The following is a 72,089-nucleotide window of genomic DNA, read 5'->3' as shown; positions in this document are numbered from 1 at the left end:
TGCAGCTAAGAAGCGTGGAGTGTGTCAGAAAGTGACGTTCCTCCGCACCAGAGAGACCCTGCTGAGTATGCCGATGTGGGGGATCAAGCACACAGTGAGCCGGTGCCCGTCTGTCTGTATGACATACCCCTCACACACCCCCATACCTCCCAAATGTCCCGATTTTTGCGGGACAGTCCCATTTTTTGGGGTCTGTCCCGCTGTCCCACCCGCGGGTCGCAGTGTCCTGCGGTGGGGGGGGCAGTTGGAAAGCTCCTGTACTCGCTGTTCTGCTTAGCAGAGCAGCGGTGAATAGTGGAGACAGAGGGAGAGGGGGCATCAGGGGGTACGGATTAATGGGGGGGTTCCAGCAGCGGAGCCGGATTAAGGGGGGGGGGGCGGGGGATACGTACCGTTGGCCCCACAGTTTTAGAGCCCCCCCCCGGCTGGAGTAGCTCTGTCCCAGCTCAGAAGCTCCCCCCCCCCCGTCCTGCCAGCAACAGTGGCAGCATTGTGCTACAGTCAGCACACGCTGCTGCATATTGGCAGGTCTGTGGTGTTGCAGGGAGGCAGCAGTCTCCCTGCTTTCTTCTCCCTGTGCGGGTGTGTAGGGGGGAGCGGCCACCTCCTCTGGATTTAGCCCTAGCTGAGGGGCCAAAATCCCATAAAAAAAATAAAAACAAAAATCGAAATTTGCATAAGGGGGCGTGGTCGCGCGGTCCGCGATTAGGCCACGCCCCCAACACCCAGCAGGCACAGCAATGAGATAGGGCTCCCCTGTCTCAAGTGCCCTGGCCCCCCCAGACTCATAATCAGCCCCTGGGAGCATGCCAGCAGCTCACAGAGCGCTGGGCATGCCCCCTCACTGACGAAAACGGGGACCCTCCCGTGAAGCCACGCCCCCTTTTCGCCGAGTGTGTTTCCCTCCTTCTGCCTGGAGAAAGCTCCTGCAGAAAGCTGGGAGGTATGCAGCCCTGCCTGTGACATGCCCAATGCCCATGCTATCTGCTTCTGCTCCTAGTCTCCTGTAGATTTGGCCAGATCTCTGTGACTCATTTGAATAACTCCGCCCACTGTTGTGACTCCGCCCAGCGTTAGCAAATGAATCACAAGGTCACAGAATAGGGCTATTATATAGGAGATATAGCAGTACGGTACAGTAGGCCACTGCTCTACCTTCCTCTGTGTCGTCAAGTATACTATCCATCCATACCTGTGGTGCATTTCAGTTGTGCGCAGTATATATAGTAGTAGGCGATTGCTATTGATACTGGCATATAATTCCACACATTAAAAAATGGATAACAAAAATGTGGAGGGTAAAATAGGGAAAGATCAAGATCCACTTCCACCTCGTGCTGGAGCTGCTGCCACTAGTCATGGCCGAGACGATGAAATGCCATCAACGTCGTCTGCCAAGGCCGATGCCCAATGTCATAGTAGAGAGCATGTAAAATCCAAAACACAAAAGTTCAGTAAAATGACCCAAAAATCAAAATTAAAAGCGTCTGATGAGAAGAGTAAACTTGCCAATATGCCATTTACGACACGGACTGGCAAGGAACAGCTGAGGCCCTGGCCTATGTTCATGGCTAGTGGTTCAGCTTCACATGAGGATGGAAGCACTCATCCTCTCGCTAGAAAAATGAAAAGACTTAAGCATACTTGCCTACCCTCCCGCATTCAGCGGGAGGCTCCCGGTTTTTAACAGAGCCTCCCGCTACCCCGCAAATCGCCCTGGTCCTCCCGGTTTTTCACATTTTTGTTCCGGCAGTGCAGGTGACGGAGCCTGCGCAGGGTGAAGACATGCTGAATTGCTCAACCTGACAGCATGTAGCACGCTGCGGTCATGGTGGGAGGCGGGGCTGTGCTTACTGATTGGCAGGACCGTAGCGTGGAGCTAAGGAGTGAGTACGGGTGCCCAGGGTCAGGCTCTGGTGGTGATTTGTGGGGCAGGTTCACCCGCCAGCGGCTCTGCATTTGCGCTGCCCGTCTGAGCTGAGATCGGGCAGCAGAAGGCAGGACAGTTCACACAGCTGCTGAGCTGAGCCTGCAGCGGCAGGGAGCGCCAGAACATGCCGCTCCGTTTGGGCGGCCGCTGGCCGGGCAGCTTATTAAGCTGATGTGAGCCGGCAGCAGCGGGAAGCACCAGAACGGGTGGGCAGCCAGCCAGCCACCGTGTCCTGCCTAGATCCTCCTGCCTATGATCTCCTCGTCGTCCTGTACCTGGGTCCGACGGCCTCCCTCAGTGACACCTTGCAGCTCACCTTGATGTTGATTGGACACAGTGCGGTGAGTAACCTGGTATCCCTGCGTTTGACCCCCTGTACCCCATACCTGTGTGTGTGTGTGTGTGTGTGTGTGTGTGTGTGTGACCCCCCCACCTGTGTGTGTGACCCCCTGTACCCCATACCTGTGTGTGTGTGTGTGTGTGTGTGTGTGTGTGTGTGACCCCCCCACCTGTGTGTGACCCCCTATTCCCCCTACCTATGTGTGTGACCCCCTGTACCTCCTACCTGTGTGACCAACTGTACCCCCTACCTGTGTGTGTGACTCCCTGTACCCCATACCTCTGTGTGTGATCCCCTGTACCCCCTACGTGTGTGTGTGTGTGTGTGTGTGTGTGTGTGTGTGTGTGTGTGTGTGTGTGTGGCCCTCTATACCCCCTACGTGTGTGACCCCCTGTACCTCCTACCTGTGTGACCAAATGTACCCCCTACCTGTGTGTGTGACTCCCTGTACCCCATACCTCTGTGTGTGATCCCCTGTACCCCCTACGTGTGTGTGTGGCCCTCTATACCCCCTACGTGTGTGACCCCCTGTACCTCCTACCTGTGTGACCAAATGTACCCCCTACCTGTGTGTGTGACTCCCTGTACCCCATACCTGTGTGTGATCCCCTGTACCCCCTACGTGTGTGTGTGTGGCCCTCTATACCCCCTACGTGTGTGACCCCCTGTACCTCCTACCTGTGTGACCAAATGTACCCCCTACCTGTGTGTGTGACTCCCTGTACCCCATACCTCTGTGTGTGACCCCCTGTACCCCCTACGTGTGTGTGTGTGTGGCCTCTATACCCCCTACGTGTGTGACCCCCTGTACCACCTACCTGTGTGTGTGACCCCCTATACCCCCCTACGTGTTTGTGTATGTGACACCCTGTACCCACTACCTTTGTGTGCATTTCACCCTGTACCCCCCTACCCCAGTATGTGTGACACCTTGTACCCCCCAAGCCCCCCCAGTGTTTGATACCCTGTACCCGCTATCTCTGTGTGTATGGCACTTTGTACCCCCCTGTGACAGACTGTACGCCCATCCTCCGTGTATGACACATGGTGTGTGTGTGTGATACCCTATACTCCCGAAACCCTCCCCCCGTGTATAACAGACTGTAAACCCTCTATCTCTGTGTGTATGGAATTTTGTACCCCCCTGTGACACACTGTACCCCCATCCTCCGTGTATGACACATGGTGTGTGTGTGTGTGTGTGTGTGTGTGTGTGATACCCTATACTCCCGAAACCCTCCCCCCGTGTATGACACACTGTACACCCTCTACCTCTGTGTGTCACCCTGAGCCCCTGCTTCCTTTCTCAAGGGTAATATGGGTGATTTATATTTTTGGTCTGTGAGAGTGATTGAATTAGCTTTTTTATTGTATTTTGTCCCCAACCTTCCTTTCCCTACTCATACCTTCTGTCCGTTGTCCCCAGTCAGCAACCACCAACTCCTCTGTCCCCTGGCCACAGCTTATAACTACACACCCTTTGCCCAGTCAGAGTCCGTCACCCCAAAATCTCTGCCCCATAATCAGAAATATTGTCACCTCTGTCCCCAGGCCACAGAAACCTCGGCCTCACAGTCACAGTCCGTCACCCCACAACCTCTGTCCACCAGTCACAGTCCATCACCCCACAGCCTCTGTCCACCAGTCACAGTCCATCACCCCACAACCTCTGTCCACCAATCACAGTCCGTCACCCCACAACCTCTATCCCCCAGTCACAGTCCATCACCCCACAGCCTCTGTCCCCAGTCACAGTCCGTCACCACACAACCTCTATCCCCCAGTCGCAGTCCATCACCCCACAGCCTCTGTCCACCAGTCACATTCCGTCACCCCACAACCTCTGTCCACCCGTCACAGTCTGTCACCCCACAGCCTCTGTCCCCAGTCACAGTCCGTCACCCCACAACCTCTATCCCCCAGTCACAGTCCATCACCCCACAGCCTCTGTCCCCCAGTCACAGTCCATCACCCCACAGCCTCTGTCCCCAGTCACAGTCCGTCACCCCACAACCTCTGTCCACCCGTCACAGTCCGTCACCCCACAACCTCTGATACTTTTAAATGTATTTTTATGTGAATCTGGTATTTTCGGTGGATCTGGATGTTTTCAATGTATTATGTGAATGTGGTATTTTCAATGTATTTTTGTGGGCCTAGCTTTTGTAAATGTATTTTTATGTGGCCTCTGGCTTTTTATAATGTATTTTTAGTGGATATGATGTTTTTAATGTATTATGCGGATCTGGCTTTTTGCAACATAGCTTTATGTGGATCTGGCTTTTTCAATGTATGTATGTATGTATGTATATGTGTTGCATTTTCACTGTATTTTTATTTGGATGTAGCTTTTTTTAATGTAGGCCAGAGCTTTACATACTCCACCATCCTGTCCAGGTTTAAAGGATAGCCATGCTTGAGCACAGGTGACTTAGTAGCCATGCCTGAACACAGGTGACTTAGGGCCTAATTCAGACCTGATTGCAAAATCAAAATCTTTCTCTCTCTAATGGGCAAAACCATGTGCACTGCAGGTGGGGCAGATGTAACATGTGCAGAAAGAGTTAGATTTGGGTGGGTTATATTGTTTCTATGCAATGTAAATACTGGCTGCTTTATTTTTACACTGCAATTTAGATTTCAGTTTGAACACCCCACCCAAATCTAACTGTCTCTGCACATGTTATATCTGCCCCCCCTGCACTGTACATGGTTTCGCCCATTAGAGAAAATTTTTGCTGTTGCGATCAAGTCTGAATTAGGCCCTTAGGGGTGTATTTACTAAGCCTTGGGTGGAGATAAAGTACCAGCCAATCGGCTCCTAACTGTAATTTTTTAAAACTAGCCTGTGACATGTCAGTTAGGAGCCGATTGGCTGGTACTTTATCTCCGTCGGATTTATCTCCATCCAAGGCTAGCTGTGTGCACAGTTCAATACACAGCAGGTGCGGTTCAGCATTAATGGGAGTCCATGCCAAGGTACGCCTAACAGTGGTGAGCAATACCCTACTCACTATATACATAGTATATAACCCTCTGTACCCTACTCACAATGGGGGTCATTCCGACCCGTTCGCACGCAGCGGTTCATCACTGCGGTGCAAACGGGTGGGAACTGGCATGTGCAGCGGCTGCAATGCGCACGCGCGTCGTTGCAGCGTCCAGTATAAAAAAGAAAGTGATCGCTAGCACAATTGCAAGAAGATTGACAGCGGGGAGGCGTTCCGGGGCGTCTACTCACCATTTTCCTGGCGTAGAGATCCGAACGCAGGCATGTCCAGGCGTTTGGAGGGCGGATGTCTGATGTCAAATCTGGGACCTTCATCGCTGGATCCATCGCACAGGGTAAGTAACTGCAGGGCTGGTCTTGTTCTGCACAAAACTTTTTTAGCATAGCAGGGCTGCACAAGTGATCGCAGCACTGCTATGCAAAAAAACACTCCCCCATAGGCGGCGTCTAGTTGATCGCAGGAGCAGCAAAAAGTTGCTACGTGTGATCAACTCGGAATGACCCCCTATATACATATTATATAACCCTTTGTGGTATGCTGCTCTTCATACTGCAGGTTTCACCTGCCACTGCAGGACACACTCCGTCCTTAGTGGAAATAGATACGCCCATGGGTGGTGTTAGACACGCCCCTTTGGCTGACCATGACACACCCCCTCAACGGCACTCCTACAATCTCCCTGAAACTCCTTTTCAAAAGTAGGCAAGTATGGACTTAAGCTGGCGAAAGCACAGCAAAGAACTGTGCGCTCTTCTAAATCACAAATCCCCAAGGAGAGTCCAATTGTGTCGGCTGCGATGCCTGACCTTCCCAACACTGGACGGGAAGAGGTGGCGCCTTCCACCATTTGCACGCCCCCTGCAAGTGCTGGAAGGAGCACCCGCAGTCCAGTTCCTGATAGTCAAATTGAAGATGTCACTGTTGAAGTACACCAGGATGAGGATATGGGTGGAGGAAATTGACAAGGAGGATTCTGATGGTGAGGTGGTTTGTTTAAGTCAGGCAGCCGGGGAGACACCTGTTGTCCGTGGGACGAATATGGCCATTGACATGCCTTGTCAAATTACAAAAAAAAATCACCTCTTCGGTGTGGAATTATTTTAACACAAATGCGGACAACAGGTGTCAAGCCGTGTGTTGCCTTTGTCAAGCTGTAATAAGTAGGGGTAAGGACGTTAACCACCTCGGAACATCCTCCCTTACACGTCACCTGCAGCGCATTCATCATAAGTCAGTGACAAGTTCAAAAACTTTGGATGACAGAGGAAGCAGTCCACTGACCACTAAATCCCTTCCTCTTGTAACCAAGCTCCTGCAAACCACACCACCAACTCCCTCAGTGTCAATTTCCTCCTTACACAGGAAAGCCAATAGTCCTGCAGGCCATGTCACTGGCAAGTCTGACGAGTCCTCTCCTGGCTGGGATTCCTCCGATGCATCCTTGAGTGTAACGCCTACTGCTGCTGGCGCTGCTGTTGTTGCTGCTGGGAGTCGATCGTCATCCCAGAGGGGAAGTCGGAAGACCACTTGTACTACTTCCAGTAAGCAATTGACTGTCCAACAGTCCTTTGCGAGGAAGATGAAATATCACAGCAGTCATCCTGCTGCAAAGCGGATAACTCAGGCCTTGGCAGCCTGGGCGGTGAGAAACATGTTTCCGGTATCCACCGTTAATTCACAGGCAACTACAGACTTGATTGAGATACTGTGTCCCCAGTACCAAATACCATCTAGGTGCCATTTCTCTAGGCAGGCGATACCGAAAATGTACACAGACCTCAGAAAAAGAGTCACCAGTGTCCTAAAAAATGCAGTTGTACCCAATGTCCACTTAACCACGGACATGTGGACAAGTGGAGCAGGGCAGACTCAGGACTATATGACTGTGACAGCCCACTGGGTAGATGTATTGCCTCCCGCAGCAAGAACAGCAGCGGCGGCACCAGTAGCAGCATCTCGCAAACGCCAACTCGTTCCTAGGCAGGCTACGCTTTGTATCACCGCTTTCCAGAAGAGGCACACAGCTGACAACCTCTTACGGAAACTGAGGAACATCATCGCAGAATGGCTTACCCCAAATGGACACTCCTGGGGATTTGTGACATCGGACAATGCCAGCAATATTGTGCGTGCATTACATCTGGGCACATTCCAGCACGTCCCATGTTTTGCACATACATTGAATTTGGAGGTGCAGAATTTTTTAAAAAACGACAGGGGCGTGCAAGAGATGCTGTCGGTGACCCGAAGAATTGCGGGCCACTTTCGGCATTCAGCCACCGCGTGCCGAAGACTGGAGCACCAGCAAACACTCCTGAACCTGCCCTGTCATCATCTGAAGCAAGAGGTGGTAACGAGGTGAAATTCAACCCTCTATATGCTTCAGAGGATGGAGGAGCAGCAAAAGGCCATTCAAGCCTATACATCTGCCTACGATATAGGCAAAGGAGGGGGAATGCACCTGACTCAAGCGCAGTGGAGAATGATTTCAACGTTGTGCAAGGTTCTGCAACCCTTTGAACTTGCCACACGTGAAGTCAGTTCAGACACTGCCAGCCTGAGTCAGGTCATTCCCCTCATCAGGCTTTTGCAGAAGAAGCTGGAGACATTGAAGGAGGAGCTAAAACAGATTCCGCTAGGCATGTGGGACTTGCGGATGGAGCCCTTAATTCGCTTAACCAGGATTCACGGGTGGTCAATCTGTTGAAATCAGAGCACTACATTTTGGCCACCGTGCTCGATCCTAGATTTAAAACCTACGTTGTATCTCTCTTTCCGGCAGACACAAGTCTGCAGAGGTTCAAAGACCTGCTGGTGAGAAAATTGTCAAGTCAAGTGGAACGTGACCCGTCAACAGCTCCTCCTTCACATTCTCCCGCAACTGGGGGTGCGAGGAAAAGGCTACGAATTCCGAGCCCACCCGCTGGCGGTGATGCAGGGCAGTCTGGAGCGAGTGCTGACATCTGGTCCGGACTGAAGGACCTGCCAACGATTACTGACATGTCGTCTACTGTCACTGCATATGATTCTCTCACCATTGAAAGAATGGTGGAGGATTATATGAGTGACCGCATCCAAGTAGGCACGTCAGACAGTCCGTACGTATACTGGCAGGAAAAAGAGGCAATTTGGAGGCCCTTGCAGAAACTGGCTTTATTTTACCTAAGTTGCCCACCCTCCAGTGTGTACTCCGAAAGAGTGTTTAGTGCAGCCGCTCACCTTGTCAGCAATCGGCGTACGAGGTTACTTCCAGAAAATGTGGAGAAGATGATGTTCAACAAAATGAATTATAATCAATTCCTCCGTGGAGACATTCACCAGCAATTGCCTCCAGAAAGTACACAGGGACCTGAGATGGTGGATTCCAGTGGGGACGAATTAATAATCTGTGAGGAGGGGGATGTACACAGTGAAAGGGGTGAGGAATCGGACGATGAGGAGGAGGTGGACATCTTGCCTCTGTAAAGCCAGTTTGTGCAAGGAGAGATTGATTGCTTCTTTTTTGGTGGGGGCCCAAACCAACCAGTCATTTGAGTTGTGTGGCAGACCCTGTCGCTGAAATGATGGGTTTGTTAAAGTGTGCATGTCCTGTTTATACAACATAAGGGTGGGTGGGAGGGCCCAAGGACAATTCCATCTTGCACCTCTTTTTTCTTTCATTTTTCTTTGCATCATGTGCTGTTTGGGGACTATTTTTTTGAAGTGCCATCCTGCCTGACACTGCAGTGCCACTCCTAGATGGGCCAGGTGTTTGTGTCGGCCACTTGTGTCGCTTAGCTTAGCCATCCAGCGACCTTGGTGCACCTCTTTTTTTCTTTGCATCATATGCTGTTTGGGGACTATTTTTTTGAAGTGCCATCCTGCCTGACACTGCAGTGCCACTCCTAGATGGGCCAGGTGTTTGTGTCGGCCACTTGGGTCGCTTAGCTTAGTCATCCAGCGACCTCGGTGCAAATTTTAGGATTAAAAATAATATTGTGAGGTGTGAGGTGTTCAGAATAGACTGAAAATGAGTGGAAATTATGGTTATTGAGGTTAATAATACTATGGGATCAAAATGACCCCCAAATTCTATGATTTAAGCTGTTTTTGAGGGGTTTTTGTAAAAAAACCCGAATCCGACAAAAAATTTTCAGGGAGGTTTTGCCAAAACGCGTCCGAATCCAAAACACGGCCGCGGAACCGAATCCAAAACCAAAACACAAAACCCGAAAAATGTCCGGTGAACATCACTACTAAATATTCATATAGATTGCACTTGTTCTTAACTAACACTGTCTAAACAACATGTAGAATACTTAAGTGTCCTGTAACTGCACAGCGCTGATGAGGCAGGCGCCTTTACAGAGGAGACAGTGCCCAGCAGTCCCAGGATCAGAGCAGCTCTGTAAAATGGCACCCAAACGCTGACAGGGAGTGAAGAGAGAGAGAGATGCAGCTCAAGGGTGGGAACATCTGCTGTAGATGGTGCCTGGAGCTGGGGGAGGGGCTAAAGGTCAGCGCCTTATCCCCTCCTCTGGACTTCACCACCGGGTACTATGGAGCCTATAACAAACGGATTTTAGTAAATCCGACCTGTGCTCCCTGCCCTGGTGGATATAGTGGGGTCCCTGCACGGCCACAGTGTTCACGCCAGCTGCGTGGTCCGTCTCCTGGGACCACGACCACATTGCGATTTCGGCGGGTCCCACCTGGGGGACCCTCTTACCTCCTCCCTGAAGTGCGGCCACACGATCCAGGAGAGCAGCAGCGGTGATGTGTGCCTGATGACCGGAGCGTCTCCGCTGCAAGTATCCGGGAACCAGGGTGCGGGAGTATGCAGCACCGCTGGGCGAGGTGATGGAGCTGCAGTACAGAATGTCAGCCTGACATGCCTGTGCTGCGGACCATGAAGTCTTCTTTCTTCTTAAAAAGCTCTTATTATGGCTGCCCAGCGCAGCCCCCCCGTTACTGACCTGCAGGCACCAACTTACAAACTGAGCTCCAGTGCCTGGAGGCGGGGCTATAGAGAAGGCGGTGCAGTGCATCCTGGGAACAGTCAAAGCTTTAGCCTATTGGTGCCTTGGATCAAAATCCAACGCTACACCCCAATGTTATTCCCTGTGGAATACCAGTGTACCCCGCTGCAGAAATTTTAGACCATAGTGAGATTAACTGGAGGCATGTCCAAGTGGTTGGCCCATTTTCCCAAACTATCTATGCCTGCCTTGGAAAAGGCCCCGTTGTTCTGTCGGAAAATACTACCAGCTAGCATGTATACCAAACCTTTTTAAATATATATCATAATACGTATCTTTCTCCACTTAGACTTTTTCCAAATGGGAACTTCTGAGTTCCATTCCTGCCCAAAATGTCATCAAGATGAGGCAGATACTTATCATTGCCTTTGGTCTTGCCTGATTGTACAGTACATTTGGCATCTCGTCCGTAGATGGACGATATACAGAGGCCAAATTAGTAACATTCGTGCCTTTTACCCCGGAATGGGCTATTTTGGGGGTCTTTGATCCAAACCAACGCATGACTCCGGAAAAATAAGATTTTACTTACCGGTAAATCTATTTCTCGTAGTCCGTAGAGGATGCTGGGACTCCGTAAGGACCATGGGGAATAGACGGGCTCAGCAGGAGATAGGGCACTTTACGAAAGCTTTGGACTCTGGGTGTGCACTGGCTCCTCCCTCTATGCCCCTCCTCCAGACCTCAGTTAGGGAAACTGTGCCCAGAGGAGATGGACAGTATGAGGAAGGATTTTTGTAAATCTAAGGGTGAGATTCATACCAGCCACACCAATCACACCGTATAACTTGTGATAAACTTACCAAGTTAACAGTATGAACAACAACATAGCCACGGTACCACCGAAAACTACAACATAACCCTTATGTAAGCAATAACTATATACAAGTCTTGCAGAAGAAGTCCGCACTTGGGACGGGCGCCCGGCATCCTCTACGGACTACGAGAAATAGATTTACCGGTAAGTAAAATCTTATTTTCTCTAACGTCCTTGAGGATGCTGGGACTCCGTAAGGACCATGGGGATTATACCAAAGCTCCCAAACGGGCGGGAGAGTGCGGATGACTCTGCAGCACCGATTGAGCAAACAGGAGGTCCTCCTCAGCCAGGGTATCAAACTTGTAGAACTTTGCAAAGGTGTTTGTCCCCGACCAAGTAGCTGCTCGGCACAACTGTAATGCCGCCCAAGAAGAGCGCACTTTCCTAGTGGAGTGGGCCTTAACCGATTTCGGTAACGGCAATCCTGCCGTAGAATGTGCCTGCTGAATCGTGTTACAGATCCAGCAAGCAATAGTCTGCTTTGAAGCAGGAGCGCCAACCTTGTTGGCTGCATACAGAACGAACAAAGCTTCAGTCTTCCTGATTCTAGCCGTTCTGGTCACATAAATCTTCAAAGCCCTGACTACATCCAGGGACTCGGAATCCTCCAAGTCCCGTGTAGCCACAGGCACGACAATAGGTTGGTTCACATGAAAAGATGAGACCACTTTTGGCAGAAAGTGAGGGCGAGTCCTCAACTCTGCCCTATCCACGTGAAAAACAAAGTATGGGCTTTTATGTGATAAAGCCGCCAATTCGGAAACACGTCTTGCCTAAGCTAACGCCAACAACATGACCACTTTCCACGTGAGGTATTTTAACTCCACAGTTTTGAGTGGTTCAAACCAAGGTGACTTGAGGAAACGTAACACCACGTTAAGATCCCAAGGCGCCAACGGAGGCACAAAAGGAGGCTGAATATGCAGCACTCCCTTCACAAAGGTCTGTACTTCAGGAATAGAGGCCAATTCTCTTTGAAAGAAAATGGATAAGGCCGAAATCTGGACCTTTATGGACCCTAATTTTAGGCCCAAAGTCACTCCTGTTTGAAGGAAGTGGAGTAGATGGCCCAAATGGAACTCCTCCGTAGGAGCAGCTCTGGCCTCACACAAAACAACATATTTCCGCCATATACGGTGATAATGTTTTAACGTCACATCTTTCCTAGCCCTGATCAGGGTAGGAATGACTTCCTCTGGAATCCCTTTTTCCGCTAGGATCCGGCGTTCAACCGCCATGCCGTCAAACGCAGCCGCAGTAAGTCTTGGAACAGACAGGGCCCCTGCCGCAGCAGGTCCTGCCTTAGAGGAAGAGGCCACGGATCCCCTGCGAGCAACTCTTGCAGCTCCGGATACCAAGTCCTCCGTGGCCAATCCGGAACAATGAGTATTGTTCTGACCCTGCTTCTTCGTATTATTCTCAACACCTTGGGTATGAGAGGAAGAGGAGGAAACACATAGACCGATCTGAACACCCAAGGTGTCACCAGAGCGTCTACCGCTACCGCCTGAGGGTCCCTTGACCTGGCGCAATACTGCTTTAGCTTTTTGTAGAGACGGGATGCCATCATGTTGATTTGAGGCAGTCCCCAATGATCCGTGATCTGTGCGAAGACTTCTTGATGAAGTCCCCACTCTCCCGGATGCAGGTCGTGCCTGCTGAGGAAGTCCGCCTCCCAGTTGTCCACCCCTGGGATGAACACCGCTGACAGCGCGCTTACATGGCCTTCCGCCCAGTGTAGAATCCTGGTCGCTTCTGCCATGGCCATTCTGCTCCTTGTTCCGCCTTGGTGGTTTATATGAGCCACTGCCGTGACATTGTCTGACTGAATCAGAACCGGTTTTCTCCGAAGCAATTCCTCCGCTTGACGCAAGGCGTTGTATATGGCCCTCAACTCCAGGACGTTGATGTGGAGACAAGACTCTAGGCTTGACCAGAGACCTTGGAAATTTCTTCCCAGTGTCACTGCTCCCCAGCCTCGGGCTTGCGTCCGTGGTCACCAGGACCCAGTCCTGAATGCCGAACCTGCGACCTTTTAGTAGGTGAGCACTGTTCAGCCACCACAGGAGAGATACCCTGGTCCTGGGAGACAGTGTGATCCTTTGATGCATTTGTAAATGGGACCCGGACCACTTGTCCAAGAGGTCCCATTGAAAAGTCCTCGCATGGAACCTGCCGAAAGGGATGGCCTCGTAGGAAGCCACCATCTTTCCCAGGACCCGCGTGCAATGATGCACTGAAACCTTTTTTGGTTTTAATAGGTTCCTGACCATGGCTATGAGTTCCTGAACCTTTTCGATCGGAAGAAAAACCTTTTTCTGGTCTGTGTCTAGAATCAGGCCCAAAAAGGTCAGACGCGTTGTAGGGACTAGCTGGGACTTCGGTATATTGAGAATCCAGCCGTGTATCTGCAACGTCTTCATGGACAGAGACACGCTGTCCAGCAACCTCTCCCGAGATCTCGCCTTTATGAGGAGATCGTCCAAGTATAGGATAATTGTGACCCCCTTCCTGCGCAGGAGCACCATAATTTCCGCCATTACCTTGGTGAAAATTCTCGGGGCCGTGGAAAGCCCAAACGGCAACGTCTGAAATTGGTAGTGACAGTCCTGCACTGCAAATCTCAGGAACGCCTGATGCGGGGGGAATATCGGAACATGAAGGTAAGCATCCTTTATGTCCAGGGACACCATCCAACCCCCCCCCCTCCAGGCTGGCGATGACCGCCCTGAGTGATTCCATTTTGAACTTGAACCTTTTCAAGTACAGGTTCAGAGATTTCACGTTTAAAATGGGTCTGACCGAACCGTCCGGTTTCGGGACCACAAACAGGGTTGAGTAATATCCCTCTCCTTGCTGGAGATGAGGAACTGTGACAATCACCTGTTGAATATACAATTTTTGGATTGCTGCCAACACTAGCTCCCTCTCTGATGGGGAAGCCGGCAGAGCCGATTTGAAAAATCGGCGAGGAGGCAAGTCTTCGAATTCCAGCCTGTATCCCTGAGAAACAATCTCTAATGCCCAGGGATCCACCTGCGAGTGAACCCAGACGTGGCTGAAAAATCGAAGACGAGCCCCCACCAGATCTGCCTCCCCTCGGAAAGCCCCAGCGTCATGCGGTGGACTTTGCAGACGCAGGGGAGGACTTCTGCTCTTGGGAACTAGCTGTGTGCAGCTTTTTTCCCCTGCCTTTCCCTCTGGCAACAAAGGATGATCCACGTACCTTCTTGTTTTTATTGGAACGAAAGGACTGCATTTGATAATGAGGTGCCTTTTTTGTATGTTGTGGGGGGACATAAAGTAAGAAATTTGACTTACCAGCCATAGCCGTAGAGACAAGATCCGAGAGGCCGTCTCCAAACAACTCCACCCCTTTGTAAGGCAAGGACTCCATATGCCGCTTTGAATCGGCATCTCCCGTCCACTGTCGGGTCCACAAGAGCCGCCTAGCAGAAATAGACATAGCATTTATTCTGGAGCTTAATAAACAAATGTCTCTCTGAGCATCCCTCATATACAAGGCAGCATCTCTGATATGCTCTATGGTCATTTGAATGGTGTCCCTATCTAAGGTGTCAATTTCCGTAGATAAGGAATCTGCCCATGCTACAACCGCACTACAAACCCAGGCCGACGCCATAGCCGGTCGAGCAATAGTACCGGAATGATTGTAAATGTGCTCTAAGGTAATTTCCTGCCTGCGATCAGCAGGTTCCTTGAGGGAAGCCGTATCCTGGGAAGGCAGTGCCACCTTTTTGGACAAACGTGTCAGCGCCTTGTCAACTTTTGGCGAAGATTCCCAGCGTATCCTATCAGTTTGTGGAAAAGGATACGCCATGAGAATCCTTTTGGGAACTTGTGGTCTCCTATCCGGAGATTCCCAAGCCTTTTCGCACAAGTCACTTAATTCAAATGAGGATGGAAAAGTGACTTCAGGCTTTTTCCCTTTATACATGTGTACCCTCGTGTCAGGGACAGGGGGTTCCTCAGTAATATGCAAAACCTCTTTAATGGCCATAATCATGTACCGTATACCCTTAGCCACCTTTGGCTGTAATTTTGCATCTTCATAGTCGACACTAGAGTCAGTATCTGTGTCGGTATCTGTGTCATCGATCTGGGATATGGTGCGCTTCTGAGACCCCGAAGGACCTGGCGCCCCAGGGATAGGCATGGACTGGCTACCTGACTGATCCCTAGCTTCTGCCTTGTCTAATCTTTTATGCAATAGATTGACATTTGCATTCAAGACATTCAGCATATCCACCCATTCCGGTGTCGGCGTTGCCGACGGCGACCTGACATTCAAGCACTCCCCCTCCACATTAAGCGAGCCTTCCTCGTCAAACATGTCGACACACGCGTACCGACACACTTCACACACACACACACACACACACACACACACACACACACACACACACACACACACACACACACACGGAACCCCTTTCCTGAAGACAGTATCCCTGTCAAGGCCCTTTGGAGAGACAGAGAGAGTATGCCAGCACACACCCCAGCGCAATAACCCTGGAGACCAACACAATTTGTTTTTCCCCAGCAGCGCTGTATAATATGTAAACCGCCAATTATGTGCCCCCCCCCCCCTCTCTTTTAAGCACCCTTTCACCGTGTGTAAGCAGGGGAGAGTCCGGGGAGCTTCCTCTCAGCAGTGCTGTGGAGAGAAAATGGCGCTGGTGAGTGCTGAGGGAGAAGCCCCGCCCCCTGGGTGGCGGGCTTCTGTCCCGCTCAAACTTAGTAAAATATGGCGGGGGCTCTTTTATATACATGTACAGAGCCCACCTGTACATGTATATAGTCTTTTTGCCATGCAGAGGTTTATATTGCTGCCCAGGGCGCCCCCCTCTGCGCCCTGCACCCTTACAGTGACCGGAGTGTGTGAGGTGTATGGGAGCAATGACGCACAGCTGCAGTGCTGTGCGTTACCTCAGTGAAGCTGAAGGCTTCTGCCGCCTGACGACTTCTGTACTTCTAGCTCTGTGAGGAGAACGGCGGCGCGGCTCTGGGGGTGGACGCCCAGTAAGAACCTGCGTTCACCCCCTCTGGAGCTAATGGTGTCCAGTAGCCGAGGAAGCAGAGCCTATCTTTGACAAGAAGGTCTGCTCCTCTCTCCTCAGTCCCACGATGCAGGGAGCCTGTTGCCAGCAGTGCTCCCTGTGAAAAAGTAGTAAAAGTAGAAAGAAAAAATCCAAACAAAAATGCTTCTAGGCAGAGAACTCTGGAGAGCTCTCTGCAGTGCACCCATCTTGCTCTGGGCACAGTGTAAAACTGAGGTCTGGAGGAGGGGCATAGAGGGAGGAGCCAGTGCACACCCAGAGTCCAAAGCTTTCTTAAAATGCCCTTACGGAGTCCCAGCATCCTCAAGGACGTTAGAGAAACAAAAAATTATTACTAGCTCTTTGTGCGGCAGACAAGAAAAGGATTCTGCAGGGCTGGATTGAAAGCACCCCTCCGCAGATACCTTTGTTCCTAACCAAACTAAACTTTTTGTTTAGGATGGACTGGGTGGAAGCCATCTTAGACAAAGAAAAGCAGGTAGAGCGCTTTTTTATGATGTGGCAGTCATATATGGATACTTACTGCCAGGCGACAAATACATCACAGCCTTAAAAACATCACCTGGTACCTCACACAATTAGCAGCGTAAGACCGGTATTCGGTCAAGATCCCACTGGACGGAATCCCAGCGGTCGGAATACCGACACTGGGATCCCGACCGGCACAGTCCCGACATATTCTCTCTCTGTGGGTGTCCACGACACCAACAGAGGGAGAATAAATTAGTGTGCCGAGCGTAGCGAGGCACAGTGCCCGCAGCGTGGTGAGCGCAGCGAGCCCACAAGGGGCTGCTTTGCGCTCGCCCCCCTGTCGGGATTGTGCCGGTCGGGATCCCGGTGTCGGTATTCCGACCGCCGGGATTCCATCTGGCGGTAATACGTACTGATCCCGTATGACCCACCCATCTCACTCAATTGGTGGAGGTGATGCAACTTTGTATCTCCCCTCATGGCTTCATAATATGATGCAAGTTTATGACAAACGAAATGTTTTCTTGTTTTTGTTATTATTTGTCTCTTACTCAAGCTGTAATAATAATGTTTATATGGGTTACTACAACCCTATTATGACATTAGTACTCAGTATACTTTGACAAATGGCCAACACTTCCATTGTGATAACAATGTCATGTTTTAATTGCTGTATACTTGATTCATGATGTCTAAATAAAACATATAAAAAATAAAATAAAAAAGCGACCCAACCCCAACCCCTAATGACTCCTCTGCATCCGCCCCGGTGGGTAGGCCCACCACTTGTGCTGCCTGAGTTACACCTTTGCCCACTTGCGTTATCCTTGCTGAGCGCGCAACGTCAAAAGAAGACAAAACCATACAATTAGACAAGACCAGTCTGAAAACATTTTTATTGCAAATGAACAAAAAAAAAATGTTTGGCTGTGTATTATTTTGAAAATACAGTTACAATAAATAGTTGATATAAAGAAAAATATATAATGGCTGCTTACAAAGGGTGATAAGATGACTTTTGTATGCAAAAATAAAATAAAGTTATATATGATATTCTGCTAAATTATTGATTTTTATTTTTGTAAAGTTGCTTCTACAGTAACTGATGGTATTATTGTCATTCATCACATAACAGAACTTAAGGATCTTGGCCAGGTGACATATCATGCACAACAGATGACTTACAATTCATTTCTGTGTAGTTTACGTGGCTTATAATGACAAAGATGGCACTGTCAACTAAGAACTCCGCTCAGAACTAAAACTATTCTACTGCACCCGCCTCCCTCCCGCAAGTAACAGAACCGTAGGCATCCAGCAATACCACTCTCTGTGAGAGTCACCCCTAGTGGATTAACAGTCTGTATCTCTGCTGCAGCGGAATTCCGAATTCTTGTGCTCTACCACTTGTGTCGAGAGCTGTGATTGGACAACTGGTCAGCTAACCACTCACGGCTCTAGATACAACAAAATAATAAGGTGTCAGAACTCTTGAATTCCAAACTCCGCCCGCCCCCTCTGACCAGATCCTAGGAAATATCACAGGAATGGCGGAGTTACTATCATCAGATTCCTTCATTTGGGTTATAGTTTATCCCCGCTGGTGATCATCTCCGTAACAGCTCTACAGAAAAATTTCAGCAATGTCATTAAAAAACACTTTACTGTTCTAAAAAAGTGCCTAACCTGTATTGTGAACACAAGCTTAACTTACCGGCTAAGAAGCTGAAATCTGCATAAACATTCTCTTTGAATTTTTTGGAGTCATATATTCCAACGTATGCAACAGTGAGTACAATTCAGCAGAACTTGTTATGGTTTAATCCATGTAACCTAGTTCTGTGCAGCCCGGGGAAGAGGAGCAAGGCAGAGAACCTACATACACGGTGTACTGTACATCTCATACCCACCAAACTCCAGTAACATTTCTTCTGCTGTCATTTCCCATAGAGTCGTTCCTCCCATGAATGTGACTGAACGTCGGCATGTCCAGGGCTAGAAGTAGACGGAGTACTGCATATTATTTCCATTCAGATATACACATAAATGAATATACCAGGCCTGATTCAGAGTGCGACAGGGCGGTACTGGCACCATCGCACTTAGCATTAGTTTGCCGTGGCTGATTTGTGGGCATGCAGATGGAATGACAACTCAGTCAAAGGAGAGTGTACGAAAAGATTCAGCGATTACAGACCTATCTCTTGCTGCGTGGTGAAGGCAGCTGTTATGATCCGATGTATCGGGGCAGTGCAGCTGCAGAAGACTCTGAATATGTTTTTCAGGCTGAGTCAGGCCCACCGTGTGGAGATGAGGGTTGGGGGTATTCACTAGCAAAAATTTAATTATCAATAGCACCCAATGCGTCACTGTTGCACTTGCGATGAACTGGCCAGGCTCATTTCTGATTGGTCTGTAAGGGTTACTATATTAGTAAATAGCTCTAATTCACAGGACCGGTGCAAGCCCTGGAGGAACAACTACAATGAGGTGTCCCTTCTCGCCCTTCCCCTTGAGCTCTGTGTCCCCACCCCCACTGCACCTTGCCCTGGCTGGTGTGAAGTGAGTGCGTCATCCTCGGCCTCTGATACTGGGAGTGTGGCACTGGGCAGTGACATAATAGCCAAGTGCCATCCTGGCAGTGTAACACTGGCATGGAGGAGCACACTGGTTAATAGTCATTGGGGTAAATTTACTAAGATGGGAGTTTTATTAAAGATGGGATGTTGCCCATAGCAACCAATCCGATTCCAGGTATTATCTTCTAGAATGTGCTAGATAAATGAGAAGTGGGATCTGATCTCCCATCTTAGTAAATTGGCCCCATTGTGTCACACATTCAGTGTATTAGGTGCCCCAGGTAACCACCTGGGTTTGTCTATTGGTAGGGCAGACCTAAACATGTCTATCTACCATTACAGGAAGAAAGACAAAGCATCTGAGACCTCTCCGATGCCATAGATCAACAGGACGCCTCTACTTGGCATGATGTATGATCTATGTAACAAATGGAGACTAGGACAGTACGCGTCTGTATTGTACCAAGATTACGTTGCTTTGTTGGGCACATTTAGCCTCCTTGTAACATTCAGCTACCAAGAACTTATAGGTGACAGCTCTGCTTAGTTTGTACCCCTTTAAAGGTTTTGGTGTAGTTATTATTGTATGTGGGTACGTGGACTATCTAATGCTTGGGCTGACTGTCAAGGAGGATAATTTCATTCTAAAATGGATTATGACTCGGGATGTAGTAACGATGTCAACACAACGCATGTCCACCAAGTATCCCTCACCCGTACCGAACAGTACACCTTGCAGATGCGATTATGACGTCCATACTATCAATTGCCGGTTCTCTAGTAGCAGTTGCCTGCCTGTGATATGCCAGGAGTACCGTACCCACTTGCCAGGAGAACCGTCCCCCTAAGACTTTCTCACCAACCTCATATAGCTGGAAACTGGGGACTGATGATATGACAAGCTCCGATGATTAGGTGAGGACCTACTGTGCTTTCTATAGCTTTATTTTCACCTATGGTGATGTATTCCTCAGTATGAGTTCTAGTATCTTCTACATGGATCATGGCACGGTAGTAGCTTACACTCTGTAGGAGGCAGTGACCACTTCTCTCCAAGGTATTAATGATACTCCAGAGCTTAATGTTTCCGTATACCCCAATTCATTTACAGCTTTAGTTGTTTTCAAAGGGTAATGTCACTGAATAAAAATGATTTTGCTGAACTACAAATCATTCCTAGAAGTACCAGAACGTACTGGAATGATTCTTGATACTTGAAATGGTACTTCTGCCTGGAATTGGCTGTTATGAGACTGCAATATGGCCGCTACTGTTAATAGGAAGAGCCATTTTTAGCATTCTTCAGTGGGGCTTTAACCACAGAAAAACCATTAATCATGTTGTGAAGTTGTCAACAAGTGAAATGTGGGTTATCTATTGTGTGAGATCTATCGGACATGGCACAAGACAAAATGCCTTTATACAACAGCAGTTATTAGCGCAATCCATTGGCAACACCAACGAAGAACATAATATCTCCAATAAAATACATAAAGTCACATTTCAGTTTCCCATTGATACAGAGGGGGGTGTAGATTTTTCTATGGAGTTTACCCAATGTCACTTCCCCAGCCTGGGGTCAATTCATGACATGAGACGAAAACCATGGTAGGACATGGAAGACATCTTTAGCAAAGTCTGTTGGAAGCCACTTTGAAATGAAACATCGAGGGACCTTTAAATACGTTCCGCCATATCGGGTTGCAATAAATACGATATTCCGTGGAGTTGCGGCAGAGACTCTTGGCTTCCACAGACCAAAGGAAACATCATGAATTAAGACAATAAAATGACACAAAGCTTGTCTAAATCTTTGGCACAAGAGCAAGAAAATAAATCTGTCTGTGCAATGAAGTGACATGAAAATATCCCAGTCCAACAGAGGAGGCACTGGTAAATAAATTCAACACTCTAAAAAGCTGAAAAAGCAGTTTTTTCTCTCTCAGTCTGTGTTAGAAAGATCTACGTCCAGATGTCTTTTCAAATAGTCTCTGCCAGAATCTGTCTTCAGGATTTACCATCCAACTTTTGCCAGTAAGAGGGAAACCTCCTTGGAAGGGTCTTTGCGAGGCCAGACGTTACCACATTATTACTCCTAGAAGAGAAACAGAAGGTTATATGTGTGAAGCTTACTCATGCACCTGGACTATGGATAAAGTTAGCAGCAAAGTCCCAGAGATCTCTAGTTATGTCAAATATCAGCTCTCTAGCACCATGGGGGTAATTCAGACCTGATCGCAACAGCAAATTTGTTAGCAGTTGGGCAAAACCATGTGCACTGCCGGTGTGGCAGATATAACATTTGCAGATAGTTAGATTTGGGTGGGTTATTTTGTTTCTGTGCAGGGTAAATACTGGCTGCTTTATTTTTACACTGCAATTTAGATTTCAGTTCGAACACACTCCACCCAAATCTAACTCTCTGTGCACATGTTATATCTGCCCCCCCCCCTGCAATGCACATGGTTTTGCCCAACTGCTAACATATTTGCTGCTGCGATCAACTCTGAATTACCCCCCATGTCCCAATAACTGAGATTAGATTGCAAGCTCAACGGCCCAGCAAATATGCAGTTACTGAAGAGTAATGTATAACACAGCTTTCATAACAAAGGAGTTTGTATACAGTACTAAAGGGCTTGTAATCTCCTTCTAGAGCGGAGGTGTTGCCACAGAAACCAAGCGGAATCTAGCTTTCATTTTTATCGTAGGCTATACAATGATAGCTTGGATCTGATAGGTTGCCCTCCTTAGAAGGTATGATAAACCTTCACTTAAATCCTGCGGCAAAACTTTGGAAAAACTGTCCAAAAGTCAGCTGTTTGCATAAGCGACGTGTAGTCAATAAAACCCAAAATATGTATTGCATAATTGTGATTAAAAGTCTTTCTCCTAGACTAGGGATATTCAAAGATGCAGCCCTCCAGCTGCTGTGGAACTACACATCCCAGCATGCCCTGCCACAGTGTTAGCATGCCCTAATAGCAAAACTGTGGCAGGGTATGGAAAATATTTAAGCAGTGCGGGAATAGATTCTGATTAGATGTGTGCAGAGCTGCACATTAAGGGGTCAATCCAATTAGGTGTGAGTTTGTGTCATGAAACTCGCAGACTTCACATGAATGTGTGCACCCAAAAGTTCTCCAATCCAATTAAAAATGCCTAGTGGTGGTACTGGCAGCAGTGTTGTGCGAATTTTCCACAAGGGGGGTCATTCCGAGTTGTTCGCTCGTTGCCGATTTTCGCTATGCTGCGATTTGCTGCTAAATGCGCATGCGCATGGTACGCAGCGCGCATGCGCTAAGTTATTTAACTAAAAACTTAGCAGTTTTGCTGGTGTTCGTACGACGCTTTTCAGTCGCACTGCTGATCGGTGAATGATTGACAGGAAAGTGGCGTTTCTGGGTGGTAACTGAGCGTTTTCCAGGAGTGTGCTAAAAAACGCAGGTGTGTCAGGGAAAAACGCGGGAGTGTCTGGAGAAACGGCGGAGTGGCTGGTCGAACGCAGGGCGTGTTTGTGATGTCAAACCAGGAACTAAACGGACTGAGCTGATCGCAATCTGTGAGTAGGTCTGAAGATACTCAGAAACTGCAAAGAATTATTTAGTAGCAGTTCTGCTAATCTTTCGTTCGCAATTCTGCTAAACTAAGATTGCGGCGGCCTAGCGTGTGCAATGCTGCTAAAAGCAGCTAGCGAGCGAACAACTCGGAATGAGGGCCAACATGCGCTGTGGGTGGAATGCATGAAAAAGAGGGGGGGAGCTTCCAGGACCAAAAAAAAGTGACAATTTTGTATGCAGAACCATATAGAAGGCAAAAGGGAAACACTAGACGCTTTTAAAATGTGTCAAATGCTGATTTGTGCTTTCTTAAAAAAAACTAAGTAAAAGAATGTAAAAAGCTTACAAGTTTGTTTAATTACAAAGGAATTAAATGAGAGAAAAAAAGAAAGAGAAAAAAATGTGCTATTGGGGTAATTTGCAGCCATTTAAAAGAAAAACAAAATGTAAAAACTGGTCCAAAGCAATTATTTATGGCAGAAATAAATATTTCATTCAATTTGGGGTGAGACACAAAACTAGTTAGTTGGAGCAGACCCTGCGAATCATACAGGTCTATAGATCAGCCAGGAGCTGGAAGCATTAGCACCATACAAGTATAAAAGTCCTGTTGTTGCTATTTTCGCTTTCCAAAATACTCATTCACACACAGCACATTGGAATATCAGGGTAAATGAATGGAACACATACTATAACGCCCTGTTATATGAACATACCACTGCAGGCTGCGTTTAGCTATTTCGTAAATGTATATATTGTTCTCCTCATCTTTTATAAAACCGCATTTCTAAATGCATGACAAGATGATTTTGTATTGATGCTGTCTATGTTACTGACATTAGCATCCCACAGCATACACACAGAACCCTGGATGCCCCCGATCAAATGAGTGAAGATTCTGCTCATAAAGCAAGAAGTATGAAATCTAATATCAATGCTTGCTAGTCTCGGCCGCTCCCAGTATATCCATGTTGGACACCGCCTCACCGTCCCCTGCTGAGAGCCGATGGTGAAAGAAGACTGCGAATTAAACTCTGAGCTTGGGATACATGTAAACCCTAAAAGGTGCTCTATAAAGTGCATTACCTTCTAGTATCACCAGGTGGCGCTGTCTACTACAGCTGTTCAGGAGAGCTATTTTTTAAATACACTTCCACGGATGGCCTACATAACAGTAATGTAAAGCTATAACAGATGTTCCGTGTCACAGTATACTGTAACTGTCATTTATTAGAACATCGATTTATAGTTACAGTTCCACCTTGTGCAAAAATGGATCAACTAGTCAATGTCGCTCCCCTGATGAGTAAGACGAAAGCCAGGAATAGAGACAGAGGCCTAAGGAACTAGTAGTCCCTGTATAAGTATTTTCCCCTCACCCCATCCAATATACCCCCTCCTACTACAAAATGCAAACCGGTAGCAATTATTATTAGGCGGACAGATTAGGTGGATGGTAAAGATCAAATGACAAAATAAAACAACATGTAACCACTAAATTAATTTTACATGCAGCTGGTTTTAGACTGCCCATTGGATAATATGCTCCAACTTGTGATATAAAGCAATGATGGCAGCCTGTTCCCAGGGAATGTCTCAAGTTATAAAGATCTGCCTGATTTATGGTTTGCTATGTTTGATTAGACTGATACATTTTAAACCCTTTTCAAGTATATATATATATATATATATATATATATATATATATATATATATAAAATCGTATGTATGCATGTATGTATGTATGTATGTATGTATGTATGTATGTATGTATGTGTGTATGTATGTATGTTCCAGCATAACTCTGGAATGCCTGGAGCAGTTTACACCAAACTTGGGCCCTCATTCCGAGTTGTTCGCTCGCAAGCTGCTTTTAGCAGCATTGCACACGCTAAGCCGCCGCCCTCTGGGAGTGAATCTTAGCATAGCAGAATTGCGAACGCAAGATTAGCAGAATTGCAAATAGAAATTTCTTTGCAGTTTCTGAGTAGCTCGAGACTTACTCTGCCACTGCGATCAGTTCAGTCAGTTTCGTTCCTGGTTTGACGTCACACACACGCCCAGCGTTCACCCAGACACTCCCCCGTTTCTTCAGACACTCCCGCGTTTTTCCCAGAAACGACAGCGTTTTTTCGCAGACACCCATAAAACGGCCAGTTTCCGCCCAGAAACACCCACTTCCTGTCAATCACACTCCGATCACCAGAACGATGAAATTTCTTCGTTAGGCCATGAGTAAAAAACCAAACTCTTTTGCAAATTTACTTGGCGCAGACGCACTGCGAACGTTGCGCATGCGCAGTTTGCGACTAATCGCTCGGTTGCGAAAAAATCTTACGAGCGAACAACTCGGAATGAGGGCCTTGGTACACATATGTCTTACAATCTTGAAAGAAGTACTGTGGGGGGGGGGGGGGGGGGGTAAGACACCACTGGGGGTGTGGGTGGGAAGGGGGTGACATGTAAAAATCCATAGTTTTTGGGTATAACTCAGGAATGCCTGGAACAATTTACACCAAATTTGGTACAGATGGGTAGGGGCAGAGGCGCCCACAGGTAAGGATAAAGGCACACACGGGTAAGGGCAGAGGCACACACGGGTAGGGGCATTGCCATACGGGTAGGAGCAGAGGCAACTACGGATAAGGGTAGATGCACACACACGGGTAGGGGCATTGCCATACAGGTAGGAGCAGAGGCAACTACGGATAAGGGTAGATGCACACACACGGGTAGGGGCATTGCCATACGGGTAGGAGCAGAGGCAACTACGGATAAGGGTAGATGCACACACACGGGTAGGGGCATTGCCATACGGGTAGGAGCAGATGCAACTACGGATAAGGGTAGATGCACACACAGGCAGGGGCAGAGGCATACTTTAGTGTCGAAGCTAAGCAAGGAGGCCTAGGGCCCTCTGACAGTCAGCCTGCAAAACCTAGCATATTTAACATACAGCGGGCGGAGCTTGGCCTGTCGTCCTAGCATTTACAGTACTGAGCAGGGCAGCATCACAGGCGGGACGGGGCAGAGAAGGAGGCGGATTATTCTCCTCAGCACCAGCATTTTCACAGGGAAGCCCAGAGGTGCGGCCTGACAAAGATTGCCATTATTCTTTAAATTCTGTAGCGAAGCACGGGTATTCAGCTAGTTTTGATATATATATATATATACACACACACATATGCACATACATACAGGGTGATTCAAAAGTCGCAGTACACTCTTTTGTTTCAAAAACTGTGCAGGAAATGGGAAAACTGAATACTCCAGTAAGGTATGAACAGCAAGTTCTGGGAGTAGGTTCGGTATGATTTGCGGCAGTCAAGAGACCGACGCTGAATCCCGACAGCCAGAATCCCAGCAGCGAGTCCCCTTGTGGGCTCGCCACGGAATGGACCTGGTAGCGAGCTTTGCTCGCCATACTATTATATTCCCCCTTGGGTAGTGCCACCACTCGGGTTGGAATACCGGGCTTGCGGCGGTATCCTGAATGCTGGGATCCCGACAGCCGGTAAATTAACCGCATCGCCTGGGAGTAGTAGTGGCCTAAGGCTGGGTATACCCTATAAGATTTCTTCCCAGATATGACTATTTCTGATCGACATGGCTGATAATTGTTTAGTGTGTAGGCAGCACAAGTGCCTGACGGTCGGATAGAAACCAGTTGTTTTTGCTCCCAATATAAAGAGCTGTACTATGTCATTCACGTCGTTTTATAATGATTCAAAAATTGCAGTGTGTCTGTTCCTCGGCCCGATTCCCAGTGTACAGTATACAGAGACACAATCGGCGGAAGGATTGGGCAGTGCGAGATGCCTGGTGTGAGTGAGCCGCCAGGTCCCTTGCAACTGCCATCGCCTGCCATCTTTTTTGCCGAAAATGAGCTTGTATCGGAAACAAAGCTGTGTCTGATATATTGTAGCCTTTCTTAAACTCAGTGGCACGCAGATGTACAAGTTTCATAGATCATTAGCAGTGTCCTTGTGCGCCCAAGTCGGACAATGCCAGGAGATTGTCATGGGACCTGGCGTGCCAAGGGCCATTTGGCGTGACTGCAGCAAAGATGTATGAGACAGCTTGTATATGTCTTACATAGATGAAGAACGTAATATGGCAGCCAGCAAGAAGCCGCTAATGTGAAGGCCGCCATCACTACACTTACACTTTTGCTGACAATCATTAGTTTTCCTATATCGCTGGTTAGTCTCACACCCTAATTCACACCCTAATTCCATCAGGGGGTGTGATGTGCGGGTTTTCTTATCATTTTTGACATATGTTATATCGGGGTGTGGTACAAAATGTTGAGTTTGGGATATCGACATTCAGCAATACCAGAATGTCGACATGAACTGGAGGTTATCGGTAATGGCGACACAGTGAATGTCTACAGTCGGCATGTTGACCATGCGGCTGTCTATTGGCACAGTGAGTACAGCTAACTCTAAACCAATTCCTAATAATAGCCTAATCCTTCCGCTAACCGTCACAGGGGAGGTGCGGACCGCACCCATGTGTCACCATTTTTAGGGGGTTGAAACCAAAATGCCGGCTCCTCCGCAGTGACAGAGCCGGGTGATGCACTGTGACATTATCATCCAGCACCTATCACTGAGGATCCAGCAGAGCAAGCAGGGTCTCTGGGGGCAGTCCAGCATATCTGGGAATGCTGGGTACGCCCTAGAGGGATGCAAAGGGTCTTCCTGTGAGGCCACGCCTCCTTTTGTGACTTCTTGTAAGGCCACGCCTTCTGTATGGCCTTTCTGTGAGGCCCCTCCTCCTGTTAGGGGCTGCCTGTGAGGCCACGCCTCCTGTAGAGGCTTCCTGTGAGGCCACTCCTCCTGTTAGTAGCGTCCTGTGAGGCCACACCCCCTTCAAAGGCCACCCCCCCAAATTGAAGTAAATGTGGGTTACCCAAAAGGCCATGCCTCCTTCGTGTGTGCGCTTGCACACTGACCCCAGTACTGCCACTGCCCCTGTCCACAATCTAACCCTAAACATACCTGAACCCTAACCACTGCCTAACCCTAAACCTATCCGTAACTACAAACTATCCCCAAATGTGCCCCTAACCCTAACCACTGCCTAACCCTAAAATCATTAAAAAATATCAACTATCGACATTCTCTTGTTGATATTCACAATGGTGACCTGATGTCACGTCGACATTCCATCATTGTCGATATTGTGAATGTCCACATTATGGTGTTGACAATTCTGAATGCATACCTCTATAGCATATAGGGGGTAATTCAGACTGGATCACTGCAATGTGCGCACTGCATCTGCGCACCCCAGGAGTGGCTGTGATTGCCTCTGCCTGATTGACAGGCAGAGGACACCATGGGGTGGGAGGGGGTGTGCCAACAGCATTAGAGCGCCGGTGGCAGGGAGCGGCCCGGACAACGCAGGCGTGTCCGGACCGTTGCGGGGGCTGGCTAGCTCCCTGCCAGCACACAGGCAGGGTTATACTCGCCGGGTGCAAAAGCATCGCTGCTGTGCAATGCTTTTGCACCCGTGCATGGGGGAGGACAGGGCCAGACATACGGGGCGGACTAGCTCTGTGCTCGGCGTCCCCCCCTGCATGTCGGAGAACCTGATCGTAGCACATCTACGATCAGATCTGCATTAGGCCCATAGGCTGTGTCATGGAGCATGACATATTATAGATATGCACGCAGTGTGGCTCTCTTTATCACGTTTGCTGGTCTCCTACAGACAGACGGGTCCTGTGTGCGTACTGTGGTTCTGTTACTTGTCTGTCTGTGTCTGACGCTTTCATTCTGCAGTGTCTCCAGAGGCGTCAGCCAGGGGAGTGAGGACGGTGTGTAATATTTGGATTGTGAACACGATCGCAGTGACAACTTTTCTCAATAGTGCCGATTTGCGGACAGCTGCAACTGCTTTGCGTTCAGGCAGCTGTTTACTGGAGACGGAGGAGGCTCCAGGGGGATTCTCAGCAGCTGCTGTTACTGTGGCGGATCTGCAGGTTTCCTACCTCTGCTCCAGGCTCTGCACACTCTATTGAAAGAGATTTTTTTTGCTGGAAAACGTTTTTAGCACTTACTATTAAAAAAAGAAATATGCAAGAAAAAAAAAAAAATTACTCCAAATCAGCCCACTCACCTCCACACAAAAATATCAGGGTGATCTACTGAGCTATAAACATCAGATCAGTGCCTAGTGATATCTTGTACACATTCATAACAGCTGAGCATCATAAACATTCTGATTAAAAATGAATGATTCCCTCTCAAGTAAAGACGCAGCTGATAATTAGTGCAAGACGAAACATAGCACAGGAGTGGCGTGACGCCATTTTGCCGAAGTCTGCTGCATGAGTCTCATGCAAGGCGGTCTGGCCCACCTAGCTAATAAGGCAAGTGAGGATTTGGCACACAATGGGCCTGATGTACACTAATGGCGCCACAGCTGCGATCCCGTACACAGCTAAATACTGTATATACCTGCCTGTTATATTATTGTTTATATGAAGCTTAAAAAAGCATTTATGAAGACAAAATCAGGACAAAATAAGTTCCATCTGCAATCTGCATTAACCCCGCCGCCTCTGATCTGCCTAAGCACGCCCACTTCCAGTCAACCACATCCCCGTTAGGTGAACCACTGCCCACTACCACTGTAAGCTCTACCATTCTGAAGTTAGCAATATGGCACTCCTATGAGGTGCACTATGGAGCGCCCCCTTTCTCTGTGTCAGCCTTTAGCTGTCTGTACGGTAGACCATATCTCGGACCAGCAATTTAGCCATCTGGAGAGTAAAAAAAAAAGCCTTGATTTTGGAGGGATTGTACCGATTGGTGGACTAAAGGAAGGAAGCGGCCTATCACAAAGTGCGTGGTTTGGGCAAATCGGGGCTTTGTCTGAGCAGATCCTGGAAACTGTGACTAGATTATACAAGCCCCCAGTCCAATGTACTCATTGGGGGTAATTCCAAGTTGATCGCAGCAGGAATTTAGTTAGCAATTGGGCAAAACCATGTGCACTGCAGGGGAGGCAGATATAACATGTGCAGAGAGAGTTAGATTTGGGTGGGGTGTGTTCAATCTGCAATCTAATTTGCAGTGTAAAAATAAAGCAGCCAGTATTTACCCTGCACAGAATTAAAATAACCCACCCAAATCTAACTCTCTCTGCACATGTTAAATCTGCCTCCCCTGCACTGCACATGGTTTTGCCCAATTGCTAACTAAATTCCTGCTGCGATCAACTTGGAATTACCCCCAATATCCAGAGTATACAGACAGCATTCTCATATTTGCGTGCACTCATTTTCTGAGCATGCCTGCTGCAAATTCAACCAAGACGCTCTAGGGTCACACAATCATCTCTGCATCAGTTCCATTATTATTATGCATTCAAAGAATGTATGGTATATAGTAATGATGAAAATGACTACAATGTTTTGATAGGCTGTCCTCCTTTAATGAGCCTGTACTATAAAATGTCCCGATGCTGTGCGCTGGCCCTTTAATCGCTCCGTACTCTCCCTCCATTAGCTCAAGCAGCTGTTTAACACAACTCTATCTTTGATCAAGTGTCTTATAAATCCCCTTATTTGTTGTAACTGCGCTGCTTGTTTTTCCTGAGAAGCACATGGATTAAAAGCTTACAATGTTATTCCTTCAGAGACCTGAAAAAAAGGAAACTTCTCCACTGATCTGGGGCCATGTATATGTAAGGTTACACAATGCATCAGGCTGACATTTACCCATCTAAACTGTCCGGCAGCCTCTACTCCATAGGATTGGGAGGAAACAACTCACAGTTATCATGTACTAATAGGGTAAAAATCAGGAGAAACAGCTCTGTGATTATTACAGAAAATAAGCACAAGTGGGAGTAGGGCGACAGGGGTGTAATACACTATACCGGGATGCCGGCGGTAACATGACTGACACCGGCATCCCGACACTAAGAATGCCGACGGGGTAATTATTTTACCCGTCCCTTGTACCCTACCCTAACCCGCCTGGGATGGCTGCTAGAGCTAAGACTCCAGGGGTGGCGGCTAGGGCTAACCCACCCTCTAGTGCCTAACCCTACCCCCCCGGGTCCTAACCCTACCCCCCCCCCCCCCCGGGTCCTAACCCTAACAGTGACCAGTGTCGGTCGGTGTTCCAGCAGCAGAATTCCAAGTGGTGTCAGGATTCTGGCGTCGGTCACATGACCGCCAGCATCCCAACTGCCGGAATGTTAACAGCATCCCATGCCGGTATGTAGACGTATAATAATTTCAGCAGCAGGAGAAAGGGGCACAATGATGGCAGGTCCATGAGACTGATCTCCAAGAATTTTGGGTTCTCCTGGACATTTTGGGACAATGGGCCTAGGTTGATTGCAAAAACAAAATCATCCTCTAATGGGCAAAACCATGTGCACTGCAGGTGGAGCAGATGAGAGGGGGGGGGGGGGGGGGGTTCTAGACTCTGCAGAAATTATACATATGTTATCTAATACTGCACAGGAATATGGTGCATTCTCTATAGTACATGGCTGTTATTAATATAGTACATTACCGTGCATGCACTAGCAGTATTATACTCATCCTTGCCTACCATGAGGGAGAAAATGCTCTGTTCCTGGACTTTCCTGGTAATGTATGATTGCCATCACCTGTGGTGAGCTAGTTAATTGATAAGAAAGGTGTTTCACCACAGGTGATGGCAATCATACATTACCAGGAGAGTCCAGGAACAGAGCATTTTCTCCCTCATGGAGAGGGTCAGGTAGGCAAGTAAGATTATACTATATATTTATCCAGGGGCCCAGACCATACACACTCTAATGATTATCCAAGCCTCTGTGGTGACTGGCCACACCCCTCTGGAGACTGGCCACACCCCTCAGAATGGGCCCCTACCACTGCATGCCCCAGTCCGATACTGGGTGGAAGTCATCCGCTGTCCAGTCAAACAGGCATTTACTACTCCTAAGAAATACTGTAAGCGTGGTGGTGTTGTGTACATGACAGGTAGACTCTAATTACTTGCTATGTAGTAAATCTACCCATTACTGTGCTTTACACTGAGCTGTTATTGTGACTGTTGTGTTTTATTTTATGTTATTCTTTCCTAATCCAGTCACAACGAAAGCGATGTCGCTCTATTACTGTATAGCAGGCATTCCCAAGCTCCTCCTCAAGGCACACTGACAGTGCAGGTATTAGTGATATCCAGGCTTCAGCACAGGTGGTTAAATCAAAATAACTGAGGTACTAATTAAATCACCTGTGCTCAAGCATTTCTATCACTAAAACCTGGACTGTTAGTTGGGACCGTGGTTGGGAATGCCCGCTGTATACTACCACACCACCCAAACAATGCGCTTGTTGCCTTCCTGATCTTGGAGGACTGTCTATTTATTGGTCCTGATTCTGGCTTTATACTGTGTTATATAAAACATAAGGCCGGCTCCCATGGCAGGTTCTGCTAGTTGACTCTCTTTGGAATGAAGCCTTTATCACCCCGGCATACCAAGAACAGGACTATCTAGGAAAACATTCAATAAAAATGATTAAAGTGTTTATATCATGGTGAGGAACAGAGGGATGGTACATTGTAGCACATAAATCCACTGTCAGATCGGTAATGGCCTTATGGGAAACTATTTTCCTTTTTAGTCGGGAAGATTAACACTGCCTATGCCTTCAGTGCAACCTGGTCAGGGGCTTCTTCAGGCATACTTCTGCAGGGGTACCGTAAATATAGCATGAGCATTATATATTAATAGCATCAATTGGAAGCATCACTACATGGAAACTACAAGTCTGTGTTCTGCGATTATGTCACATGTAACGTTAATGCTTCAATAGCCGTCGGTAGTATTGCCTTGCTTGTGTTCCGCCATCTTAGAATGTGTCTGCCACCTACAACAGTAGCAGCTGCCATCTTGTGGACATGAACAATATTCAGTCTAACAGGAATTACTGACATCCCTGAGGCACAAGACCTTCACTTTAATCTAATTAGCAAATCCAACTCCTTTGCTACCTTTTGCTCGTTATGGTGAATATTTATCAAAGCTTGGAGAGAGATAAAGTGGAGAGAGCTAAAGTACCAACCAATCATCTTCTGCCATGTTACAGGCATGTTTGAGACACTACTTTATCTCTCTCCAAGATTTGATAAATCTCCCCCAAAGTGCCAACAAATAAGCTCCTAATTTTCATTTTTCAAATACAGCCTGTAAAATGACATGAGCTGAATGGTTGGTACTTTGTCGCTCTCCAAAGTACCAACCAATCAGCTCCCTCATAGAGTGCTAGGGTGTGAAGAGCTTACAAACAATGGGAGAGTGCAGCCTCAGTAATTCAATGATGAGAAACCAGTGGAGGCAGCCATTTTATGTGCTGCTTCCAATCATTTTACAGGGGACTAATAACATGTCTGGGTGCATTTAATGACCATTATTTATGAGGAACTATTTCCTAGTGTAAAGACAGGCTGATCTCTAATGAGTATTTATTTGTCCCACAAAATGGCTGACAAATATCAATGTGAAACAGCTGCTATGTCTCCTGACATCAAACTTACCTCCATTTTACTGCTGCATCTATGAGATGTTGGAGGGGGGAGAGGTCCAGAGCGCTGGTCTGTGGGAGCTGGTGATGCACTTTGAGTCATCACAGCCCCCTCTGCAAAATGCAGCAAATCATGGCAATATACAGCTCGGGCAAGGCTTCATAACACGTTTCACTGGGCGCATCATAACGCGTTTCACTGGCTGCAGCTTAACGCGTTTCACTGGGCGCATCATAACGCGTTTTACTGGGCAAGTGGGCGGGATGCAGGATAGGTGGTCAGCTCTCCCTGCAATGCAGGGTAACTTACCAAAATGAGTGAGTCTCTCAGACATTCCAGGAGAGAAGACAACTGTTCTTGTGATGCAACAGTGTGAGGGGGGACGTGGGAAGCATTGTCTGCCAAAAACTGCACATAAGAGCAGCTTATCCATATATTATGTAGTTATATGCCGTAAGACGTAGGTATAAAGAACTCTGTAAAGCTAAACAACAAAATCTTGAGTACGTTACATATTTCTTAACTACTATCCATTGCGGAGCCCCACCACGTCTCGCCATGAAGCAGCAAGGTCAGCTTCCTGTACTATCTAAAAAAAACAATGAGAATTTAAAAAAAAAGTCATGTGAAGGGAAATGTTTGCGCTCTCCCTCCAAGCAGGACTCCGACACAGACATGTGGCCGATTTAACCGCTTAAAGTCACACACACCCTTAGGGTGTGCAGAGCTGGCAAACTGCAGAACACGCGTCTTGTCAATAAATAACGTCTAATGCTAAAGATCTGTTTCAGAAATGAATAGTGCATGTCCTTTACCTACCAGCAGGAACTACTGATATATATATCCTTAAAGCTACGCAAATCTCCGCAGCCCTGTTAGTATATTCAGGCCTGTACATTCAGCTTCTCATAGCGCAATGCTGAGAAATAGCGCCACAGGCAGTTTGATAAATGCTGCAACTACAGCGCCGGCACCTATGGCCAATTCTTTCCTGTCAGAGATGCCTGCTGTCAAACCCCCCCACCCACCACCACCCCCCCACCCCTCACTGAGCATAACTCTTGCGGCATCCGTCATCGATAATTCATCACGACGCTTGCACAGTGCGACTCCGATGCCTGCGCAGTACATGTGCGTTCCATAACTGTAGACTGCAAGCTCCAATGGGACAGATACTGATATGAATGACAAAAAAAACTACCCGTAGAGCGCTGCGCCATATGCCGGCGCTATATAAAGGACAATAAATGTGCGTTTACATGAAACACAGCCAAATACAGCCACCCGTTTTGATCTCCTCCACATCTGTTTCCTGCAAAAACGTACAAGAAGGAAATATTCTTTGCTTTAAAGGCGCAACTTTGCTTTGTGCGTCAGCTGCGATCTGCGTCCCTTTATTTTTTCTATAATGGATATTCCCCGCCGCCCATGATCTGGTCTCTGCGTGATAAAAGCAATGGACATATCAATGGTGGCACACGTGGTCGGCAAATTCCTCAGCCGCGGCGCACCGGTTTCATGAAACCCCAACTGTTCTGCTGTTATTCATAATCTAGTTTCCTCTCTCATAAAAGAGACCTTTAGCTGCGCTTTCCTTCTTTTTTTTTTTTTTTCCTGGTGCCTCTGAAACAGCTGCTCTCACTGTTGTATCCTGAGTGATGATGAGGTCCTGAAAGTGTTTTCTTGTAACAGATGGCCAGGAGAGAGCTGGGGAGCATGCCAGCAAAATACTGGGGAATGTGCCAAATCCTGCAGTGACTGAGTGTTTTGGGTTCCAGCTCGCGTGCCTTTCCCCTGCCCTCTGCCCTAAGTGGCGCCAGTAGGACTTCCCAACTAGCACTCCGAACATCTGGAGTCTGAGACTGCCAGAGAGACAGAGGGGAGGGGGGCTGTGTGCTGCAGCTTAGCCCTCTGCTCCTGACAACACACTGCCTGGGAGAAGACAAGAAGAAGAGGAGAAAGGAGGGGGGGAGAAAAAGAAAAAAGCAAAACAATAAAAAAAAAAAAAAGGTCTATGGAACCTTGCAAGCTTACTTAACAGCTGCGGTCAAACACAAGATACATATACGCCCGCTGTTACAGGATCTGAGGTTAGAAATTGTGGCGAGCCATCACACCGCCGTATAAATACACACATTTTTATGCATGCACCTCATTATTTATATACGATAATTATATAGAGATGGGGTGCGCTGAGGGGAAGGAAAAAAAAAAGACATAAAATGCCTTTAGCGCACTCTGTTTTTTTCAATGGCCTCTTTGGAACATTACAAGTCGCTTTATGATAAAGCTATTGTTGGTGAATATGGTGTTTCTGCATATTACTCGCATGCAGGGAAGGGAGTAACATTGATATAGTCGGTGGCAACCGCCACCGGCACTAACCCTTCGCCTGGCGGTATGTACGCCTGTTCAACAAGTATCACAGTACACTAACCGTTCTGGTATGATGGGAAGAGATGAAAATCCTTTAGAAAATGCTTCATGCTTTAACACAGCTATTTTTTAATTAGGTAAAAAAAAATTTTTTATCTTTCTTTTTTTAAAGTGATTTTTATCTGTCTTTTTTTTAGCAATTAGAAAACTGAATGCTGAAATCTGGGCCGTGAAGTGGCAAGAGAGAGCGACAATCCCCGCTACCGGACGGTATTGGGCGGTTTGTATTTTTGATGAACGGTGTCAATATAAAAAGTCATACTTGTGACCACTGCGCAAGCCCACGAGCAGGCTGACATTAGCGCAAAACGACAGAGACACTGGCCCGGCGAATCGTTAACGTATCCTTTACCTATCCATGCCAGTATCGCTGGGAAAAGCTGCCCTGATGATATCTTTTTAATAAATGCAGGCAATGTAGGCTATTATATTAAAATTCCAGTTATCGCTGCAACAATTAACATTTAAACAGATAGGCCCCTTGTTGAGATACATAAATACATCTTATTATTATTGCATTTTTGTATATTCATCAATTCACCGTACTGTATGCCGTATGTACTTTGACAGACTAATTGCACTCGGTTACTCGGACATTAGAGATTTCCTATGTACTGTACGGCCTGGTGAAAGGATTGCCTGCTGACACCTTACTGCAGAAAGCGAATTAAGGTCTCAAGCACATACTGATGTGCCACTGAGATCAAAGCAACTCCACTGCCAGAACCACCGAGCCCAGGACCCATCAGGCAGAAGCTAATCTTACGATGATACACTAAGCAGCAGGTAGCTGTATAGAGATGAAACGCGTTGCCTCGCTCCCTACATCCTCTCTTGTGTGTGCTATCTCTCCTGTCCTCCTGTGCCCAGACCTTCAACTCTCTTCCAGCACAAACACCGACAGTCGTCGTAAAGAACAGACTCCAACACGGCTTGTCAGATATAGGGGCAGATGTATTAAGCCTGGAGAAGAGATAAAGCAGTGATAAGTGGAAGGTGATAATGCACCAGCCAATCATTACAGGTTTGAAAAATGACAGGAGCTGATTGGCTGGTGCGTTATCACTTTCCACTTATCACTGCTTTATCACTCCTCCAGGCTTAATACATCTGCCCCATAATTCTTTGCACAACTTTGGGGGGAAAAAAAGAAATGTAAATTAAGTGCAGAGATGGGGACAGCGCCCTCCAGCTGCCGTCCGGATCAGCTGGGCAGAAAGGGTCTTAGGGGCAGATGTATTACATACAGAGTCAGGAGATGAAGCGTCGGGGCAATTTATGATGCTGCTATACTGCCTGCTACCAGTGCACTGTGCATAGGTGGCCATAAGGACGCACGTGTGCTTATATGGTGTGGACATAATCATACAGTACCCTTAAGCATCAATAAGTAATGGCCGTATCAGGAAATGCCCCCATACCACACTAGGAAAATGTGCCCACAGCAGTCACCAGTATCACTGATGGGAACAAGCACTTTGGGCTGTAGACCCTGTTAGTTTAGTCCCACACATGGCATTTGCACAAGCCGTGGTGACAGACCATATCAGTTATCTATTGCGACCTACACTACTACACCAACAAGTGAGCATTGCCCAGTGTAAGGAACTGTTTATGCTCTGCCACCCGGCTATGGCACCCTGCTCGGTGGCGCTCTGGAACCATCCTGATAAGGCTGGCTGCTGGCACCACACGGTGATCTGCAGTGGGGCGCTTGCTTTGCCTCACACTTCAAAGGACTGCACAAACCTGGAGTATGCAGCTCCGACCACCGATGCCTGTGCTGATAATGTATTCCCCTTCGTGTTCCATGCAGACATCACCTCAGAAGCGTAGGCACATCTACAGTACAGATAAAGCATCACTAACTTCAGATGTCTCGGGGATCTATGTACTAAGCCTTGGAGAGAGATAAAGTACCTGCCAATCAGCTCCTAACTACCATGACAGGAGCTGATTGGTTGTTACTTCATCTCCGTCTACTTTATCTCTCGCCAAGGCTTAGTACATAGACCCCGGACCCTGAGGGGCTGATTTTGAGTTGGACTCAAAGTGACTGTATTTGTCGGTAGTCATAGAAACAAGGGCTCATGCACAGATGCCATGTTCCTGTGACTTTTCTATGTGAAAATGGCCGCCGCATCGCTTTCCTGGTGATTTGTGCAGCGCCAATGCAGTACTCCGGAGAGGTGAGTATTAAACATGGCTGCAGGGTGTGCCCGTGCAACCATTATAGATACACCACTGAACGGAAGCCTGATTACCAGCTTATGCTAATGTCAATTTCTGTAGTGCTGATGCCCAGTGATTTTACACCAACCGCCACAATGACCATGATCAGTATCAGCAATGCAGCAGTGCTATGATAGGTGGAAGAGATCCCTTCTCCGTACATGTGACTCAGAATCACACAGAGCTTTAGAGACACGCCACTCCCACATGTGTGGCAACAGGTCTGTGTGAGCGCTTTGTTGATATCCAGTTCCCACCCCAAGATGCCCGTTCCACGCTAAGTCAGACCCACCAAAGATCACTCTCTATGGGGGTCATTCCGTGTTGATCGCTAGCTGCCGTTGTTCGCAGCGCAGCGATCAGGCTAAAGATCTGCATTTCTGCGCATGTGTATGCTCCGCAATGCGCACCCGCGACGTACGGGTACAAAGCTCTTTGTGGTTGTGCTCAGGTTCTAGCGAAGTTTTCCTTCGCACTGGCGGCCGCAAGAAGATTGACAGGAAGGGGGCGTTTCTGGGTGTCAACTGGCCGTTTTCAGGGAGTGTTTGCAAAAACGCAGACGTGTCTGAAAAAACGCAGGCGTGTCTGAAAAAACGCAGGCGTGGCCGGGCGTTCGATGGGCGGGTGTGTGACGTCAAATCCGGACACGAATAGGCTGAAGTGATCGCAAGCGCTGAGTAGGTTCAGAGCTACTCAGAAACTGCACAAACTGTTTTTGCAGAGCTCGGCTGCACATGCGTTCGCACTTCTGCTAAGCTAAAATACACTCCCAGTGGGCGGCGGCATAGCGTTTGCACGGCTGCTAAAACTAGCTGGCGAGCGATCAACTCAGAATGACCCCCTATGTGCTGTATGCAATTTGCGTGTGTGCAGAGAGATCTGTCCAACTCAGGACCAGACCCTAAAGCTCTTGTAAAACATGCCCCAACTACCATTCCACTTTCTCTGCTCTCCTCTTTCAGCAATGCTAGCCCCAACCCTACACAACCAGGGCAGTCCTGCATGTTTGTACATATATTGTGTAGGGAATGATCCCTCCGCTGGAAACGGACGTTGTGCACGTGCGGACAGCGGGACCACACATGCACAGAAGCCCCGGCAGCCCCGGCCCTTACAACACATCGCAGGGACGGGCTCCCTGCGATGATAATACATACACTCAAAGTAATATTGCGCCCAGATTGCAGTGAAAACGCGATTAATGATAACTGGGCCCCTAACAAGTTCCTGCCATTGGCAGCAGAGACATGTAAATTGTGTTATTCATTTTGGATGTGAGCATTTCTTTTGCATGTGGTCCATGGGATAAAAATAATTAAAACCAAGTAATAGAACAGAGGGAAGGCCCAGCTGGTTATATGCTCATTGCAGGCTACAAGCAAGCGCCTGTGAAATGTGAGACCATGATATAAGCCCCTATGTCTGGGTCGGTGCCTGATAGCATTATATGGCTCTCATGGGACCAGCATTTACAGGAAGAAAATTACTTTTTTTTTTTTTTATAAACTAGTATTTCTTTTCTCTTCATAAGGGCAGCATGGTGTCGTAATGGTGAGCTTTGCTGCCTCGCAGCACTGAGGTCATGGGTTCAATTCCAACCAGATCCCTATCTGTGTGGGGTTTCTATGTTCTCCTCAGGGTCTGTACGGATTTCCCTCAGGTGCTCCTGTTTCCTGCCACAATCCAAAAACATCCTGTAGGTAAACTGGCAATTGACAAAAATGAACCCTAGCGTGTATGTGTGTCTATATGGATTGTAATAAAAAAATATTTCGCGAAAGACACTAGTATATACTATCCTATATATTTTAGATCACTTAACATTTGTGAATAACGCTGTTTTTCATGTAATAATGGACCAGTTTAACTTATTGAGGCAGAAAACAAAACATCTCCCCCCCAACATAAAAACAACCATCTAATTATATCAAATCCTAATAATATAAGGCAGACGTTGCTCCTCAACTCTATGGGGGGAATTCAAGTGTATTGTGCGCCAGCAGCCACAAGATGGCACAGGCGGAGCAATTCAATTGTTGCTCCGTTTGAGCACGCACAGCCGTCGGCGCTGACATTACTGTTATGTTGTTCCGACATGACGGGCTGGTAACTAGTACAGAAATAAGCTGTACCCCTACAAAATAAAACTTTTTTTTATTAACGCTCACAGATAATCAGGGGTTAAAGTGAGCTGGAACGGAGCGGAACTGCGTTCCATCAGTTCCATTTGGAGACGGAATGCAGTTCCGTCTCCCCTAACCCGATGTGTGCCCGGCACCGCAGGGAGATGTCGGGCGCCCGCTGAGATTGTGTTACCAGCGGGCGCCCGGCTCTCTCTCCAGAGCGGAAGCCGGATGCAGGAGCTCACCACTGAGCTCCGGCTTCCGCCTCTGTCAGTGTGCGCTACCCATAGTGCCGAGGAGTGGACGCCAGGAGGACTGCAGCGGTCAGACGCGGGAGCAGGGCTTGGTGAGTAATGTGTTTTTTTTTAAATATGTTTGAATGTAAGCGGCGCATCTACTGGGGGCTAACTACATGGGGGCTAACTACTGGTGGCAAACTACTTGGGGGCTAACTACTTAGGGTAGAGGCGGCAAGACTTTTGGAGTCGGCGATCTACTTTGAAAGCTAAAAAGCTTTTGTGATCTACCTAGGAGGAATAATAGCGTGCAAAAAAAAGAGCGTGGTATAACAAAAAGTGGGCATGGTATAACAAAAAAAGGGACGTAGCCTTGCTGCACAGAGTGTAATGACTGCCTCACACAAAATAACACATTGGCCCCCACAGGTAAAAACCTCAAACACATATGCCCCCACAGTGCCAGATACACATATGCCCCCACAGTGCCATGTGCCCACAGTGCCAGATATGCCCCCACAGTGCCAGATACAGATATGCCCCCACAGTGCCAGATACAGATATGCCCCCACAGTGCCATGTGCCCACAGTGCCAGATATGCCCCCACAGTGCCAGATTACAGATATGCCCCCACAGTGCCAGATATGCCCCCACAGTGCATTGTGCCCACAGTGCCAGATAAGCCCCCACAGTGCCAGATATGCCCCCACAGTGCCAGATATGCCCCCACAGTGCCAGATACAGATATGCCCCCACAGCGCCAGATTACAGATATGCCCCCACAGTGCCATGTGCCCACAGTGCCAGATATGCCCCCACAGTGCCAGATACAGATATGCCCCACAGTGCCAGATATGCCCCCACAGTGCCATGTGCCCACAGTGCCAGATATGCCCTCACAGTGCCATGTGCCCACAGTGCCAGATATGCCCCCACAGTGCCAGATATGCCCCCACAGTGCCAGATACAGATATGCCCCCACAGTGCCATGTGCCCACAGTGCCAGATATGCCCCCACAGCGCCAGATTACAGATATGCCCCCACAGTGCCATGTGCCCAGTGCCAGATATGCCCCCACAGTGCCAGATACAGATATGCCCCCACAGTGCCATGTGCCCACAGTGCCAGATATGCCCCCACAGTGCCAGATTACAGATATGCCCCTACAGTGCCAGATATGCCCCCACAGTGCCAGATATGCCCCCACAGTGCCATGTGCCCACAGTGCCAGACATGCCCTCACAGTGCCATGTGCCCACAGTGCCAGATATGCCCCCACAGTGCCAGATATGCCCCCACAGTGCCATACAGATATGCCCCCACAGTGCCATGTGCCCACAGTGCCAGATATACCCCCACAGCGCCAGATTACAGATATGCCCCCACAGTGCCAGATATGCCCCCACAGTGCCATGTGCCCACAGTGCCAGGTATGCCCCCACAGTGCCGGATACAGATATGCCCCCATAGTGCCAGATATGACCCCACAGCGCCAGATTACAGATATGCCCCCACAGTGCCATGTGCCCACAGTGCCAGATATGCCCCCACAGTGCCAGATATGCCCCCACAGTGCCATGTGCCCACAGAGCCAGATATGCCCCCAGTGCCACATATGACCCCACAGTGCCAGATATGCCCCACATTGCCAGATATGCCCCCCACTGAGCCATGTGCCCACAATGCCAGATATGCCCCCATAGTAGAGCTCACCGGAGTGGAGAGCGCAGCGCGCGCTTCTCCTGCCTGCCGCCCTGCTTTTCAGTCTGATCTCCGGCGGTGACGGCAGCGTGTATAGTTCAAATCAGGCGTCGGTCCGCGAGCTCTCATTGGCTAACGAACCTGCACCTGATTTGAGCCATACACTCGGCCGTCACTGCCGCAGACCAGACTGAGGAGGCAGAGCGGCAGGCAGGAGAGGCGCGGCTTCGGGTGGCTGGGCGGCGGATCGCGATCGACTGGTCGCATGTCCGCGATCGACCAGTCGATCGCGATCGACTGTTTGGCAACCCCTGACTTAGGGGCTAATTACATAGGGGCTAACTACTGGGGGGAACTACATAGGGGCTAACTACTGGGGGCAAACTACATAGGGGCTAACTACGGGGGGTCGGGGTGGGCAAACTACATAGGGGCTAACTTCTGGGGGCTAAACTGCATGTGGGCTAGACTACTGGGGGTATTACCACTGGGGGGCTAAACTACAGGAGGTGGGGCTAAACTACTGGGGGCATAACTACAGGGGCTATAACTACAGGGGCATTACCACTGCGGGCTAAACTACAGGGGGGGGGGGGATAACTACTGGGCGCATTACCACTGGGGCTAAACTACAGGGGACTAAATGACTGGGGGCATTAATACAGGTGGCAATACTACTGGGGGTAATACTACAGAGGGGCATTACCACTAAGGTCGTTACTACTGGGGGCACTACTAATGAGGGCATTGTATAGGGGGCACTTCTTAAGCGGCATCACTCCTGGGTACATAAGGGGCACTACTACTGGGGGCATTGCATAAGGGGCACTACTTCTATGGGCTCCACATAAGGGGCACTATCACTGTGGGTACTATAACTACAGTGGACATTGCATAAGAGGCACCACTACTGTGGGCATTGTATAAGGGGTGCTACTGCTTTGGGCATTGTGTATTAGGGGTGCTACTACTGTGGGTATTATGTGTATTAGGGGTGCTACTACTGTGGGCATTATGTGTATTAGGGGTGCTACTACTGTGGGCATTGTATAAAGGGTGCTACTGCTGTGGGCATTATGTGTATTAGTGGTGCTACTACTGTGGGCATTATGTGTATTAGGGGTGCTAATACTGTGGGCATTGTGTAAGGGGTGCTACTGCTGTGGGCGTTATGTGTATTAGGGGTGCTACTACTGTGGGCATTACGTGTATTAGGGGTGCTACTGCTGTGGGCATTATGTGTATTAGGGGTGCTACTGCTGTGGGCATTATGTGTATCAGGGGTGCTACTACTGTGGGAATTATGTGTATTAGGGGTGCTACTACTGTGGACTTTGTGTATAAGGGGCATTAATGTGTGTTATAACATGAATAAGGGACACTAATATGTGGTGTAATGTGAATAAGATTGTGCTACTGTGTGGCATAATTTTAATTGGGGATACTATTGCGTGACCACGCCCCTTTATTTTTGAGACCACACCCCTTTTGGGGAGCGCGCGCCTACGGCACACGCAATCCCTTTATTATATGGGCGTCGGGAGGGGGGGGGGGGTGCAGTTCCACCACCTGTCTAGGACCACTTTAAGCACTGCAGATAATTATAAATAATTGCTGATGCTTTCACTGGAAAAAGGTGGGGGAATTTTTTGAGGCCTAAATACAATTAACTTAATAGTTTCAATGGCAAAAAAAAAACCCAGCACCAACGCTTACAAAAAAAAGGGGGGCTAAATGTAACGCTTCACTATCCGTTCCTATCAGAAAGTAATTCTAAATGACACATCGGGCTCTGAAGTTTCGATGCCTAAATGTAATAGCTTCATGTCTTGTCTCCACACTGCCAGCAAGTTTACCCAAGGAATAAAACCCAGGGACAATAAAGATGGAAGAGTGCCCCCCCTCCCAGTCGCTGCTAGAAGCATGACCGGCCTGTTAATCGTTGTGACAACAGATCCCGGAATCTACGGGGAGGTTCAAACCAAGTTTACAAACCTCCTTTTGTGACAATGCTCTGAGCACAAACATCAATCACTCTCTTCTTATTCAACCATGTTATTTTCCAAGAGGAAAACTGCCTGAACAGTTGGCTTCCTTTTTAACACGGCTTGATGATGATTTCATGTAATTGGTTCAGCGTTAAGTAACCTGGAGGAATGTGATTTAGTAATTAGACTCAGTTCTGTTTCCTTTAGATAGCCACACTTGGCTACGTGTCTTTAGATAAACCTGCAATTAGCTGCTACTTGTGGGAAAAGGCATTTAGAGAAAACGACTGGATGAGGACCCCAAAGGCCTGCAGAAGGAATTATGAGTCACACCGTTTTCACAGGATGGCCGGATTACCCCCCCCCCCAACAAACATCTGCGATTATTAAATCCGCTACACTGACAGGTTGAAAGAAGTTTTACCTGAGATCTATGAAGGGTTTTTAGCTAATAATACACGTATAATTTAGAATTAAATAAGCAACAAGGGTCACCCAAAGGTGACCCTTGAGCAGCACCCCCACTCCCCTCCACATCCTACCAAGAGGGTCTTCCCTCCTTCGAGACATCATCTACCCACTGATATTCTGCACTAGATAGCAAAGGCTCTGACGGTGTGTGGGGCCCCTGTGCACCACATAGCCTGAAGCAATTTGTAAATACGCCTATCAGTATTCAATGCATGTCGGATCCTCTCCGACGGACAGGGTCCGACAGTGCAGTATTCAATTAACGGACAATTCCGACAGGTTTTGCCCGTTTCCGACAATGTTGATCCGACTTTTTTCAATGTCGGATCAGCATTGTCGAAAACGGGCCCAAATCCTGTCGGAATCCGTCGCTAAATCGACAAAACACGTGAATCCGCGGCTAATCCGCCGATCCACGTGTTTTCTGACAAGTCGGAATTGCCGGCGAGTCGAAAAAACGGCAGTACCATTGAATAGGTCGAATCCTGATTTTACCAAAAAAAGTCGGAAACTGACGTCTTTCCAACTAGACGGCAGTACCGACTTCAATTAAATAGACTCGTATGACTGTATAACTCTACTGTAATTAACATTCTGGGGTAAATTTACTAAGACGGGAGTTCTATTTAAGATGGGATGTTGCCTATAGCAACCAATCAGATTCCAGGTATTATCTTCTAGAAGGTGCTAGATAAATGAGAAGTAGAATCTGATTGGTTGCTATCAGCAACACCCCATCTTAAATAGAACTCCCATCTCAGTAAATTTATCCCTCTGTGTTGAACCAACGCTGACCCGTTTCCACCCGCATAATAAGCCAAAGCGACTGGTGACTGTCATGTTCCCGTACAGCAGCGAACTAATTGTTCCTACATCCAGAAGACTTTCAGAGAACTTGTAACAATATATGGAATTGTTCTCCATAGAGTTCATTATCTGTGGGAATAATGATGTTGATTACAAAGCACGTAACATTTGCCTGTGGCAGTAACACATTTGGAAAGTGCGAATCCGGAATACAACAAAGAAGACATTTTATCCAGACTAATACAGAATCTCTGCTCCTTCTCCTCTATCCGGAAGAGGCGAGTAAAGGTTACGGCCGGGGTATGGGAAAATTTATGGTGCCATTTTCTTACCTTCCTTTTTTTCGACCTTCCTTCTGACTGTAATGTCCTAGTACATTGCTCTACGCACTCAGAGAAACTCAAGTTACTATGATCAGCAGTGTAGTCAAGGTCAGCCAGTCTGGCCAGAGAGAGGATATAGTTACAAGCTATTCTCAAGATGGCCAGTTTAGAGAGCTTCTGTCCGTAGGAATAGCACGGCACCTGCAATGAAAGTAAGGGAGTGTGTTAAATACCTGCAATATACCACTTCATAATATGCATAATATGTATGTATCACAAAAAGCTGCATAGTGGAAAAACATGTCTACTCAGTTAGAACTTCCATTCGAGAACTATTAGTTGTTCTCTTCTTACCAAGGAAATATGTTTGATTAGTTAAAGGCCACGCCTTATATTTTAAATACACATTTCTGGAAAATAGGAGACGAATTTGCAACGGACTGTGTGACCGATGGGAAATTTTATTCTGCAGTTTTTCTGGGCTTATTTTGCCCAAATTCTGTATGTCGAAAGCTCGGCAGGTATGCTAGAGCAGTCATGTATAGTTTATACTAAACAAGGCGTGCATCCACCATGCTTGCCTAAAACCAGCTTAAAATAAAATCCCATTCCTTCTGATCCCACACTGAGGGCATGAGCTAGGGGCGGACGCAGGAGTGACAGGTGCTGCGTCTTCGGTAACAGCAGATCAGGTAAATGATGTGGTCTTTTGTAATGAGATGTCCCCTTGTACCTTCTCAGATCCGCTGCATGTGCCCAAAGAAGCCACATCGGATCACCATCGGCAACATCGTTCAGACCAACGAGCATCCAAGTAACCCTAAGGTTTCGCAGAATGTCAACAGCAACCACAGTGCCGAGGCAAGAGAATCTGCGTCAGAAGATGCAGTCTCTGGCTTCCGCACGCCCCCAGAACAGAGGCAACACACCACCGTTTTGACCAACGGTCAACCGTTGCAATGCGGAGTACAGCAGGGTTGCAGCTACATCGCGGCACATGCACACTGCGTAACCCGTCACAGTCCCATAGCCATCGGAAATATGTGTGCAGGGTTAAATCAGGCCCTGAATCCCATAGCAGGGCCCTTTAACAAATTAAATTTCATGGGCGTTTGACTGAAATCTAATAGATGTTATACAGCACAGAAAATGTATAGTCCAAATATAAAGGAATGGCCTCCAGACATCATGGGGGAAACGGCAACCGTCTCCCTTTCCTTGTGTCACATACACTGCTAGCCGGGTGCTTGGGATCAGTGGTCCACGTGAGGAGATAAACGTGGAACGATGCCGTAGTTGCTGCACAGAGCTCCCTGCGTATTTCTCATTCCATCCTTTGCCCCAGTTGATCTGACACCAGCGACACGCTGACAGGACTGAAGTGGCAGCAGGCCGTGCCAGGAGTCCACTCCACTTACTGCTAACAGCCTATGGGCGAAGCAACAGCCCGGCTCCCAGCTGCCCCATTTATCAGGACACATTAACATCAGCTGCAGAACGCCTTCCTTTCACTGTACAGCGTCCAGCCACCGGGGAAGGTCGGATGGTTCCTTTTCAACATACTGACTCCGGCTCCCTACCCATGGCGGCCTGATGAAGATAAACAGAGCATGTCTGTGATGTGCGCTGATCAATCACGTTCGCAGCTCATCTCAGGGGAAGATGTTACTGTAATTAAGACCACCGCTGTCAGGGGGAAGAGAGGATAACAGCAGGCGGGCATATTTCACTTGATTGTGCCGATGAGCACTGTTTAGAAGAGAGACGTCTCTGCTTATTTATCAAGCCAATCACTTTCACATCAGACGACTGGTGGCGTTTAAAGGGAATCTTTCATCAGCCAGCAAACTGCGGTTTATTTTATTAAGCCTGCTTGAAAGGCATTGAGTATCAGCGCCTATCCTCCCCGGGTGTAGTGCCAAACCATTTACTTCTATGGGCTTTAGAGGACGTGCAGACGAAAATGAAGCCCGTGTTATTCACCGTATAGGGTTCTAGGATTTTCCCAGATTTATTAATAGTACAGGATAACAGGATACATTTTATTTATCTACATAGATGAGGAAAAGATGCAGCTTATTATCAGGGAAAATGACAACAGAATGACTAAACCGCAACATATAAAGAAGGCTAAACAGACGCTACAGTGCAGGAAAAACAAACCGCGCCATACCTGGGCTAAGGGGCCCAATTATCATACAATACTTGCCGCTATGTCCCCAAAACACCAGTTTTTGGGGGCTAGCTGCAAATATTATGTATCCCCCCCCAATGTAAGAAGGAGGGATCACAGCAGGTATCTCCGATACTTTATGCAATCCCTCCATTTCTGCCCGCAGCCACATCCCTCATAGGGTTCTACGGGGGATGCGATGCTGATCGATGTTTGCCACCCCGGAAAAGTGGGCAAATCTCCCAGAGCTGGCCACCGCCCACCTGCACCATTTACAAGTGAAAGGGGGCAGCCTGGCCAGCCAATGACGCGTTTTGCTCTGAATCAGGTCATTGTGGCCCCAACCCCGCTGTACAATGCCGGTAATCGTGTAGCCATGGCCACTGGCCTCTACCAACTATTCCATGACCCACACCCAGGAGGGGTGTAGTACGGCTGACCGGCGGTCTCCTGACCGCCGGTCAGCTTACCGACGCCGGGATCCCGGCAGCATACCGACGCCGGGATCCCGGCGGGGAGGGGCGAGTGCAGCAAGCCCCTTGCGGGCTCGCTGCGCTCGCTACGCTGCGGGCTCGGTGGCGACCTGCGGTCGCCATGGGTTCTATTCCCACTTTATGGGTGTCGTGGACACCCACGAGTGGAAATAGTCCCTGTTGGTCAGCATGCCGACCATCGGGACAGTGACCCGTCGGGCTGGTGGAGGAGGTCATGTGACTGTCGGTCAGCTGACCGGCGGTCACATGAATACCACCCCCCGGGAGGGGCAGCCAGGAAGCAGGCAAGTATAAGCATAGCCTTCCAGAGCCTGGTCTTACTAGCTAACGCGTAAGCCACTGTAACATATGGGCTACATTAATGAATTTAAGGATCCCTCGCCAGTAACTACACATTACGCAAGTCAGGTCCAAGCCCAGAATATGCAGCAATAGGGAATGGCAACTTTCAGGGCTGTAGTGCAATTAATAATAAATAGGCTCCCTAAGTGAATGACCATGAATAACAGCAGCATTCAATGACCTAATGCCCTGGGAGGGCGGGCAGAGCGGAGGGCCCTGCTTGTCAAAACTTACAGTCCAGACTTTAGGCATTGGATTTGACTGCATGACTTAAATTGAAGTTTGGTGCCACCTACAACGTTATTACTGTTTGTCTATTGATAAGGGATATTATCAGGAACAATTGCATAGACAGTGTTTATGGGTTTCTCACCAAAAGTTCAAGCAATTGTCTCCACCCTCAAGCAATTGCCTCATGCGCTGGTTAGAAATAAAGGAATCTGATTGCAGATAAGAACCACTTGGCCCAACTAGTCTGCCCATGTACACACTAGGGATCATTTATTTGTTTTGTTTGCTGGGAGCCAATTAACCTACCGGTATATTTTTGGTTTGTGGGAGTAAACCGGAATATCCAGAGGAAACCCACGCAGGCACGGGGAGAATATACACTACATCAGGGGTGGGGAACCTTTTTTCTACCGAGGGCCATTTGGATATTTATAAAATATTTGGGGGCCATACAAGTCTGCCCCCGCGCGCGCCCAAAAAATGGGTGTGGCCAGTTAAAATGGGACGTGATACACATATGCCCCCAATAGTGCAGTGCCAGAACCACAATTGCCCCTCACAGTGCCAGGTATACAAATGCTCCTCACAGTGCCAGGTATACAGATGCCCCCACAGTGCCAGGTATACAGATGCCCCCACAGTGCCAGGTATACAGATGCCCCCACAGTGCCAGGTATACAAATGCCCCTCACAGTGCCAGGTATACAGATGCCCCCACAGTGCCAGGTATACAAATGCCCCCGCAGTGCCAGGTATACAGATGCCCCTCACAGTGCCAGGTATACAGATGCCCCCACAGTGCCAGGTATACAAATGCCCCTCACAGTGCCAGGTATACAGATGCCCCTCACAGTGCCAGGTATACAGATGTCCCCACAGTGCCAGGTATACATATGTCCCCACAGTGCCAGGTATAAAAATGCCCCTCAGTGCCAGGTATACAAATGTCCCCACAGTGCCAGGTATACAAATGCCCCTCACAGTGCCAGGTATACAGATGCCCCCACAGTGCCAGGTATACAGATGCCCCTCACAGTGCCAGGTATACAGATGTCCCCACAGTGCCAGGTATACAGATGCCACCACAGTGCCAGGTATACAGATGCCCCTTACAGTGCCAGGTATACAAATGCCCCTCAGTGCCAGGTATACAGATGTCCCCACAGTGCCAGGTATACAGATGCCCCCACAGTGCCAGGTATACAGATGCCCCCACAGTGCCAGGTATACAGATGCCCCCCCCCCCTCCCGTCCCGTTTACTGCTCCTTTCGGCGGGGACACGGAGGAGAGCGCGGCTATGTTAGGCGGCGGCGTGTAAGACTTGAAACCAGCCGCCGGTTCGAGAGCCAATCAGAGCTCGCGGACCGGCAGCCGCGGCTCCTGAATGGCTGCCGGTCCGCGAGCTCTGATTGGCTCACGAACCGGTGGCTGGTTTCAAGTCCTACACGCCGCCGCCCGACAATAGCCGTGCTCTCCTCCGTGTGGTGACAGCTGAGACACGCTGCCGCCGGACTGTGCGACGGCGTGTCTCAATGAGAGGAGCGGGTGGGCCGGACCAAACGGCTTCGCGGGCCTTATACGGCCCGCGGGCCAGAGGTTCCCCAACCCTGCACTACACCATCGCACACACCACTGTTACGTGCAACAGCCTATGGTCTACTCAGTGTTTTCATCTCAAATTGGGATTGCAGCTGAGTTCACTGACACACCCGTGACACCCCATAACACAACCATGAGACGGGCTTTTTTGTGAACGCTTGAGTCCACATCCCAGTCACCGCCCAGGAACGCCCATGGTTGTGTGCCGGTCGCTGTGTACGCTCAAGTGGTAGGGTTTTCTGGACATGTGCAATAGTGAAAAATCGCTCAATTGCGCAAACATTGGCGCTGCGACCACCTCTGGATCAGGTCCACTGTTTCTTTATCACCAGTCTTATATTTGTGTATTGCTGGGTGGTTTCACAGCCACATTCTGACACAAGTGCCATGAGTGGCTGCCAGCCATAGGGGGCACCAGGCTTCCTTGATCTATTTTCATTACTATTTTTAATGCTACACAGCAGAGGAACTTACTTGTGGAATTCTAGCAGTAAGGGAAGTTTCCCAACCCTCCCCCTAGAGCAGTGGTTCCCAAACTGTGTGCCTAGCACCCTGGGGTGCCTCAGGACACTAGCAGGGGTGCCTTGGAATGGATTGGTGGTCCACGACCAATTCAAACTATTTCTGGTCAAAGTAATAGACAAAACCAGTGCTTGTGGCTGCCAATTATAATATATGAGGACAAACAGAAGCAAATATTGTCCCGCACCACACTAAAGAAACTAAGGATGACACATAAACATCATTTACTTATTGTTTTCTAATATTCTCAAAGAAACTTTTGGCCTAGGGGTGCCGTGAAAAAATTCTGATACTCTAGGCTGCCATGATTAAAAAAAGTTTGGGAACCACTGCGATAGAGCCTAACCCTAACCTTCCTCCCACACAGGCTAATCCTAAATGTTGGCATTCTGAAACTGTCATTTCTCATGTCAGCATTTAATTGTGAACATGTCGACCACTGCATGCGCAGCCAAAACCCACAAAACGAAAACGGTCCGGACACGCCTGCGCACTCAACCAAAACGCCACGTGGACGCCCCCCACCTTCCCCTGTCAATCATCCTTCCGGGGTGCGATCGCACTGTGATAGATCGCACACACGAGCTGCGGACGCTGTGCATGCACAGAAGTCTAAAATTCACACAATTGCGATTTTTGGACTTCTGTGTTCCGTCCCGAATGAGGTCCTATGTGCACAGATTATTTGAGGTCCCGGGCCAATTAGGTGCTACTAACATAGAGAGAGGATGCACAGGACCTTCCTGGAAATCACTGCACGTCACAGAGGTTCTGGCAGCGGATTTCAGCGCGTCTCCTCCTTGACAACACCCAGATTCAGACTCTTTTCTCTAATTGTCCAATATTAGTCTGAGGCAGCACCCCCGATGGATGTACAATATTGGTAGTTAAACTTTATATTCTGGGGTACATGCATGATTATCGTACTGTAAATAAGTCCTGGTGCAATAGAATCCTGTTCTCCTTTGACAAAACCCACAAGCCACAAACCAATCAGAATTAGGTTCTGCCTGTTGCATAGGTCAGCAAATGGGACTGTACATGGGTGTGGTATGGAAGGTCGACAGTGTCTAGGTCGAGCACTATTGGTCGACAGTAACTAGGTCGACATGTCAAAAGGTCGACATGCGTTTTGTATGTTTTTTGGTGTCGTTTTCTCCGTACGGTGACCGGGAACCCCAATTAGTGCACCGTGTCCCCTTGCATGGCTCGCGGTTACTATTCCCAATCGTAGTCCACTTGGATCGTATGAAAAAGTTCAAAAGAAGAAAAAAATTGTGAAAAACTCATGTCGACTTTTTGACCTGTCGACCTAGAACATGTTGACCTAGAGACCCTGTCGCCCTAGTTACTGTCAACCAATAGTGGTCGACCTAGTTACTGTAGACCTAGAGACCGGATCCCACTGTACATAGTATGCTGAGCCGTCTTCATGGCATATGGCTAACTCTTTACGCTGGCATTTACACAGTTTCATTGGTAAGACTTGGCGCACAAGCTGGCGCAGTCGGGGCACCGTGCCTACACACTAACATGTTTCTGGATGTTCCTGGAGCAGCAAAAATGTAAGGAGCTCGGAGCCAGGCTGCAGCGAGAGAAGCCATTTACTGCAGTCGCTGGGTGTAATTCGCCAGATTCCATATTGTAACAGGTCATTAAACTCCTGATTGGATGGAAATCAGTCATTCACTTTTTAAAGCCAACATCAACACTTCTTTGTATTGTTCTTCTACGTACAAAATAAAACTTGACTACTATGTAGTAGTAGTTTAACGACCTTGTACTTGGCACCCTAGTAACAAGTCAGTCTTTTATTTGCTTAGCGTTAGCTACAATATGTTATGTATCAAGACTGCTGAGGCTGCTGCAGCCGTGTCTATTCATGGCACACACAGATTGCATCCCAGCTCATCCCATTATTCACGGAATATTTATTCACGTCGGGAAACAGGCAGGGAAAAATGAATCACGGTAACTTTTTAAGTAACCATTGTTTACAAATGATAGGTGTCAAATTACAGGAAGCGGTTTCCTTTTGGCGCCGCTGTGAATTACATCTCCATTACCATAACGATAACAAGTACTGGACGCAGCGCAGCCAGGCTGCGGAAGGAGCATATCTCACAAAGAGTGACATTACAAAGTGACTGGTTACTGAGAATGATAACGGAAGTGTGGAAAACATCTTCAGAATTAAGATTTACTAAACAGCGGCAGTGTTGCCCGTGGCAACCAATCAGATTTTAGCTAACATTTCTCTATTGCATCCTAGAAAATGATAGACAGAATATGTGCACCCAACTTAACGTCAGAACATTGTCGGCAAGATGTTATGGGGTCCGAGATCTTAAGATTTTTTTTTTTTTTTAAACGGGCAATCACTTACAAAGAATAGTTTTGTCTTGTAAGCTATTGCCCCTTTAAAACAAACGTCCCGCTGCAAATTTCCAGTAGCTCCCAGTTGCGGCAGGTGCCCTCCGTCAGGCCGCATGTGTGGACTGCTTATACAAAGAGCAAAAAATAAACAAATTAGAATTTAAGAAATGCATCGAAACAGACGGCAGAAATATTACCCTATTTGTACGGCCGCTCAAGGGATATTTAGCATAGCGCTGAGTCGACTTTGTACCACAATAAGCTGCTGCATTCCCTTATCTTTTAATTCAAAGAGTTTATTTTTATTCAGGGAGTTGAAGTATTTTAGAGTCCCACTGGGGACGTATCTGGCCCGTGCTGGATGAGTCTCCTGGAACACTGTGTAACTGAGCTGTCTCTTTGTTTCTGCTTCGTCAGACGCCAGGAAAATCTTCCAGAAGGTTCATATAAATGTCCACTTCGGAATAGTTCTGGCCTCATTACGTCATTTGCTTCTCGAAAAGTATTTTTTCTTTATTATAAATAGGAAAAAAGGGTTTTTTTTCCCTGTCAGAGAGACTTTGATTTTTCTCTCGGGAGCAACATTCAAACTTGTTAAACCGAATAACTTATTCACCTTTTCACAAGTTACATTTTTTAACCCTATTCACCTTGGTGGGAATAGCTCCCCTATACATGCACAGGGCTGAATGACTTGAATAGCAGTGCTCTACCATATATATAATATTATATATATATATATATCTGATCTCATTGCTGTTGCTTGTTAAGTCTATTGTGCACATTCCACTGCTCTGATTGGCTGCAGGCCAGACTCATGCATATTCTAAAGATGTTTGGCTAGAGGTTGATCCAGTCCAGCAATAATATAGAAAATACAGGTTGGCCGCCGCTATACTGTCCCACTTCAAAGTGTAACATGCATACCTCCCAAATTACCTCGATTTAGGATATGACATTAACGCTTTCAAGGGTCTGCCCCCACAGGTGTCCTGATTCCGGGATGTCTCGCTCATCGCGGTGTTTGCCATGCCGCTGGAGCACATGGGAGATTTTAAAGTGATTTGGAAGAAGAGGAGGGCAGGGAGGATCTAGCACTTATGAAGCACACTGCACACTACCATATGGTATGGCTACGGCAGCAACACGGCGTGACTGTGCAGCCTTGGCGGTGATGTGCACTTCTTGTTCCGCTTGGGAGGGAGCATAGTATTAAAAGGTACCCACATGTACATCGCTAACAAAAAAGTACAATAGGGACCCACATCCCAGTGGAGCATGCCTCAATAGGACTGATTTTCATTATTATTGACCTTTTTTGGTTTTCTTATGTAATACACAGCGATTTACAGCTTGCTTTACTTTTCCCATCAGCCCTTGACATAGACTAAGGGGGACATAAACTAAGCAGTGTTAAAAGTGGAGAAGGGAGCTAGTGGAGAAGTTTCCCATGGCAACCAATCAGCATTGATGTAACATTTATAATTTGCATACTATAAACATATATAGAGCAGCTGATTGGTTGCCATGGGCAGCTTCTCCACTGGCTCACTTCTCCACATTTATCACTGCTTAGTACATGTCCCCCTTAATCCTGTATCACGCAAGCAATAACGGATAACCTACCAGTATGTTTTGGGACTGCGTGAAAAAACAGGAGCCCACAAAAACACCAGTAGAACATGCAAACCCAACACAGAGGGTGCCCTGGTTGGAAGAGAACGTAGTACAGTGAGGCAGCCATGTTATCCACTTAGTTACCATGCTGCTATATCTAATCTCCAGTATATGGAACAGCAGGAAAAGGAAAAAATTTACAATTTTTTTTTCCTTTATTGCTGAACAGTTTTAGTTTGGCTTTGGGGGGCGTTTGCTGTAAAGAAGTAAAGCAGGAGACTCGCTGCGCAATCAAGCCAGGAAGCCCATCCAAACTCATGTGCAGCCAACACTCTGCAGAGCCGCCTGTGAGATGAGCTTTCAGCACAGGCCACGTGCTCCTGTTGACCCTATCTTTTTTCCATACAGGCAGCATGATGTCCACTGGAAGCCTCCGGGGGTGACATGAACAGTAGCAGACACGTGCACCCTGCCTGGGAGTATGCATGCTGCACACTGGATAAAACAGCTAATATTCAGCTTCGGTTATTCTATATGCTACAGGGAGGCCGCAACAGGCTTCTCAAATCAGGGAGCTTTAACCAGAAATACCACGCATGCCCGTGTGTAATATGGGCTTCCATTAAGACCGTCCAGTCAAGAAAAAAATTAAATCAATACTGTATATACCGGTAATAATGCCCAACAAGATCCAATGTACCAAGGAAAATGCAACCGAGACAAGAATCAATGATAAAAGTAATGGCCAGAAAATTTGCCATTATATGTAATACTCGTCTCCTTGCTGCCCTGTCCACGCCATTTGGTGTACTCACCAAACAGTGGAGATGCCCCAGAGGAACACATAGACAAATGTGTGTGCCGGCAGCTCCCAACTGATCACCACCAGTGGCCAATCAGAAGCCAGCAGGTCCACTCGGACGTGTCTGGACTGTTTTATGGCCGTTCCCTGGTCAGCCGCTGTGGATTCATTCATAGCTGGAGAGGACCTGGCATCTTAGGAGAGCCGCTCTTTCTTATATACTTTTCATTCCTCTGGCTTCTATAGAATTAAGGGGTTTGTCGTGTTTTGGTTCATTCCTCCGTAGTTTAACCTGTACAAGCCCCCTTCCCCCAACGACCGCTGTGGCTTGGACTGCTCCACCAAACTCCTAGGATGTATAAAAATCTATTGAGCTATGAGGAGTTCAGCTGAAGAGACTATATGGACTCAATGCTGGTTGGAAGGAGTCCTCCAAACTGAAAAAGATTTAAATGAATCTTACCTGTTGCACATCCGCTGGCTGGACCGAGTGGGAACCTTGATGAGCCTAACATCACCAAGTCACACTCTACTCCACTCTTTGTGCCAGGCCTATCTGCAATGAGACGAGCAGTTTTCGATGCCCTACCCAAGGGGCCAATCGTGTCAGCAGCGATTATTCTTGGGGCCTTGAGCCACAGTTGGCTGAAAAGAGGGACCAATCAAAACGCTCAATCTCTCCGCTATCAAGGAACCTGCAGCTACTGATTGGCCACGCTCACATCCCCCTCCACGCAGCCATGCAACAGTAGCTGGTAATTATTCCTGCTGCTATCCGAGAGAGTAGGTCTAAGCCAGAAATAATCAAAAACTTGCCACGACCGTTCTGTTTACCCACTACTACATAATTCCAAGCCGCTTTGTTGTTTTGTAATAAAAAGTACATGAAGTTCCTGGGAACAAAATGTCCAAATAGGTTTACAAAACAGCAGCCTGGTAGAGCAAAGTGCACAGAGCCCACAGGCTCAGTCAGAACATCGCGTCTTACAGTCCCTGACAACTTCTGTATTACATCTGTGTGCTTACCGGAGCTGTGACGGCCATTCGGAAGATGCGTTGTCAATGAACAAATGAAAATGTAAATGTAAAAATGAATGTAACATTTTTGCATGCAGATAAATGCTTGTATTCACCAAAATGCCCAGAAGTACACAAATATTTGGTATACAACCTCCTATCCATATGCAAGATCAGGGAGACCCTTCAACAGTCTGTGTACTGAACGATTCTGCATCACCTGTCCTTGGGTGTGCTTGGTCCTGGGGCATGCACACTGCCAATAGATACAAGATGCTCTGCGTAAGTTCAACACTGCATCGGACCCATAAAAGAGAGACAGATTGGGCAATAGTTTGGCAAACTGCGCATGCATTGCGGGCTGCATATGTACTTCCGAGCGAATCTGAGTCTTACGCCGCTTAGTGGTTTCTCACTTGGAGCTGGGTGGGCATTACAGGTGTTTGCCTGTAGAATAAACCGGTGTGCACAGAGTTCCGCCCTATTCTGAGCTGTGTGTATGTAGAGATCCGTCTGATCTCATGCACAAAGGATCGGGCTAGAGGAAATGCTGATAGGCACATTGGGCCTAATTCAGGCCTGATAGCTCGCTAGACTTTTTGCACTGCTGCAATCAGGTCAGAACTGCGCATGTGTATGCACCGCAATGCGCAGGCGCGTGGCACGGGTACAAAGCGGATCGCCGATCAGCGATGGGTTTGTGCGAAGAATCCATTCGCACGGGCGTTCGCAAAGGAGATTGACAAGAAGAAGGTGGGTGTCTGGAAAAACGCAGGCGTGTCCAAGCGTTTGCAGGGCGAGTGTCTGACGTCAATTCCGGTCCCGGACAGGCTGAAGTGATCACAGCGGCTGAGAAAGTCCTGGGCTACTCAGAAACTGCACAAACTATTTTTGTACCGCTCGGCTGCACATGCGATCGCACACTTGCACAGCTAAAATACACTCCCCAGTGGGCGGCGACTATGCGAACACTGGACTGCAAAAAAACCCTACCGAGCGATCAGGTCTGAATTAGGTCAATTGCCCCCAGTACGGGGCTGGGGGCAGTGTGGTCACATAGATATGTAAGACTCACAATACCGAAGGATATTCGCAGGGGACAATCACAGACAGCAGCTGCACCTGCAAACGCATTACATGGGCCCTTAGGTACAATTTACAGATATTATTCTATATAAATGTACAGAGGTTCGCGTATCAGTGGGTACTGTGGAAACACGGAATGAGTTTAAGTAGGAATTTACGTAAAATAGAATAAGGGGCACACGAAAAAAATAAAAAGGCTGCGAATAGGAAACTCTCATCTTCAGTAATAATATAAAGGAGGATGAAAGGACGTGTGTAGATTGGGGTAGTAAATCTGCACCAATATCAATATATGAGGCTGTCAATGAGATCAAAGCCCTCTTGCACTATGCGCAGTTCCAGAGAAGGGTTTGTAATCCCCATTCACAGAAATACAGATAATGCATCCCAAGGCAGTTCTGATTTGTGTCACCAGGTCACCACTCCTCCACCGAGCCGGGCTTCAAGTTACAGGCGGGAGCTTAGAATCTGCTCTGCAAACGTGCGGTGTCCTGTGGGGGGGGGGGTTTCACTTATTAACGCTGGCGATCTGCGCTGGGAATCCCTTTCCACTCAGCAAAATTCTGCTAGTCCCTAACACGTCATCAGGGGAACCTTCCGCATGTTACAGCTGTACATTCTGTTCTATCATGGAAGTCGCTGATTTGAGCCATTTCCAGTCAAACCAAGGTTCTGAATTCTTCAGCAGAGGAAATGACACAAGAGAAGAGATGACAGATTACAGCATAGGACGGCATCGCTAATACTGTAACGTAACATACATGTTGGCAATGAATTGACTGAGGGGAACATTTACTAAGTAGTGATAAGAGCAGAGAAGTGAGCCAGTGGAGAAATCAACCAATCAGCAGCTCTGTAATCATTTTATAGTATGCAAATTATAGATGTTACTTCAATGCTGATTGGTTGCCATGGGCAACTTCTCCACTGGCTCACTTCTCCACTCTTATCACTGCTTAGTAAATGTACTCCTCGGGGCCTTGCAATAATGGTCCCCATTTCCCACATATAAGGAGGAGAGTGGGGGTCTTAGGACGCTGGGCCCCCATTGCTGGGTATCCCTCAACTTTTTCTATGAGGCCTGGCAATATGATTTTCCACCCCTCCATATCTCTCTAGTTATGCAAAAATGAGTGAAAACGCCTATTTAATAACAGTATGAAAAGAGCAATGATGATGTCACATATCAGCGCAGATTAGACTCTGGGACAAGCTCTTCTGTCTTCCACAGAGTGGAAGTTTTCTGTTCTGCCCCTACAGTGCAATGGCAGGTACCGGTAAATTTTGCAGCATATGCCTGCACTACTGCGCAAGGGGCGGAGTCATGTCATAATCATAAATTGGGGGCAGGGCTGGATGGATTACCCAGGGATGACCTTTTTTTTTTAAATAAATAACATTTAGGACATCAAAAGTAGAGTTGAAGGGCTAGAAAACCCCAAGGCTGCATGGCAGGACTCATTGTAATTGGCCAGGTGACTCAGCAGCTGCAGCAGAGCGTACCTGGCTGCTGGAGAGCATCCTATGGAAGGCTGTGAGCCAATCATGTTACAGTAAGCCAATAAGGTAAAGGTGTGATGCAGTCGGGTTGCTTCCACCTCATTTAGGAGTTTCATGCCATCCCAGCAATGACAGGTGACCACTGACCTTTCATCTCAAATTTATATCAATTTGTGCTGAGTGCTTTGCTTCTTGTGCAGCACTACAGCATAGGTTGCCGCTACAAATAATGACCGCTAAAGTGCGTATAATGAGGTATATATACGTACTGGGGGCATGGCATGGCAGTATATGTCTGTGTATATACTGGCATGTGGCCAGCACAGAATACACCACAGAACAGCCTAGTGCACACTAATGCCAGTCTGTGCCAGGTGTTACTAGTGCCAGGTGTTACCTACCAGTCCAGCAAGCTGAAAGAGGTAGCTGGCATTTCTACACTGTAAGCACAATTTATCCAAAGTGCCCATTGGCACAGACGCAACGGGTAGATGGACCCCAGATCCTCCCCATCTTGATCTAGTCACCTTTATGTGAATTGGATTGTCAGCTCTGCTGGTCAGTGTGACAATGACTGGCATATTGGTGCTGGGCTAATAATAAAGGAATAGAAATGGCATTTCATGTAAATACACAGACCTGACATGTTACATGTGACGCAAGGTGAGACACACAGACATGATACAAGTGACACAGGGTGGGACACACAGACATGACATGATACATGTGACACACAGACATGACATGATACATGTGACACAAGGTGGGACACAGACATGACATGATACATGTGACACAGTGTGGGGCAAACAGACATAACATGCTACATGTGACACTGTGGGGCAAACAGACATGACATGCTACATGTGACACACAGACATGACATGCTACATGTGCCACACAGACATGACATGCTACATGTGACACAGGGGACCTCTGTACCTGCTTCCTGAGAGCCTCGAAGGCTGCGCTGATGGTGTGCACCCGGGACCTCTCCCTGGCATTGGCCAGCAGTCTCCTGGTCTGCTGAATGGCTTTGATCTCAGTTGAGACGCCAGCAGTCTCCCCCAGCCGTCTCATGGGCGATGCACAGGGATCTGTCACTTGTGAGACTGACAAGTAGGAAGTGTCCGGGGGTCTCTGGCACAGCACAGTCCTCTGCTCCCCCACATAGGGCAGTAACCCCGTCTTCCCCGCCAGGCTGCCGCTCCTCAAGTCCAGGGCATCCTCCATCAGCCCGGCTCCCGGAGCCTGCTCCTGCTCAGCCCCCTTGCCCCTAGCTTCCACTTTCAGGTCCACTGTGAAAGTTTGCTGGATGCCCTCCCTGCTCTTCCTCTTCCTGATGCCGACAGCAGGGATGCCCGGGATGCAGTGGCCCTTCCAGTGGGGCCCCTCCAGCACCTGGGGACTCCTCATGTCCTGTGTGCTGCTGCTGTGTGATGGTCAGAGTGTCAGTGCTGCTGCTGCTGGCTGAGCATTGCTGAGTGCACACTGAGCCCCATCTGTGTTTGTTTAGCCTCAGCTTACACAGAAGCCCCTGTTAGTGAGATCAGTCAGCCAGCCGCCGGCTGCAGGGAGACTACTCCTGTCCTGCCGCACACACACAGCCCAGTCTCCTCCAGCCGCCGCCGCCGGTGCCACACAGGGCAGGAGCCGGCGTTACCCTCCTCCTCCTCCTCTGCTGCCCAAACAGCTGCTGCACCGGGCGACACCGCTGCCCACCCACCCTGTCTCCTGCCCTGCTTCTCCCAATACACTGCTGCTGCCTCCTCCGGGGCTGAGGAATCCCAGGATAAGAGATGAACATGACACATGATATCACTGTGCCTGAGGAGCCCACCCCTTATCTGTCATATATACTGTATATATTATACACCCATCTATCTACCCATATACATCACATGTGCCTGAGGAGCCCACCCCTTATCTGTCATATATACTGTATATATACACCCATATACACACATATATCTACCCATGTACATCACATGTGCCTGAGGAGCCCACCCCTTATCTGTCATATATGCTGTAGTGTATTTATATACACCCATATACACACATATATCTACCCATATACATCACATGTGCCTGAGGAGCCCACCCCTTATCTGTCATATATATACTGTATATATACACACACCCATATACACACATCTATATACCCATATACATCACATGTGCCTGAGGAGCCCACCCTTATCTGTCATATACTGTATGTATGTATATATATATATATATATATATATATATATACTGTATGTATATATATATATATTTATATATATATATATATATATATATATATATATATATATACACCCATATATACAAATATCTATATACCCATATACATCACATATAATATCCCAGTGCCTCAGGAGCCGAACCTTTATCTGCCATATACTGTATATCTATACCCATACACATATATAGCTCCATAAACATCACACATGATATCAATGTGCCTGAGGAGGCCACTCCCATCTGCCATTTTCTGTGCATGGACACCCATTTATACACATCTATGTACCCATATACATTACACGTGCCTGAGGAGCCCACACTTATCTGTCATATACTATATATATATATATATACACACACAGACATATATACAAACATCTATATACCCATATACATCACATATAATATCCCGAACCCTTATCTGCCATATACTGTATGTCTATACCCATACACATATATATTTCCATACACATCACACATGATATCACTGTGCCCGAGGAGCCCACCCCTTATCTGCCAGACTTATACTGTATATAACTATATATACACCCATATACACATCTATATACCCATATACATCACACATCATATCACTGTGCCTGAGGAGCCCACCCCATATCTGACAGACATATACTGTATATATACACACCCATATACACATCTATATACCCATATACATCACACATCATATCACTGTGCCTGAGGAGCCCACCCCATATCTGCCAGACATATACTGTATATATACACCCATATACACATCTATATACCCATATACATCACACATGATATCACTGTGCCTGAGGAGCTCACCCCATATCTGCCAGAAATATACTGTATATATACACACCCATATACACATCTATATACCCATATACATCACACATGATATCACTGTGCCTGAGGAGCCCACCCCATATCTGCCAGAAATATACTGTATATATACACACCCATATACACATCTATATACCCATATACATCACACATCATATCACTGTGCCTGAGGAGCCCACCCCATATCTGACAGACATATACTGTATATATACACACCCATATACACATCTATATACCCATATACATCACACATCATATCACTGTGCCTGAGGAGCCCACCCCATATCTGCCAGACATATACTGTATATATACACACCCATATACACATCTATATACCCATATACATCACACATCATATCACTGTGCCTGAGGAGCCCACCCCATATCTGCCAGACATATACTGTATATATACACACCCATATACACATCTATATACCCATATACATCACACATCATATCACTGTGCCTGAGGAGCCCACCCCATATCTGCCAGACATATACTGTATATATACACACCCATATACACATCTATATACCCATATACATCACACATCATATCACTGTGCCTGAGGAGCCCACCCCATATCTGACAGACATATACTGTATATATACATATATTTACCTGAGTGGGAATTTGGGGCTGTGGTCGGGATTCTGACTGGCGGCATTTGGCTGGCTGTCAGGATTCTGGCCTGGGTCTCCTGACTGCCGGGATCCTGACTACCAGTAAACTAACTGCATTCTTGCCAGATGTATACTGTATATATACACCCATATACACATATATATATATATATACCCATATACATCACACAATATAACTGTGCCTGAGGAGTCCACCCAGGGGCGTTTCTACAGAGGATGGGGCTGTGTGCACCACACCCATTGCACCCATTATAGAAACGCCAATGAGTCCACCCCTTATCTGCCAGACATGTCTTTTCATACATACTGTACCTTTCCCTATATATACAGTCAGGGCCGGTTCAAGGGCGCTCTGCGCCCCGGGCAGGAAATGGGGCGTGGCCTAATACAGGGGGCGTGGTCAATTACGCCCCCTGTACATTAAAAGCGCCGCTTGAATGCTGAGCGGTGCGCGATGACGTCATCGCGCACCGCACAGCAAAAGGTCCTCTCCACGAAGGGAAACTAGACGCTATGAGTCTAGTTCCCTTCGTAGAGAGGACCTTTGCTGTGCGGTGCGCGATGACGTCATCGCGCACCGCTCAGCAAAGTTACTCTCCAGGAAGGGAAACTAGACGCATAGCGTCTAGTTCCCTTCAGGAGGCGGACGGGGATGGGGACGGGGACGGCAGCGGAGGCGGACAGGGACACAGCGGGCAGCAGTGGCGGATCTTGCCACGGTGCGGCGCCCTCCGGATGGCGCCAGCGCCCTCCGGAAGGCGGCGCCCCGGGCAAAAGTCCTGCTTGCCCGTGGCAAGATCCGCCACTGTATACAGTATATGCATATATGAGCTGTCCTGTCCACTCATACATATCTCTCTCTCTCTCTCCCTCTATATATATATATATATATTTTATCTCCACTGTCGATTGCATGACCGGGCAGGGCAGGAGACGGGCCAAGGTGACCCAGCCAGCCTTGCGGTGTAGATGGAGAGAAAGGACCCCAGAAAAGTGGTCCGGGGTAAATCCCAATACACACTGGACGATTTTATGAACGATGTGGACGATAACGACACATCGTTACAATAATCATCCAGTGTGTACACACAATATCGTTAACAATGGGGGTAATTCTGAGTTGATCGCAGCAGGATCTTTGTTAGCAGTTGGGAAAACCATGGGGGTCATTCCAAGTTGTTCGCTCGCAAGCGGATTTTAGCAGATTTGCTCATGCTAAGCCGCCGCCTACTGGGAGTGAATCTTAACATCTTAAAATTGCGAACGATGTATTCGCAATATTGCGATTACACACCTCGTAGCAGTTTCTGAGTAGCTCCAGACTTACTCGGCATCTGCGATCATTTCACTGCTTGTCGTTCCTGGTTTGACGTCACAAACACACCCAGCGTTCGCCCAGACACTCCTCCGTTTCTCCGGCCACTCCTGCGTTTTTTCCGGAAACGGTAGCGTTTTTTCCCACACGCCCATAAAACGGCCTGTTTCCGCCCAGTAACACCCATTTCCTGTCAATCACATTACGATCGCCAGAACGATGAAAATGACGTGAGTAAAAATCCTAACTGCATAGCAAATTTACTTGGCGCAGTCGCAGTGCGGACATTGCGCATTAAGCGGAAATTCGCTGCGATGCGAAGATTTTTACAGAGCGAACAACTCGGAATGACCTCCCATGTGCACTGCAGGGGAGGCAGATATAACATTTGCAGAGAGAGTTAGATTTGACTGGGTTATTTTGTTTCTGTGCAGGGTAAATATGGCTGTTTTATTTTTACACTGCAATTTAGATTGCAGATTGAACACACCACACCCAAATCTGTCTCTCTCTGCACATGTTACCTCTGTCCTCCCTGCACTGCACATGGTTTTGCCCAACTGCTAACAAAATTCCTGCTGCGATCAACTCAGAATGACCCCAATGCGCGCTCCCACGGGTCGTTAATGATATCGCCTATCGTCCGAACATGCAAGTCAATCTGACGATATCATCAGAAACTGCATGTTCAGGATGATGACACTGAACGATATCGTTAGCGATATCGTTCAGTGTGCATGCACTCAGGGCCGGTGCTAAGGTGTTCGGCGCCCCCCTGCAAACTATAAATTTGCACCCTCCCATATTCCTTTGGCGCGTGCCGGGAAAAGGGGTGTGGTCTCACAAGTAAGGGGCTTGGCCATACAATAGTACCCCCATTTAAAATTACGCCACAATGTAGCACAATCTTATTCATCTTATACGTAATGCCCCACCCATAGTAGCAGCGTCCTTATATGTAATGCACCCCAGTAGTAGTAGCATCTTTATACATAATGCCCCCCGAGTAGTAGTAGCATCCTTATACATAATGCACCCACAGTAGTAGTAGCGTCCTTATACGTAGTGCACCCCCAGTAGTAGAAGCGTCCTTTTACGTAATTCCCCCCAGTAGTAGTAGCATTCTTATACGTAATACCCCCCCAGTAGTAGTAGCGTCCTTAAACGCAGTGCACCCCCAGTGGTAGAAGCGCCCTTATACGTAATAACCCCCCAGTAGTAGTAGCAGCGTCCTTATACGTAATAACCCCCCAGTAGTAGTAGCGTCCTTATACGTAATAACCCCCCCAGTAGTAGTAGCGTCCTTATACATAATGCCCCCCCAGTAGTAGTAGCATCCTTATACGTAATGCCCCCCCCCCCCCCAGGAGTAGTAGCGTCCTTATACGTAGTGCACCCGCAGTAGTAGAAGTGTCCTTATACATAAAGCCCCCCCCCCAGTAGTAGCATCCTTATACGTAATGCCCCCCCAGTAGTAGTAGCGTCCTTATACGTAGTGCACCCCAGTGGTAGAAGCGTCCTTATACATAATTCCCCCCTATTAGTAGTATCATCCTTATACGTAATGCCCCCCCAGTAGTAGTAGCATCCTTACACGTAATGGCCCCCCCAGTAGTAGCGTCGTTACACGTAATGCCCGCCAGTAGTAGTAGCGTCCTTATACGTAATGCCCCCCTCCCAGTAGTTGCGTCATTATACGTAATGCCCCCCAGTCATAGGTGTGCGCAGGGGGGGGGTGCCTGGTCCGCACAGGCACCCCCTAATGTCTGGCACCCTGATCTCACATGCCTGATGCAGCGATCGCCGAGCAGGCTGATTACTGTCCCCTCTGCGCTGCACCCTGTAAGGACTGCATTACCGACCGGATGCCAGGGTTAATCAAGGGTGCCACTGCCACCGGCTTTCAAACTCCCGGATCCACCTCCATGTACAAAAACAGCGTGATGTGATGTGATTACATCATGCTGCTCGCACGCCCACCCATCACACCCGCCACACGCCCACCTCTCTCCTTCTATGTTATGCCAAAGCCAGCCAATGATGAGGATCAGCATGCAGCCAGTGTTCCTCTTAGGAAGACAAATTCAATACTGGCAGGCGGTCGGCAGCAGCATTGACACGTCACTCGTTTTTCCAGCAGCAGCAGTACTAGTCTGCGACTGTCAGTGTCAGTGAGTGACTGACTTGTAAGTAAGCTGCTGCAGCTTGCAGGGGAAAGAGAGGGGGAGCCAGACCAGGCTGAGGAGGAGCAGTGTAATTGCAGTGAGTGCCGTCAGGGGTGTTTGTTTGGTGAACTCCACAACATCTGACAATGTATCTGCTTTATTAGGATAGGTACAAGGGTGGATATTTTATGTTGCGTTGACCGTCAATAGATGGTGCTAGACACGCCCAAAAGGAGGTGCTAGACACACCCCTCCGACGGTGCACCCCCTAATAAAATGTGCTGCGCACGCCTATGCCCCCAGTAGTAGCGTCCATAAAGCATGCGCACACAGACATACCTCACACACACACACACATACACACACACAAATTCACACATATATACACACACATACACACCCACCATATACACACACACACACAAACACACACACTCCACTTACCTAAGCCAGTCTCCTTCTGTACAGCAGCCTGGTCCGTGTAGCTCCACCTCCTTCTGTCCAGTTTAGCCCCGCCCCTTCCGTCCCATGTAGCTCCGCCCGCTTCTGTCCCGTACACAGCGCTGTCACACAGGGGAGGGAGGCTTTTCATGCTGCAGGCGCCGCTGCCAGTGCCTGTCAAACAGTGACAGGCACAGCAGCAGCAGCAGCAGGGGGGACAGGACGACACTGCAGGGAAGGGATGCAGAGCAGGGGAAGCACCTCTCCGTCCCAGCGCCTCCCTGCACTGCATCCCTTCACTGAGCGGGTAGCGCTGGGCCTGCACTGCATGCACTATGCCGTTTGCTGATGTGATCTGCACTATATATACAGATGTGTGTATATAGACTGCTGACCCAGAAAACAAGAGTGTGTCCTACTGATATATAGAGGCTGCCGTAAAGGTATCCCAACTCTGGGTCGACACCACTTAGGTCGACACCCATTGGTCGACAGTGAATAGGTCGACACTAGAAATAGGTTGACACGACCATTGGGTCGACATGAACAAGATCAACTTGCAAAAAGGTCGACATGAGTTTTTACATTTTTCTTTCAGTTTTTTTAAACTTTTTCATACTTTACAATCCACGTGGACTACGATTGGGAACGGTAACCTGTGCAGAGCGCAGCGGTAGCGGAGCGAGGCACCTTGCCTGAAGCATGGCGAGTGAAGCGAGCCATGCGAGGGGACACGGTGCACTAATTGGGGTTCCCCGTCACTTTACGAAGAAAACTACACCAAAAAAACATCACAAACTCATGTCGACCTTTATTCATGTTGATTTTTTTCATGTCGACCTAATGGGCTTGTCGACCTATTTCTAGTGTCGACCTAGCCACTGTCGACCAATAGGTGTCGACCTAATGGGTGTCGCCCTAGACACTGTCGACCAATGGGTGTTGACCTAGACACTGTCGACCCTGAGTCCCATTCCCACTGCAAAGGCTTAAATAGTTTCCCCTTGGTAATATATCATCTAGAATAATTTGACTAATTTGGCTACTTGGAGCTGTCCAGCTTATTAACACCTTGTGTAACTCAGCAATGATGGTCCGATTCAGAGGTGGACGCAAATTCTGTTGATCCCGTATGCAGCGGTTCTGCGACAATATGCTAATTCCGCAGCTGCCGGTATTTGTACACAGATGCCCAGTAGCAGAGTCTTTAAACCACCGCTTATGCGCAAAAGATGCAAGATTGGTCGCAATATTCTATGGCTGCTCAGAATGACCGTCGGAACTAAGGCGCCAGTACAACTAGTGGCTCGGACACACCCAAAACCCGCTGGCGTCGCGTCCTCATTTGCCTCCCACAATTGCGCACTGACTGTCACTCCCTTTGTGTCTGAATCCTCACTGCAGCCGCCTCCGCTAATCAATTGCTGTACGTACGCGATTGTGACGTATGTGCAGTCCAAAACATATGGCTCAGATCCACATATATTGGCATTACATCTCTGATTCAGGCCCTGATTCCCATCTATCTACATCAGAGCCGATCATAGGCATAGGCAAACTAGGCAATTGCCTAGGGCATTTGATATGCCTAGGGGCATCATCAGCTTCTGCTGATTAAAATGATATGCGGCATGCCTATATTCTGTATGTAGCATTTCATATGCAGATACAGCCACAGTCTCACACAGTATATAGGCATGCTGCATATCAGTTTAATCAGCAGAAGCTGCTTGTGCATCCTAGCCACATAGCAATGCAAATAAGATGTCTTTTCATTTAAAAAAAGGTGCCCGACGTTAGCATTGATGCAAGATTTGTGAGGACACATCTGTATCCAAGCAGAGGCAGAGGTCACAGTGTTAGTGGAAGTGTGAGTGCTGTGTGCATGTGAGTGGGTTGGTTGTGCAGTAGTGTTCGGAATATGTGTAAGGAGTATTATGTGTGTCATGTAAAAATGCATTAATAATGTGCAACATATGTGTAAAGGGCCACTATGTGTGTCATTATGTGTATAAGGGCATTAATAATGTGCGGCATATGTGTAACAGGGTACTACTGTATGTGTGTGTCATTATGTGTGTAGGGGCACTAATAATGTGCAGAAAATGTGTAGGGGGCACTGTGTGTGTCATTATGTGTACGAGGGCATTAATAATGTGCGGCATATGTGTAAGGGACATGTGTAAAAGGGCATTAATAAAGGTTGTCATAATGTGTAAGGTGCATTATGTTTATAAGGACATTAATGTGTCTCATGTGTAAGGGGCATTACTGTGTGGAATTGTGTATAAATGCATTACTAATGTGTGTCATTATGTGTATAAGGTGCTCTACTATGTGGCGTTGCATATAGAAAGGGCACTACTGTGTCGTCTAATGTGAATAAAGAGCAATAAGGTGTGGTGTAATGTGAATAAGGAGCAATTCAGTGTGATGTAATGTGAATAAGGGGCTCTACTGTGAGGAGTAACGTTTATAAGGTAAAGTGATACTACTGTGGGATGTAATATGAATTATGGACACTATCGCAAGATAAAATGTGAATAAAGTTGCAGTACTGTGTGGCGTAATTGGAATTGGGGTTACTATTGTGTGGCCATGCCCCTTCCCAGCAAGAAGTTGCCCCTTTTTGGGCTGTGCGTCAAATGTGCAAACTGTTCCTATTTAAAATATAGGGGGTACAAGGACTGCTATGGGTGAGGGGTGATGGTGCTGGGAAGGTTAGAGGCAGAACCAGCGGTGGTGCTAGGGGGCACCAGCCAAAATCTTGCCTAGGGCATCATATTGGTTAGGGCCGGCTCTGATCTACATGACCCGAACCTGGGAGCGTGTGGATAAAGCTGTCTTTACAATCTGTATGCCAGCAGCCAATGGAAAACAAGAAGGAACACTATGCATTATTAAATCAATGCGGAATATGTTATAACAAACATAGCGCTTATGTTTAACATCTAATAATGGATATTGCTATCAGTTCCAACATCTGCACAAAAAGGGCAGGAGATATAACGACTGCAAGAACAAATTAAACAAGACACGTCAAGGCCTTCTAGAAGGTGAAGTCTGGTCCCAGGAGCTTACACAAACAGGAAAAGGAACAAGCAGAAAAGTGTTGCCTGGCGTGATAATGTCTGTATTCAGCTGCTGCCTGAGAAACAGACTTCTGAAAAACTGAATGAAAGGGTGGGCTGCTGCATTTAATATGGAAGTGGTGAATGATAAGGCTTGGCACCCTTGCAGACGTCTGATGCCAAGTCCACCAGTAGGGGGCAGCAGGGGAAGCATAATGCTCAGCCACAAAATTCTCAGTCATATCGCATTTTAACATGTTGATTAGTAAAGAAGGAAGAATTTATAGGCCCGTTCTATAACGCTTTGGGACAATTTCATTTCATTTAGAAGCACTGTTACCACCAATATTCATCTTCAGTAAAATAATGGAAACTCCTATTTAGATTTTAAATAAATGTAGGGAAAATTTTCATTGTAAACATGCTTTATATAGTATGTACCAATGGTAATACCTTTAATGTCCCATGTACACCGTGCCATGGAGGTGAGTCAGAGATGGACACAGTTCGAATTGCTGCTGTGACTTTGTATGCAGCAGCGATGCCCATATATACTAATGTAACACCTACCTTCTGTGTCTGGGGTGTCGGGTAGGTTCAGACGGTCTCACAGGTGAGTTTTTTCTTTCCTTTGTGGCAGAGATGTGAAGGCAACCTTACCCCAGCATTAATCACACCGGTTTTTAAATAAAAACTCAGCTTTATGAGACTTTATGAAACTTTACCTGTCACAACTGAGGGCTGGTGCTGACCAGGGGGAAGCCTCAGTTGTAGGGGCTGAGGTATATATGTGTACCTGGGAGGCAGTACAGGGTTCTTGGACATGCAGGGAACCTTTAGAACAAATGCCCGAAGGCGTGACCACGACAACAAGGGAAAGTTCAAAGGTTTTATTAAACACCGTTCAGAGGAATACTGATGACTTGGTACTGGTAATAGGAAACACAGTTCAGAGAAATACTTGGGATAGATGACGGAACACCGATGGTGACTTGGAATCGATGACGGAACACCGATGGTTACTTTGGGATCGTTGGTAAGCTTTGAGTGAAGCTGTGGTTCGCAGATAGAAATGCACTATTGTACTTAGAAGCACAGGTGAAGCATGAAGTGATGCTGGGGATCGCTGGAGAATGGCTGCTGGAAAGCCGGAGTTAAGACACAGGTGAATCAGGGTAGACTGTAGAGGGTTAATCACTGGAGTGTCAGGTTACACTGCAGAGTATAATCACCAGGGAGTCAGGCTGTACTGCAGAGAAAGTCCATGGGAGAACTGCACACTGGAATCACTGAAGACAATTGAAGCACTGACATCTTTCCACCCGAGGAACAGGATATTTATACCTGCTGGGAAGCAGGGATTGGCTGGCTGAATAACCAGAGACCAGAGTGCAGCTGCTGTGTAATCAGGCTGAGAGCAGAGTGCAGCTGATAGGCTGAAAGGTAACATGTGATTAGGAAAACATGGCTGCGCCCATGGTAGCTTTTGGAGGGAAAGATTGTTTGTAACTTGAATGTGAGCTTTAACCATGAAGCTGCCAGAATCACAGTAAAGAGATTTGAGACAATGAGATGCAGCGTGCTGCACACAGACAGTGCAGATGGAATCCAGGCTTGGAACACTGGGACAGTCTCAGGAGGCATTTGGAAGGTAAATACTGATAAGGAATTACCTAGATCGTGACATAACCTATCTTACCTACCTTAGTTCATCTGCGGACTCCTTCCTAGGCCCACTCTTCTTTCTTCTCCTCTTCGGTAGTCCTTCTCTGTTCCCTCTCTGCCACCAGACTGAGTTCTCCTAGTCTGCGGCATCTTAATGCCCATTTTCTATTGGATGCCGATCCACGAACCATGTTTGTCTCACGGGCTGTGGCAAATGTAAAAGGCTGATGCCGCTTTCTACTGGCTGTCGGTCCACGAGCAGCAATTGGCTAACAA

At 47.8% G+C, this 72,089-nt stretch overlaps 1 protein-coding gene across 1 annotated transcript; it reads right to left on the bottom strand.

The window, feature by feature from the left end:
• Nucleotides 1-17,724: 17,724 nt before the first annotated feature.
• Nucleotides 17,725-61,186, bottom strand: ATOH8 (atonal bHLH transcription factor 8). The gene is made up of 3 exons (XM_063924968.1): nt 60,379-61,186; nt 45,686-45,877; nt 17,725-21,345 (listed from the first exon to the last, which is right to left on the bottom strand). The coding sequence occupies exons 1-3, from the start codon at nt 60,850-60,852 to the stop codon at nt 21,340-21,342; spliced, it is 672 nt and encodes a 223-aa protein (XP_063781038.1). The 5' UTR covers nt 60,853-61,186; the 3' UTR covers nt 17,725-21,339.
• Between the last annotated feature and the right edge of the window lie 10,903 nt (nt 61,187-72,089).

The sequence above is a fragment of the Pseudophryne corroboree genome, chromosome 1 (assembly GCF_028390025.1).
Source record: "Pseudophryne corroboree isolate aPseCor3 chromosome 1, aPseCor3.hap2, whole genome shotgun sequence".
Lineage (NCBI taxonomy): Eukaryota > Metazoa > Chordata > Amphibia > Anura > Myobatrachidae > Pseudophryne > Pseudophryne corroboree.
Note: the sequence above shows the minus strand (reverse complement) of the source record. Positions and strands in the feature narration are given on the sequence as shown.

Coding starts and splice junctions, on each gene's coding strand:
- ATOH8 (XM_063924968.1), bottom strand. CDS start 60,852: ATGAGGAGTCCCCAGGTGCTGGAGGGGCCCCACTGGAAGGGCCACTGC. Junction 45,878..60,378: donor TCGAGGCTCTCAGGAAGCAG/GTACAGAGGTCC, acceptor CTTTCATTGCAG/GTGCCGTGCTATTCCTACGG.